This window comes from Aplidium turbinatum, chromosome 3 (genome assembly GCF_918807975.1).
Source record: "Aplidium turbinatum chromosome 3, kaAplTurb1.1, whole genome shotgun sequence".
In the NCBI taxonomy this organism is placed as follows: Eukaryota; Metazoa; Chordata; class Ascidiacea; order Aplousobranchia; family Polyclinidae; genus Aplidium; species Aplidium turbinatum.
Window position 1 is genome coordinate 41,212,313 of NC_137474.1, and position 60,948 is coordinate 41,273,260.

The 60,948-nt window shown below is 38.2% G+C and overlaps 2 protein-coding genes, 2 long non-coding RNA genes and 1 other non-coding gene across 5 annotated transcripts; 3 read left to right on the forward strand and 2 right to left on the reverse strand.

Annotated features, from left to right (window-relative positions):
• Positions 1-123: 123 nt before the first annotated feature.
• LOC145767368 (uncharacterized) lies at positions 124-3,217 on the reverse strand. The gene is made up of 4 exons (XR_014288770.1): positions 3,107-3,217; positions 2,907-3,036; positions 1,636-1,757; positions 124-1,033 (listed from the first exon to the last, which is right to left on the reverse strand). It is a non-coding gene; the product is annotated as an uncharacterized LOC145767368 (long non-coding RNA).
• A 13,075-nt stretch (positions 3,218-16,292) lies between these two features.
• On the forward strand, positions 16,293-19,306 carry LOC145767608 (uncharacterized). Its single transcript, XR_014288819.1, has 4 exons — positions 16,293-16,426; positions 17,212-17,341; positions 17,667-17,767; positions 18,751-19,306. It is a non-coding gene; the product is annotated as an uncharacterized LOC145767608 (long non-coding RNA).
• A 4,882-nt stretch (positions 19,307-24,188) lies between these two features.
• On the forward strand, positions 24,189-24,259 carry Trnag-ccc (transfer RNA glycine (anticodon CCC)). The gene has a single exon. It is a non-coding gene; the product is annotated as a tRNA-Gly (tRNA).
• Positions 24,260-30,601: 6,342 nt separating this feature from the next.
• On the forward strand, positions 30,602-33,005 carry LOC145766935 (testis-specific serine/threonine-protein kinase 1-like). Its single transcript, XM_082578643.1, has 2 exons — positions 30,602-31,218; positions 32,127-33,005. The coding sequence occupies exons 1-2, from the start codon at positions 30,652-30,654 to the stop codon at positions 32,511-32,513; spliced, it is 954 nt and encodes a 317-aa protein (XP_082434769.1). The 5' UTR covers positions 30,602-30,651; the 3' UTR covers positions 32,514-33,005.
• Positions 33,006-33,209: 204 nt separating this feature from the next.
• LOC145767128 (fatty acyl-CoA reductase 1-like) lies at positions 33,210-60,412 on the reverse strand. Its single transcript, XM_082578890.1, is given in 13 exon segments — positions 33,210-36,256; positions 39,400-39,527; positions 40,805-40,934; positions 41,813-41,902; positions 42,281-42,362; positions 43,101-43,259; positions 49,849-50,068; positions 50,732-50,855; positions 52,534-52,672; positions 53,901-53,995; positions 54,947-55,122; positions 58,580-58,772; positions 60,384-60,412. Coding segments are annotated over 13 exon segments (1,755 nt in total). The 3' UTR covers positions 33,210-36,066.
• Between the last annotated feature and the right edge of the window lie 536 nt (positions 60,413-60,948).

The following is a 60,948-nucleotide window of genomic DNA, read 5'->3' on the forward strand; positions in this document are numbered from 1 at the left end:
GTCTATCACAAAAACTTCATTTTTCTTTCTATACTTCTTTGCTTTTGTACCAATTTGAAAAATAAATCAATAAGACAATCTTTGCGCGTATATCTTGCGATAGTTATTTCATCAGCAGAATAGTAACAACATACATATTTTATTTTCCATACACTGACACAACATACAGTACATTGAGAATCACTGAAGCAATAACCAATACAACAAACAAGTGGATGCAGTGAAAGGATGTGAAGTCATCGAGTCAGCTGCTCCCAATTACATGGAAATAAGTGTCTTATTGAGACACAACTGTTGCGTGCTTTGGAGCGGTGTCGAACTGTCATCCATTCGAACGTCATGCAGTTGCTCTCGCTGTTCGGCCACACAACCGACAGAAACAAACAGTAAAAATGTTCAACATCACTAAAACATTTGTTCAAATGACGTAATAATACTTTGTCGTTAAAACAAGATGTCACGTGATTGGAACCCTTTGACATGGTCCGGCAACTGAAAATCTGAAACTTTAATTTTCATGTTATTTAAAAACGAAATCAGTTAACAACGAACATGAGATAGAAGCGAAATCATCGTTTGGCAGAACGCTTTACTCTGGGATGCCCAGCTCATTGGAGATATGTGGAATGTTATAAGGGAGAGCTTAAATGCATTTATTTAAGAACACAATAATATAATGTAATAATTAATATACATACATATAAAAGCGTTTTGAAAACAATTAATTCATGTTGACTCTTAGGAAGCATTATAGTGTGTTTGAAAGCAATTTAGTTTTTGAAATGGATCTATGACCACACAAAGGTTGGGCACAAATGCCCTTCAAGTTACAACTATAAGCATGCATCCAAACCAACTATAAACTATCATGTTTAGTAATCACAAACAAGGCACAGTTTATATTCGTTAAGTTTATTCTGTGTAAATGCAATTTCCAAAAAAGGTCAATGAATCCGTTTTTCAAGTTTGTCCTCCATGTCCATCAGTTTTTGATACAGGGCTTCCATGTTTTCCACATCAGATGAAGACAGATCTGAAATGAGGATCATCAACAAGTGTAAGGAGTAGGCTGCATTGGCTACAAGATAAAGTTGGAAAAAATATGTTTTGCATAGAAACACCAAGTAAAGTAAAAGTAATAGAGTATCCAGGGAGAGGAGGGGAAGTTGGGACGATAGCCCCTCAAACAGAAAAAAAAATAACTTTATTTACAATGCATTTTCATGGTCGGATTATTGTACACTTATACATCATTGTTTTTTGTTGAAATTTACACACCTAACGCTACTTGCTAGATTCGCTCCAAAGTAAATATACAACAATGCAAGAAGCCACAATGATTTGTATACCCCACACCTGATATTTCATAATTTACAAAATTTTCAAAACACCGTATACAGATCTTTTTTTTTTAAAAAGCACGTGTCCCCTTTCTTGCTTAGACGGTACGCTACTGACTATACCTGTAGCAATGCAGTAGTAATAGATCAAAGTTAAGCCTATGCCATTACGTTGTTGTAAGGTAATATTTTTTAGCTTTATTTTTCAGTTTTAATATTTTTCGCAATTCAATCGATTCTCCTGCGAACTGAAATTTGGAAACTCTGCTTGATTCCAATATCATGTTGAACTTACCTGATATGACGTTGCTTAAGTTTTCAATTTCATCTTTGTGAGTTGCAGGTGTTGTCGTTGTGAGTGATTGTGCATATCGGTTGTTGAACACATTTAATAATTTTCTAATGTCGGGCCGTGTTCTGAAAATGATACGTTTGTTGATGATTATTAAATTCTTTCAACAGAGCAGTAAAAATTTTGTTTTTGCCGTTACGATTCCGGATGAGAAATTTGACAAAAATATTGAACTCCGATTTAGTATTGCTGCTAAAAGCGAAACTCAATCTATTGCATATTTTCTTTAAATTAACCAATATATTTCCAGGTATAAGCAACAACCACAAAAGGTCGCATCATAACAAGCAAAAGGAATGAACACTTTTTCATGTTCAAGAACATGTTTGTGATAGCAAAGATTATAATAGAATTTGTAAATATAATAAAATGTATTTCTATTTGATAATTTGAATAATATTTGAATATTGCTATTTGAATAAGACCTTCTGATGATCCGTTAGGTGAAACAATTTGTAAAGGCTTCAGATAGTAATAACTATATGTGATTTAATTTGCTCTGCTTTGCCTTTTTGCTTACCATTGAGCACTTTTGTAGTATTAATAGTTTTCATTGTTTTAATAGAATTTATATTAAAATTTGAAATTTCATTACTTGCTCTATTCCGAGACCATGATAAAACAAAGATCATTGTTATGATACAAGCTACAATTATGAAGCTAAAATGATAGCCACTATGATGTCATAGTTTACCGACCTTATAAGGAATTTAGAGTAAGAGCTTGAGAAACAGGGTAGTAGAAGTTCAAAAACCTTAAATAAATATTTTTTAAACGACACCTGTTGAAAAAAATTGCCAGAAGCATGTTTTAATCAGCAATATCTTTCAAAAATTACTAAAAACTTATATTTATAAACACAACTAATATTTTGTTACATGGTGATATATGCTGTTTGTCATGTCGTCTTAGTTTTCAAGGATGAGAGATATAAGTTTTGGTAAATTTATCAGCAAAGAAATGAAAAGAATACGATCAAATTCTAGTTAATGCATAATTTTATTGTAGCCTACAACCTTACAGCAGTGTGGTCATTTGGAGTTGCAACAGCATTAACCAGAGTGAAACAAATATGAAAATTCCTATTGAAATCAAAATGCTTTAAACAATCAAACTTATTTTAAAGTGTTAAGAATTGATTTCATTTGATGCTTAATTGAAAAGATCTAAATCGCAATTCTCTGCTATATTTGATAGTATGGCCTATGTCTTACGAGTTAACTCGGCTCCCATAATTTTGTCCGGTGCAAAGTAGAAGGCAAACCAACACAAAAATCCAGCTCGGTTTCATCTTGAAAAGTATCCACAAATGGAATATCCACAGTATAAAGTTAGAATTGGGGTCTGAAGAAACAAAATGTTCAATAAGTGAACTTGAATTGAATGTTCCTAAACAATGATGTAGGCTACATACATTATGTGCTCGGAAATAAATGGCTTAAACTTCTTTTAGTTTATTTTTTGCCGTAAATGTATTTTTGACACAAAATCGCTTTCATGCTTGTTGATATGTTTTCTTCTTTGCCAGTAACATGAGAACAGAATCCGACCCATTTAATCTGAAGCAACACTCGTCCTTTTCGTAAACTTAGACTTTGTGCTGGCTTATATAGACTTGAGTAAAACGGATGTGTCTTGATATAAAAAAAGCCTATCTAAAAATTTTCAAAATATATTTGTTATAGTATAAAGACGTCGTTGAACGATGATGAAAAGGAAGGAAATTATTAAGCCGGTTTATAAGAGTCATATTTTTGTTGAAAAAACATCTATTTTTTATTTTGTTTACAAACGTGAACGATTGGCAGCTCCGCTCGCATAAGTTTCCTCCCAGGATAAAACGTAAAGTTTTGTGTTTACTGTTTATTCCTTTGATCGTGGTCGTTACTTTTTAGAATGATCAAGTCTAAACGTTGAGCGCTTTTGTTGCAGACATGTCTTCAAAACATGGCCTTATCTTTGGAATATAAAAATAATTAAAAATATACAATGGCTGTAACGAAAATTGGAAGCAAGCATTGTGCAGAATAAACGTCCAGTTTGTCTAGTTTGGTCATAAACTGATATTTATTCATTTAGTCATAAACTGATACCTACTGTCATCACTATCAGTATTCCGTTATCACTTTCTAACCAAATAGAATACTGCGGAATCTTTTTTTGCAGTTTTGTTAAATCGGGAACTGCCGATGACTCTTGATGAAAAGATGTAGGAAAAATAAAGCCGCTTCTCGGTCGAGTAACTTTTTCAGAGGGTTTTATTTCCATTGCACTCAAAACGACGACCATACAAAAGATAACAGCTGTCTATTTTCACAGCTGCATCTCGTCCGATATGAAGAGATTTGTGAGGCGTGTTGGCCACAGCTAGAGGAGCAATCCGTGAATGAGAACAAAAGTGACAATATGTAACAAAATGTAACAATACTAAGAAAAAGCAGTATCTGGAATATTTTTTTCTCCTTTAATTTTTAGTGAATTTGCAAGGATTTTAATATTAGTAAAAAAACTGGTTTAAAGGTCCTGTTGGTGTGTAGGGCTATCATGTGTCCTCTTTTAGGAAGATTTGTCCTATTTTTTCACAAAAAAATGAATGGTCCTAAAAATGAATGGTCCAAAAAAGTGAATGGATACTTCAAAATGCTCCAATGTCCTCTTTTTCATTTTTTATTTTCACGCTTATAATTTCAATAAGATTATATTTTTATGTGACTTTTCGGCGAAAGCTATATGAGGTTAACCAATACCAAAAAGGAAAATTTTGTCTTTTATGGGCTGTGACAGTAGGCCTATTCTAAGGTTTTTAGGGAAATGGACTTATTGACTTAGAAGTTGATTGCATTGCTTATGGATATGGTAGGCCTACATTCATTTCTATGCCAAATAAAGGCAGTGCTAGCCTCAATGGCCATATCAGATAGATTTTCATTGAACGACTCCTGCGTTGCCTAGGCTACATGGATTAATGGACCACTTCATTTGTCGAGTTTAATGTTTTGATTGGATGCTTCTTACTCCAAAGAATGGGATGATGTTCAGCTGTGAATAAAGCAGGGCTATGGAGCCGGGCGAAAAATATAGGCTACGACTCCGGTTCCTCGGTTTATAACTGGTCGGCTCTCACTCCAGCTTCAGTGGTAGGCACTTTAACGTATTCTACTGTGCCAAAGCAGTAACGCAATCATGCGTAACATATGACATCACAGTCATGTGACTCAGCATGCGATATTCTGAGTATTTTTTTCGAGATAATTTTAATACAACCTAAAGTAACTGACTAACAGCTATAAAAGAAGAAGACGGAAAAATCACGAACAATCAAGATCGAATTGTTGAACGATCAAAAGAACTCTATGAAAAACTTTACAGTAGTAACAACAATCTGCAGAATCTCTCCAAAACACCAAAGCCAAAAATAGCAACAAACCACGAACCACCAATAACTGTTTCTGAAGTGAAACATTGATGCTCTAAAAACACAAAAAGCTCCAGGACCAGACAACATCACTAATGATCTTCTAAAAGATACTGGAGAGACCATATTGAAAAGGCTAGCTAACCTCTTCGCTGAATGCCTTCAGCAGGGAAAGACTCCGGAAGCCTGGAATACTGCTATCATGATCTTGCTTCACAAAAAAGGAGATCACAAAGATCTGAACAATTACCGACCAATCAGTCTACTTAGTAGTGTCTGCAAACTTTTCACCAAAATCCTTTCCTATAGGCTAGCTAATCAACTGGATGAATGCCAACCAAGAGAACAAGCTGGATTTAGAAGTGGCTACTCCACCATAGATCATCTACAAACAATCAACCAAATAATCGAAAAAACAAATGAATACAACTTGCCTCTCTGCCTTGCCTTTGTTGACTACGGTAAAGCGTTTGATTCAGTACAGATCCCTGCAGTGCTACAAGCCATCAGAAACCAAGCAATTGACCAGACATATATCAATATCCTTCAACACATCTATCAAAATTGCTATTCCTTCATGAGACTACACAAAGACTCAGCCAAATTTCAACTTAAACGAGCTGTTAGGCAAGGAGACACCATCTCTCCTAAGCTTTTCACAGCATGCTTAGAAGAAATTTTCAAAAATTTAAATTGGGAAGAAAAAAGGCATCAAAGTAGATGGCGGATACTTATCCAATCTCAGGTTTGCTGATGACATCATTTTGATATCTTCAACACCCAATGAACTCCAAACAATGTTGACTGAACTCGACGAGACAAGCAAAGAGGTCGGTCTCAAAATGAACTTGACTAAAACACAAGTTGTGTTCAATCACCATGTCAAAGGAAACCAAATCATTACATTAGATGGAGCCAATCTCCAAAACGTAAACAAATACACATCCCTTGGCCAAATAGCAACCACATCACCTGATAAAGAAGAAGAAATTAAAAGAAGAATTACGCTTGGTTGGCAGGCATTTGGAAGAGCGAGCTCAATATTTAAAAGTAAATTACCGATCTCAATGAAAAGAAAAGTATATAATCAATGCATTCTCCCAACAATGACATACGGAGCAGAAACATGGAACTTAACGAAAGCACTAACACTCAAACTACGCACTGCGCAAAGATCACATGAAAAAGTACTCTTAGGCATTACATGGAAAGACAGGAAACCAGCCAAATGGATACGACAACAAACACAAATCAAAGATATCATTCAAACAATAAAAAGTTTAAAGTGGAATTGGGCAGGACATATCATGCGAACAACTGACAACAGATGGACAAGAAGAGCTACTGACTGGATACCGCTTGACAATAAACGCAAAAGAGGGAAACAGAAAACAAGATGGCGAGACGAACTCTACCAATTCGACAAACACTGGACACAAACGTGCAAAGACAGACAAAATTATAAAGATATGGGGAAGGCCTTCATCCTGCAGTGGAACAACAATGACTGATAATGAATGAAAGTAACTGAATGTAGCAGCATCAACAGCGTGGCCTATAGGTTGGGGCAAGGGAATAGACATTTCGATAATGTGGGTTCGATTCCCACCCCCTGCCATTATTCTGTTTCTTCTGTAACTGAACTGAGTGCAAAAAAGATCTTAATGACTGCAATCAGTTGAGATCGTAAAGGAAATTGTCCTACTCCTACTTATCTTCACCAGTGCCATATGTCACGCATGATTGCGTTACTGCTTTGGTGCAGTGGAATACAATATAAAGTGCCTACCAGCTTCAGTGGTTAGGCACTTTAACATGTAGATATCCCATTCAACCACGAAGCTAGGCTATTCATGAGGTCATCAAGGTTGCGTTTCTAGGAAGAACAAAGAAAAACGCAAATGGTAGCTAAAGTCATAGGCTGACTTGGCGCAAGAGGGTTAGGGCGATGGTAATCATGTCACTGACGTGGGTTTGATTCCCACCACTGCTGTTGCTATTTTTTCTTCTGTAATTACCAAACAAAGTTCAAAGTAATAATCAACTCTCTGGCTGAATACTGGAATGGTCACAATTGGACGGACAACGTAACATCTGATTAGTTTGTGGTTGAATTGGATATTTTCATGTTAAAGTGCCTACCGCTTCATAGGCGAGTAAGATTTGATATAAGAATAGCCGAACCAGAATATTTTTGATAACAAATATTTTTCTTCATAAGAAGATGGGTTACGTGTTTGACACTCCAAATCTAAGATTCGGCAAAATTCAGACATGGGGAAAGGCCTTTTTGAAGGGGACAATTATTAATCGGTGCGCTATTTAGCGTAAGAAAAACATGTTATCTCCGTCGTGCTAACTCGCGAATTTCAAGTGAAACAAGGGTGATTAACATAGATAGTGTCTATAGAATTATCCTTCAGCAAAATTTGCTATTTTACGTTGATTGAACGTCTGGGGACGTTGAATTGACGCGAAATAACATATTTTGTTTGCTGGTTGCCTCATGTAACAGAAACTAGGCTTTAATGTTAGTGTAGTGGTTGTAAAATTCTACAAAATACTAATTAACTAAGATTGATTTCGGAAAATGTAATTTCGTCTGTTACAACGTATCTGACAAATGGGGTCACTTGAAAACTGTGCTGAATCCTACTTTCTATGGATACAAGGAAACAGCTTCTGGTCTGGTCCCAATAATGACAGATAAATAATAAATGTGCACCCAAAACCTTTCTGAAAGAAATTAGGTGCAATTGCAGGAGCGCTAAACGTTTATGCACATCTTGTGGTTGCTTCAAGAAAGGCTTTAAGTGCAGTATTCACTGTGCTTGTGAAACTCAGTGTGAAAATTCATCACTTTTAGAGAGTTAGATACCCAAGGGGTGTGAGTGTAGAAGTATACTTCATCATCATCATCGGCCATGCTTAAATAAGACGTCGGCTACCGTGAGTCTCCACAACGATCGATTGTCCATAGTTTTTATTAAGTTTACAAGTAAGTTATATTCACTTTAATAAAAATAGTTGCATCCCTAGAACAGGACCTCAAATTGTTACTGTAAGCTAGTAGTAAAATATTTTTAGGTAACATAGGTAAGAAAAGTTTTAAATTCAAAGTAACATTTGAGTGGTGAGGTGCAAAAATTGTGAAAAAAATTACTTTTAACGTCTGATGCAAGTGGTTGTTGCGCCTACGGCGCAAAAATATTTGGAGAAATTAAAAAACTGAAGTAGAGTTGGTTGAAAACCTGATGAGAAAGTGTTTGCGTGGAAGGTGAATCCAATTGTTGAACATTGCACTCTTGCGAGCAAATTACAATATGTAAAATCATAATCCAGGAAGAAGAGGGGTTAAGTCCCCCTTCCCTGCCGATACCCATTATCACAGCCATTTTAAATAGTTTTAATACATTTATCTTCTTGTGAGTAATAATTGTATAATATGCGATGCCTCATCGTCTACTCCAGATTTCTGTTTTAGACCAAAACTTAATTTGGTAGAACACTACCTCTTTCCTTGATGAAATTACTCGTAATTTCACCTTCCTAAAGGTCTTCCTTCGGAACTTATTACTTTTTTGAAATTTTTTATGTATTAAGATTAATTTTTATTGAACTTTATTTTATGAATCAATGCTGTTAATCATAGGGTGTACTGCTCACTTTGTGAAATTCTAATATTTTGTTCATATTGACTTGCACTGTCGGTACAGCGCCGAATAAGGTAAAGCGATTATTAAGTAGGCTATTATTATTTTTTAAGTTTAAGTATTGTTTTGGGAATACTTGGAGAACTTGTTTTGGAAATACTTCTGTGACGAACGAGGTCATGTCAAGTAAAGTGTATTTGTTAATACGCTTTATAGTTTTGTTATATTGCTCTGTGTGCTTTTTTCTGCATACTTACGATTTGCAATAAACATTACTTTTTGTTTACTGTACAATATAGCCTAATGTAGCCTATCCTAGGCTACAAAACGTGACGTTTGTGGCTAGGCGGTAATAGGCTATCAATAGACATCGTGCATATGTTTTTTGCAGTTAGCTTTATTTGTCATATTATTATGATTTATTTTTGCCAAAAAACTTTGCAACACCTTTCAGACTAGGGTGGTCAAGAGCATGGAGTTAGGTTTTCTTGCATTTGTTAAGGAGGTTTGTTTTTTATGCTAGGTAGCCAATATAGTACGATATGTACATAATACTATGTAGTGTGGTCGACCCTAGTAACTGCTTACAACAACAGCCGTAGCCATTACTGTTCAGTCAACTGCTGCAATTTATGCTTAGCGTTGGTTTTTGTTATTGTGTTATGAAGGATATTAAATGAGTTTACTTGTTTCTGTAAATTGAAAATTTAGTACGTTAATAAAGCCGCTGAAGACATGTTTTCAGGTAGGCTTCTTCTTCGTCGTATGAGCTGTTCTTCGGGACTATATGTTTGGGCATGATGTCATCAGCCACTCTACAGTCTCGTCATCCAGGGTCTTCAGTCCAAGCGTTCCATGTGGTGGTTGATGGATTGGGCAGTCATGGACGACATGATCTACTGTCTGGTCTGTGGCGCCACACTCGCATCCCGGTGAGGGAGCCAGGCCCCATCTGCACATGTCTGAACGAAAGCGACCGACGCCGGTTCGTAGGCGGTTAAGCCGGACCCACGCAAGTCTTGCGAGGGATATTCCCGGAGGGTGGGGATCGACGTCGGGTAGGAAATCATGGAGTCGGGAGGTGTTGTTTTGCCACTCCATGTTCCATGTGTAGTTCGTCCAGTGTGCCGCACTTATTCCAAGATCTTCAACGTTGTTCAGAAGCTGTTGTGCGGCGGGCACAAATGGGCGTCTTGATTTCAGTCGCTGCTGTCCTCCAGGTAGGCGCTGGAGTGCACTGTGGAGGAGGTGGTCGGGGTCCAGTGCGCGACGAGCAAGGGAAATCATGGCTCCTTTACGGCGAAGCTCAGCAGGTTGGATGCCTGCAAGGATGGGAAGGCAGTCCGTTGGAGTGGGACGCAGGCATCCAGTCACAGTGCGTAGTGCGTCATTGATGGCGGTGTCAATGTGGCGGGTGTGAGAGCTGCGGCACCACACTGGTGCGCAGTACTCAGCGGTAGAATGGACGAGGGCCAAGGTAGCTGTGCGAAGGGTTTTCGCATCAGCTCCCCAGCCGGAACCCGCCAGCCGCCTCAAAAGTGCAACGCGCGCCGATAGTTTTTTGCGCAGTGACTCCAGGTGTCGTCGGTACGTGAGTGACCTGTCCAGGGTTACGCCGAGGTAAGTGGGTTCGGCGCAGTAGGGGAGGTGTTCGTCATCGGTGGTAATGTTGATCTCACGTTTTGCTTCCTTGTTGTTTAGATGGAAGGCCGCCGACACTGTCTTTGCCTTGCTGAGCTGTAGCTTCCATTTCTGGAGATATGTTGATATAGTTGACATGTCCTGGCTTAGGTTCCTCTCCATTGACTGCCAGTCTCCGGCTGGATGCAGGAGAGCCAGATCGTCTGCGTAAGCATACTTCCTGGAGATGGTGTCAGGCAGGTCATAGATGTAAGTGTTAAAGAGGAGGGGAGCCAGGACAGAGCCCTGTGGGACGCCGTTCCTGAGTCGACGTAGTCTACTTCGTCGGCCGCTACCGGTGGAAAGAGTAAAGCTGCGGTTTTGCACAAGTTCCATAATCATATGGACCATGTGCCTGTCAGGAAGGAGACGAAGTAGTTTGCAGGTAAGGCCGCTGTGCCATACAGTGTCGTAGGCAGCCGTGAGATCGACAAACACGGCGCCAGCCTTCTTTTTTGCCGAGAAGCTGTCCTCGTTGTCTTGGGTCATCAGATTAGGCTAAAACAGTAGGCTAAAACAGTCAGTCATCAGGTAGGCTAAAACAGTTGTTTGAAAGTCTCACTCAGGGCTGTTTTTTTCATTTTTTATTCATCAAAAAAAACATAGGCCTGAAATTCTAGCCTGAAAATGTTGAAGATTACTGCAGATAGCTGCCATGTCAATCAGTTTTTATTCTTATACAGTGCCGGCAAAAAGTTTAAAAAGTTTTGGGAAAAAAACGTAAAAATCAGATTAATATTTTTTTTTCATATTTTTATTATTAAAACTTCAACAAACTTTATCATATATCGAACACCTTCAATACACATCATATTGTATCATATGTACTAATATTTAGTGTGATAACCTTTGTTTTTGATGACATTTTGAATAGAGTGGGGCATAGAATCTGAGAGGTTTTTGAACGCATTTTTGACAATATTCATCCACCAAATCTCTGTAATAATTCGTTAATGACCTTTTGAATAAGTGCTTTTTTAGACATTTTGAGCTGCAGCCTGCAATACGTCACGGAAAAGAAATCACAGCAACAAATACACTTTTTCTCGTTATTTGCAGTCAATAAAAAAATAATAATAGATTTTGAGAATTTGGTCACGATAAGCTTGTTCATATGCAATAGATTGGGCTTGGAAAGCAAATAAATTGCAAGATGAAGTGACAATGATACGATTCCCGGTGTGTGCACTGGAAGAGTGCATGTCAAAGGTAGCTCTATTTTGTGATGGTTTCTACTAAAACGAATACTATAGTGAAAACACTTTAAGTTTTCCCTGAAAGATTAAACTCTTAGTTGTGGGAACTAAGTCTGAATTAGCAATTCAAAGCATCTAGTAATTTACAAATGAATGATGTTACAAAGACCAGGATTTTGAAGAAGCTAACTTAACCGGATTATTAATGAAATCCGAACCCCTATAATATTGTTGCAACTTTAAAATTTTAAACCCCCTAATCGCGATGAATTCGCACACTACAGAGTCATAATAATACCTTATATTGTAATTAAGCTAACCATGGCTGCTGAGCTAACACGATAAAAAGATTGCTTGCACTTAAGCAGAAACAATGCAGAGCGGGCAAATTAACCCTTTCATTCACTTTGTATCATATATGGTACAGTTTTCAAAGTTTACTGCTCGTTTTCGCTGTTGTCATTTTCGCACCCGTATAATATTACATACAGAGGAATCTTCACAAGGTTCTGCAAATATTGGATAGGCATAAAAACGCTGAGCGCACTTTAAATCAAAGACAACTTTTGACAAGATTCTTCCTATTACACGCAATAGAAGAATTTCGGTATTCTGAGTTTTTGCTTTTACTTTGTTTGTTTTTGTTCAAATTATTTGACTTTAAGTTTAAAGTAAGCTAAAAAAAAAGTGCACTAAGGTAAAATGTTTGTTTAGATATTGCTTACGAAACATCTATATCCTCCGCAACTCTATACGCGTGGTATTGCGATTCTACGGTCCCGAGAGGAAGCAGGATGTTTATAGGGGAAGTAGTTTCTTTACTCATTACTTCCGGCTTGAGCTGTGACTTCAGATTAGAACGAATAGATTTAAGTTGTCTATAAGACGAAAGTATAAAACTTCATCTCATCCTATTGTTATCTAAAGCTTCTTCTTCAGAGACAACCACCTCCATAAAGACCTTCTACTGGTTTCACTCTTACGTTAAATGTATCACCTGTGTGAATTGCTTTGCTCCATTGTGAATTATAGAGCTTTTCTTTACATGCATTTTGATCATTTTTCCATTTTATTAATTTGATCATCACCTCTCTTTCAGTTTTCCTATTCATCTACGTTATTTTGCATCCCAATTCTTCTTACATCTTCTTCTTTGGTTTAGGGGTTACAGCCAGTGGTGAATGTAAGCTGGAACAGAGTTCCGGTAAAAAATGTTATCTTTATTTTCAGGCTTCACTAAAACAAAGTTAAAATGCATAATCTTTAAAATTATAAACAAAAAAACGTTAATAAAAAAGAAAAGTAAGAATAAATAACAAAAAAACATTGAGTACAAGAGCGATTAAAGTTTACACAGATACAACAAAAACGGTAAGAGATGTTACCGCCAAAAACAGCACAATCAGTAAACAACAATCAACACATCACGATCAAGGTGATTCCACAGTTGAAAACTACCTCGCAGTATGACAATGCGGGTTTGGAGCAAACAAAAACACCATTGACACATTTGTTCTCCGTTAGTTGCAAGACCAATGTAAGAAACAAATTAAAGGGCTTCTTTATCATCTTTGTCGACCTCGCCAAAGTTTTCGACACAGTGAGTAGAAACGAACACTGAAACATCTTGGAAAGCATAAGGCGCTTGCCTCCAACACTTTTCAGCATGATTATGCAGCTGCACACAGATTAAGATTCCCAAGTACAAAATAGTAACCCTCTGTTTGAACCTTTTAACCACAAAATAGTGTTAAACAAAATTGTGTTTTATCATCTGTCACAGTGCAAGAAAGTTCCAAACAATGAAATATTTACACAGGTAACTATTTCTCGAATTGAAATAATTTTGTAAAAAGACAATTACTGTCTCTAGGATAGACAACCATATAGCTCGACTCTCCAAAATAACCATCAAGGAATCCCTCGATAAGCTTCGTTGGTGCTTCAGGAAGCGCTCCAAAGATACTCTAACAAAATCACTGAAACTGTGCAACCTAGACACTTGATATTGGACAAATCTTGGTGGAAAGAAGGAATCATGAAAGCTCACTGTGCATGAGACCATTTAAGAGTATGAGGAAATTCGCTTTGTAAGAAAAGCATCGAAATGGACAGGGTGGCAGGCTTCATGTGACTGCTACCGTCGTGTTTGCCAGTCACACATTGGACTTTTCAGTTATAGCATAGAGCCTGTAAGTAACGTGACTGCCAAAAGAAGCATTGCCAAAATCAGACAATGAGAGTTGGGATTTCGGCAGGTGATTAACAAATCCTGAGATGGTTCTGGTAAGAAACATGTTCTGGGTTCACCATTGCATATAGCTATAGCCAATTGAACTATGACTGGGTTTATCTAGAAGCAGTGAGCGTTTGTTCGTAATCTGAACCTCAAGGTAGAGAATCTTAAGAACTAAAACTACAAAATGTTAAAATTTCTCATTTCTGTTGATGATAAACCTAATGATGAACCACCCAAACAATTTGTTTGCCATCTTCGCAACCAAAATCTAAGTTGATGCATTACTTTCCTGACGTTGTATCTTTTGCTTACTCCAACAACTCGTTTCTTTATTAATGCACTCGATCTGCTTGTGGGTCCATGCAACTAAAAGGAGCCGATATGCATTCCAGCTGACAAGACAGCAAACACAAAACATAATGCTGTCCCACGGCCTGGCTAACCTGTAAATTTTTGGTTAACAATTGCATCATCGTATCTGAATCTTAGTGGTCACACTTTCTGCAGTTGTTGGGTTTCCGTCTGCGTGGAAGGGCGAGCACGAGATCTCACTATTAATGGCTATCAGCAGAAGCGCAATAAACAAATAATAAAACAAAAGCAGAAAACGCAATTGGCAATCAAATGACCATCAAATTTAAAGGAAGAAAACGTCTTGTTGCTCCTGGAACTATTTGCTAAGTTATTCTTCGCATTGACCAACTGGTGGTGAACAAAATAACTATCCTACATCTATCATATTATTAAAACTATTTGATGTGTCTTTTTGTCATTTTTAGTTCTGACTTGTCTTTGAACCCCATGCTGGATAGGCAAATCTTTTTATACTTTAATCGTCTTTTTTTATTGTCGACTTGATTTCAAGCATTGACTGCCTCTTGCATGAAAAGTTTCCAAGATTCTCTGTTGTTGGCTTTGTGCATCAGGTGTATGTTGGTATTGGTTTTGTCGGTTTGTTGGTTTAAGTAGGTTAATTTTTGCCTGCCTTGGGCACGCTTCCCTTCGATTTTGCCTGTGAGAGAAAGAGATGTTCTAACTTTTCTTTTCAAAGCACGTGTCCTAAAAATTGAAGTTGATTTTCTTTGATACTTTTTATTAGATTCTTTTTTGTTTGACATGATTTAAAACAGTTTCGTTGCTTTTTCTGTTAGCCCAGGAAATCCTCTGCATTTTTCGTAATGCCCACATTTCAAACCCATTTATTCTTTTATTGACCAGTTTGGTAATTGTCCAGGTTTCTGAATTATATTTAAAAATTGGATAAATGTAACACTTCAATACTCTGTATCTGGTTGCGAAAGATAAACTCCTTATCATCTTTGGCTTCCCAGTTTATTGTTGTCTCAAAATACCGAAAAATTTTTACTTGTTTTCTAGTTGTTCCATTCATTTTAATTTGACAGATTGGAATTTTACTTTCTTTTTTCTTTGTGATTACCATCGTTTCCGTTTTCTTTTCATTCATTTTCATTTCAAATTTTTTACTTTATTCATTTACTTTGTTCAACGAATTCTGTAGTTTTGCTTTTGAATCAGCCACCAAGACAGTGTCATCAGCATACCTCAGGTTATTAAAGTTAGTTTCCCCAAACATTTACGCCAGCTTCATCATCAAGACATCGGAGGATGATCTCACTGTATAATGAAAAAAGGCTTGGAGAATGGAGAGTACGCATCCTTATCTAACGCCTCTCTTGATAGATATCCAATCCCTGATGTTGTGATTGATCTTTATTGCTGCAATTTGATCAAAGTAAAGGTTTTGAATAATACGTAGATCCTTATCGTCAATTCCAATGTTATCCAGCATCTTCAGTAATTTGGTATGTTTTACTTGGTCGAAAGCTTTCTTATTATTAATGAAAGCGATGTACATTTCTTTCTTCATTTTAATTGATCTTTGAGCGATATTTTTTAATACAAATACAGCATTTCTTGTGTGGCGGTCTGGCATGAATCCGTACTGTTCTTCAGCAATTTCATCGTTGATTTAGTTCTTGATTCGGTTCATGATAATGCGTAGTAGAAATTTTGCAATATGTGATGTCAAGCTGATTGTGCGGTGGTTTTCACATTCCTTTGCTCGCGGTTTTTTAGGTAATGCTATAAAAATTGACACTTGTTCATATCGGTAGGCATCTCTCCTAAATCATGTATTTTATTGAAAAGTTCATGCATGCATCCACACCTACATGTTCCAGTGTTTTTATCATCTCAGTACTGATCTCATCTGGTCCCACAGCCTTATTCAATTTAGTTTGTTTTATGGCATGTTCAATTTCACTTTTTAGAATCTTTGGTCCTGACAAGGGTTCACTGAATTTGAAAGGTTTTACAGTTCGATCTGGATCGTCATATAAATCAGATAAATACTCCTGTCACCTTTTTTGTATTTCATTTGCTTTAATATGTGTTAAAATTTTTTGACTTTTATTGTACATCTTTGAGTTTTGGAGATTTTCTGGATAAAAGTGGAAGACGGACACTGTACCAACTATCCGAATGGTACAAAGGTTGAAAATTTAATGAAAATACTTTGGGAACCGTTGAAGTACGTATCTAGGCGAAATGTTACTTTGTTGTTCTGGTTTTTAGCGCACTGCATATTTAGTTGAAATAACAATGGAAGTTGCCAATTGAGAGGTGACAATTTTTTTTTACTGCAGGAGTCACAGTTCTCCTTCAATGAATGTTAACAAAAGCATAATGGCAACATAACATTTAGGTTGGTGAAAAGTTAAAGCTCGTTTAACGTTGAGACCGGATCGTTTTAAAAAGCAACGACCACGATTAATAAAATAAACAGTAAACAGAAAACTTTACGTTTTATCCTGAGAGGAAACTTACACGAGCGGTGCTGCCAATCTTTCAAGTTTGTACATATAAGTAAAAGCGAATGTTCTCTCCACGTAATATATCGCTAAATTTTCTATAAACCGGCTTTATAATTTCCTTCCTTTTCATCGTCGTTCAACGACGTCTTTAGATAATAATAATAAATTTATCTTTAATTTTTTTTTATCAGTATTTTCCTATATTAAAAGAAACATTTGTTTTGCTCAAGTCTATATAAGCCAGCACCAAGTCCAAGTTTACAAAAAGGACGAGCATTGGTTTGGATTGAAGTGGATAGGATTCTGTTCTTATGTTACTGGCAAAGGCGAAAAGATGTCAACAGAAATGAAAAGCGACTTTATGTCAAAATACATTTCCATGAAAAATGTGGAAATTGTGAAACTATTTCCGAGCAAGTAACCTACATGCACCACTGTTGGAAGAATATTTTATTAAAGTTTATATATATATGTTTTTTAATTGTTTTCTTGCGTTTCTCAGATTCGATTCCCAACTTTATATTGTGAATATTCCACTTGTTGATACTTTTCAAAATGAAACCGAGCTGGATTGTTGTGTTAGTTTGTCTTCTACTTTGTATCTGCAATATTCGTGGAAGTCGAGTTGGCGAGTAAGTTCTGTCAAAACTTGTACCTATCAAGCTTGATAAAGATAAGTACGAATTGAATACTTTGATGACATTACAAATTCAGTATATAACTGATACAGTTTAGCAGCGTTGGTTTTGCGTGATGGTTATTATCTTAGCTCTGATGCATTGCACTGAGTCACATAATTATGTGCTTCAATACTACATGCGCCTTTTATAATTTCGCGTTATCTTGTTTGTGTCTGTAGAGATGAAGGGATTCTAGCGTGTCCCGAGTCAGTAACTAGGCCTAATTGACCAGGTGAAAGAAATTAAGAATTATCATTAACAAATGCATTTTTTTCAGAACAAAAACTCTCACAGTTCAACAAAGATTGAATCTTTTCAAAAAGGCTTACTCGGACACTCTGGAAGAGGGAGCCAACAACTTAAGCAATTTCATATCAGGTAAGATCAACATGATATTGGAACCAGGCAGAGTTTGTAAATTTCAGTTTGTAGAATCAACTGAATTGTGAACAACATTAAAACTGTGGAAAATATTTATTATAGGAATGCCAGAAAATATTTAGTATAGGAATGCCAAAAAATATTTATTATAGGAATGCCAGAAAATATTTAGTATAGGAATGCCAGAAAATATTTAGTATAGGAATGCCAGAAAATATTTATTATAGGAATGCCAGAAAATATTTATTATAGGAATGCCAGAAAATATTTAGTATAGGAATGCCAGAAACTATTTATTTATCTGATAACAGCGTAAAGCCATAGGTTTTATAAGTTTTCAATCTTGGTGAATTAACTATACTGCATTGGCATGGGCAGGGTTAAAGGGTATAAACTAGGTTTAATTTTCAAACTGTTTGTTTTAATTAGAAGGGAAACAAAACTAATAGTACATTGAACCACATGAAGCGTTCACTTTCCACAACGCTACAAATTTAGTGTGGAACAGTATGGACAATTAAAACCATTGTCCCGATAGCTCAGTTGGTTAGCGCGTGACTTCGTGAAAGAAGAAGCTTCAAGATCAAACGGCGCTGGTTCGACTCTTGGGGTCTGCGCTTGAGCAACGCATTCTAAGGATTTCTTTCCATTCAGCAGCATCAAATGGATGTAATAATCACCCAGCAACAACACTTCAACAATTGGAAACTTCATTCTGTCAATCTCGGTAACAGGTCTGCTTCAAGGGCCTCTACAAGTATGCGAAACTACCAGCAATAACCTATCAAGGCTTTGTCAGTCCGAGGATAAAAATTCAAAACAACCAATCATTGTGACTTGCATCATTGTGACCAATTGTGACCATTGTGACTCCTTGCATTGTTTTACTCTTATTCGCAAAGCATATTTTTTTTTTACTTTGTCTTGTAACCTATGCAACCTAGCCTACTCCTTACACTTGTTGATGATTCTTATTTCAGATCTGTCTTCATTTGATGTAGAGGACATGGAAGCCATGTATGAAAAACTGATGGATATGGAAGACGAACTTGAAAAGCGGATTTATTAAATTTTTGTTGAAATTGTAGTTACACAGAATGATTTCAACGAATATGAACTGTGCTTTGTTTGTAATTGCCAAACACGTTAATTTGCAGTTAAGGTTGATGTAAGCTTATAGTTACAACTTACAGGGCAGTGGTATTGGTATCCAACTTTTATCTGCTTATTTTGCCCTATTTAAAAAAAAACTATAATGCCTGCATATCCATAAACTTTCAAGAGTTAAGCAAAGTAAAAAAATTCAAAATGTTTTTATATGTAGCCTATATATCTATTTTAATAAAGTGTAGTGTTTCTCGGCAGCCGATTTGTAGCAAGAATTAACAGCGATAGACACGTGTTCTGAATGGCTAGCGTGGAAGCTACAACGTTATGGTTAGCGAATCGCAACTGCTCGCTGTACTAATGAGTGCTCAGCCTTGTGCTGATAGCCGGGAAGAACGCTCTTTTTTTCACAAATTATAGAGTTGTGTTCTTAAAAGCAACGCGAGGTTGATCCGAGCGGGCAAGAGCAGCATATCAGAAGTTTGTGTGTGATAATCTAAAATATTGAAAGATAAAAACACAGATCTAGTGTTGTTAATGATATTGCGTAACTGATAAATGATATGAGTCCATTCACGATATGCAATATATACTTAATTCATATATTACTAAATATATATATTTTTTTTTTTTATTGATGATGATTGTATTACTGAAGACAGTGCACACCGTTATGATTTTTTTTTTACTTTTCGGTTTCCTTAGTGCAGGTACACTGGTATGGCCATGGAAATATATAGCTCCATGTCACATTTTCCTATTTGTGATAAGTAAGCACCAAAAATAGTACTGCTGCCAACCTTGCCAAAGTGCTCAAACTGCAAGCAGTGAGCTTTGCGCAATGCATAGCAAGGTGGCCTCCAGTAAAGTGCTCAATCGGCGTAAACCAAGAGCGTCCGTAACTGAAGACAGTGCACACCGTTTCGACCTTCCGTTTGAAGTCTCTTTGTTTACTTTAGAATCCTTTTGTTTTGAAGGCCCGGAACACTCTTCCATACCGGCTCACATCATCATCCTAACGATTCTCCAATACAGCTCTGTATAAAAACACACTTTAACACTAGAATTACCACTATTTTTTACACCCTAGAATTACCACGGTGTCCTATAAGACACCTTCAGTAATGCAGCGTTTTTCTGTCTAAATGCTAGTGTTTTAACTATTATTATGCATTCTAAATGAAAGCAGTTTCCCAAGAAACGCATTTGCATGCAACTGGTATTGTTGAAAACCTATTTCGAACAAAAAAGCATAAGAAACAAGCACTTTATGGGACACGGTTTAGCAATCTTAGACTAGCCTACAGATGTAAAAGAAACATAAATGAGTACACTTATGACCAGCCATATATATAATGCATCACAGTATCATTTGTAACACCCGCTGAGTTTCACAAAAACAACTTTTGAACCATTTTTTTAACACTTTCCACAAGTAGGATTCTGACACTTGGAACACGTAAATGTCGTTGCATTGTTACAGCCTCTTCTATAGCATTTCCTGCGTTTTCTTGACCCAGGTGTCATGACAGACAATAGTTGTTTTGTAGTTGGTGGCACAAACATTCAATGAGCCCGAGTATAAAGTCTTTTCGTGATATATGGCTACCAGTCGACTTTATAAAAAGGGCACATGCGTTGATTGCTGCTATATCGAGGATGTTACCCCATACAGCTAATGGCCACCTCCTGGAAACTGATTGCATATATATATTACACAAACGAGCCATTTGATAAAAAACGTCGACGCCGACTTTGTTCTCATTGTAGAAACCGATCACACATGGTTTTTTGGCAGCCGTGGTGGTGTCCACATCTGGCGTAAAATGCATGGTGGATAACAGACAGACTGTTTTTTTTAGCTTTTGGTTAGTACTTTACATAGGGGCTAAAGTGTGTGAAATGTAAACGTAAAAGCATCGCTGTTGCTGTGTTACAAATCAAAGACTTGCTGTTGCGTCATAATGAGTGAGTTTCGACAGGCAGCTATTGATAACAAAAGTAATGTATATCTAAAATAAGGTTATAAAGTCAGTACAGCGTAAAATGCTTTCTGGTGTCCGATAGGACACCGTGGTAATTCTAGGGTGTAAAATCAAAAATGCGATATAATCTTTTGAAGGAAGATCCTTGGAATTCGGGCAACACGGTAACATTATGTCAACTAAATTTTGTTAAAAGTCAAGAAATTTCAGAACAAAAGCTCTTAATCCGAAGCGGCAATTGCAGATTAAAGAAGACCCGGTGTCCTATAGGACACCTTGGTAATTCTAGTGTTAAGAAAAACTCAACCTAAGATTGTGGAATTGAAAATGCATTTATTATAATCTAAAGACGTCGTGGAACGACGATGAAAAGAAAAAAATAACAAAGCCTGGTTTATAGAAAACTTAGAGTTACACTCGCGTTTGAAATAACATTCAATTTTTTGTTTTGTTTACAAACTTGAACGATTGGCAGCACCGCTCGCATAAGTTTCCTTCCTGGATAAAACGTAAAGTTTTGTGTTTACTGTTTATTCTATTGATTGTTGTCGCTGCTTTTCAAAATAATGTGGCTTAAACTTTAAGAAAAAAGACTTTAACGTTTCATAACATGCATTTTTCTTAAAACTTTTCATGCTCTTCAAGCGACTGTAGTCAAAGGCTGGAGTAAGGTGGATACAGATAGAGGTTCATTTCGAACGCTACCTGGCTCCACGTAATTTTGTAGCTGGGAAACTCAATTTCCAATCAATGTCAATCTCCCCAGTCCTCAATCGACTCTTTTTGGTCGCTTTCTATTACCATGCGCATAAATACTGCCATAATTGATTGATTGAATCTTTATCATCGGTGTGAGAAAGTCTCTCTGAGAGCTTAATCCTGGCATTTTCGCATACTTGAAGAGGCTTTGAACCATTGACGCAGGCCTGGTCACCGAGATTGACAGAGTAAAGTTTCCGATTGTTGAAGTCTTCTTTTCTGTGAATTATTCCATCCACTGGATGACGCTGAATGGAGAGCAGTCCTCAGTGGTTACGCGCCCGGCTCAAGATCACGCGGCTCTGGTTCAACTTTCGGGGTGTGCGCTTGAGCAACGCATTCAGGACTGCTCTCCATTCAGCGCCACCTAGTGAATGAAATAATTCCCAGGCAACAACACTTCAACAACCGGAAAACTTCACTCTGGCAATCTCGATAACCGGCCCTGCGTCAAGAGCCTCTACAAGTATGCGAAACTACCAGAAATAACCAATCAAGGCTTTGTCAGTCCCAGGATAAAGATTCAAAAACCAACCAAACAACCAATCCTTGAAATGCCGATTTCAAGAGCACACCCTTCAAAGCAAAGAGCTGAGAGCATTCGTTGTTCTCCTTCTTGCTCTTTTCTGTTCCAGCTATCTTTAATATATTCTTTCTGCTCTCAAACTGATACCTAAAACGACAGGGATGAGTAAAGATACTTCCCCCAATAAACATCCTGTTTCCTTGAAAGCTCGTAGCATCGTGATGCAGATAGATGGATTTGCGGAGGATATACTTTCGTAGGAAATATTAAACAAACAACCACTTTAGATTTTAGCACGATTTTTACCTTTCTTTAAAGAACTTGGTGGGTTCATTCTGAGTCTATTTACGTATACTGTAATCAAAATACAAAAAACTCGTCAAAATACTTCTCAAAATTATGCATTTGTAAACAATTCGGCGCGCGTCGGTTTCTGAGAGTTCAAAGTTTCTGTTGAAAAAGTTTATTTACTTTTTGTAAAAAGTAACTTTAACAATCTTCTTCGTTTTTCTTGTTTGAGCTTCTGAAGCTAAATATCTATCTTTTCACCACCCAAAATATGCAATGTTTCTTGGACTAAATTAAAAGGCTAATTTCACCATTCACGACAGACGTCTTTTCTAGTTTAATGGATTCAAGGTTGTGCAATCCTTGATGTTGTTGTCTGCGCGTTTGTGGTCTGGTCTGTTGGTCAGCATCACATTCGCAAAGAGAGAAAGATTCCACTCTTCATTGGAACAAGATTGAACGGAAAATCCCGACGCTTGTAGGAAAATGGTGAAAGCGCACCCACACTGTCTTGATAGGGATAGACCGATGGCCGATGGGACAGTTGCCGAGGTTGAACAAACCGGATCTGGTGTAATTTAACTTTCATTCAGATGACCTTGCAATTGAAAAGAGGTTTGGCTCCAAAACTAGTCGACCGAGAGACTGAACAGCTGCTTTTTCGAAACGAAGCACAGCGGGTTGCTAACAAGAACAAAGAGTAGAATAGAACGCCAGCATCCGGTCACTGTGCGCAGGGCACCATTAATGGCATTGAGCAGGTGACACCAAACAAGAGCACTTTGCTCTGCTAAAAAATAAACAATGGCTGAGGTTGTTGTGCACATTGTGTCAGCCCTCCCTTCTCAGTTTGCCAAATGCTTCTAGCTCAGCGAAAGATGTCAGTTTCCAATAAAGTCTCCAGAAGTTCTTTAATCTTGTGGTGTTTTTACTCACCACCGAGCATATCACATTTTTCTACAAGGTGAAATATCTTGCGCTAAAAATCTGTGTCTGCACAAGCTGGGAAATGATGTCATTTGCAGAAACGGGGCACTGACAATGAAAGTGTTCTGAACGCTCAGTAACGTTGTTGATGATGTTCTATGCTTTGCGGCTGGAGTGTGAGAAGTCAATGGTTTGGAGAGCTTTGTTCCATCGTTCAAGCTTCTTTCCGTCCAGTTACTCGAGTAATCTGGTGGCCACTGTGACAGGATAAGCTCTGCCAGGTGTCGCATTCACGTAGGAGCGATAAAGAGCCTCACACTCAGAATCCCAATACGGTGTAAGTCCATAGCTAGCTGATACGACGACCGAGCAGTGGCAGATCGAGGATGTATTTCCATCCTTTTCATGATCTTTCTTTTTTGTGAAAAAGGCCTAAAATGTTATGTTGTGAATTATTTTCTATGGAGTGCTTTGTCTGGAGGCCAGAAACCTCTGTGAGGTAACTGATAGCCTACATTGGCCAATTTACCTTGATTGGTCTTGCATCTTTTGATAGGTTATTCCTGGTAGTTTCGCATATTCGTAGAGGTTTTTGACGCAGGGCCGGTTACCGAGATTGTCCGATTTAAGTTTTCGATTGTTGAAATGTTGTTGTCGAAGAATTATTCCATCCGCTAGGAACCGCTGAAAAGCAATCCTGAAATGCGCTGCTCAAGCGCACACCCCGAGAATAGAACCAGCGCCGCTTGGTCTTGACTTCCAAACCTTCTTAACAGTTCTGACTGCAGCATTGTCTTGATTCATTAAGAACAGGCTTAGTGTCATCGCACTGCTGGTGTAGTGGTATCATGCAAGATTCCCATTCTTGCGACTCGGGTTCGATTCCCGGGCAGTGCAACTTGTTTTACTTGTTGGCTTTGACACAGTGATGACAGTTTATAGCCAACATGGAAACGCAAGTAAGTTATATGAACTATGGGCGTCTTGACAATCTTCTTCTTCATCGTGTGTCACACGGCCGTAGCTCAGAGCATCACGTGTGATGAATGTATTGATAATTATTCATAGACCTTAAAAAGGTTTTAATTCATTGAACCATTGCTATGTCTAAATTCAAATAGAATATTAATTGAACTATCATAAACATAATTATTACAGAATTAAACGCTATAACTTAACATGAAAATCTTTAACAAAACTGCTCTGCAAAATAACTGCCACTGCTCACTACTCTACGACTTCAGATGAACAATTGAAATGAAACCAGCAGGCAAGCAGTTGCGACAGGCACCTACACACATACAATTATGACGTAAGCAATTAAGCAGGGCTTCGACCAGACAGCAGTTCAAGTACATCACGCAAGCTCTATCGTTGAACTCAGCCAAATCCTGTGCATATCACTTTGCTTTTAAGACGTTGCATCGTTTGCTCCTCTTTGTATTTGCAACTTGTGCTCCCCATGTGTCTCATCAAAGTTTTACACCTACCAATACCAGTTCTTAAGCGGTTGAGGCATCGCCAATACTTCCACGGTTCACGTTATCCGGAAGGAAGGCCCTCCATGGGTGTGAGCTCCATATTGGCCAATGTCGGTCCGGCTGCCAGACCCTCCTGCCATAGTTGAACTCGCACATTGGCGGCGACATCGTCTTGACCTGATGGTAAAACCAATAAGCCACGGTTGATATCTTGTAATGTCAAAAATGACTAGCATTTACAGCACACGCTATAACATTAGGGCAAAATGTCAGGCTACTTTTTTCCACAAAAATCACACACAAATTTGCCACGCCCAGTATAAGCAGAACAGTTTTCATGACACCACTTTTTGCACAAAGAGCACTGGATCCAGTCTTCTTCCGGTGGATGAACATACAATTCATTGCAAATAAGACATTCATAGTCTCCCGAAAGTTGCAGTTTCTTTGGTTTATTTCGAATTCTTTTGCTGGATGAAGGAGGAGCTTTGCGCTTTAAAAGCAAACTTTCCTTGAAGGGTGAACTGGTTAACACTTGAGACTTCATGGCTTTCCTCTTGCGGGTGGTCAGTTTTGCATGAGGTAATGGAGATATGTCCATTACATGCACCCTGGTAGTATGCCCATCACTCGGCTGCAGACTCGTATCCAATTCTGCTTCAACTTCCGTGTGAGAGGTGGTGGCCACTTCTTCTTCAACTGCAGCCTGAAAGCTGGAGGTAAGCCCATCACTCGGCTGCATAATGGCATCCACTTCTGCATCAGTCTGGGAGATGGAGGTAAGCCCACCACTCGGCTGCATAATGTCATCTACTTCTGCTTCAACTACAGCCTGAGAGCTGGCTGTTGGAACATCAGCTTCAAATTCTGCTGAATCATTAGCTCGGATCTCGGTCACCAACGACGGCGCAAAGTCTGTATCATCAAAAAATGTCCGGGTTGAAGGGCATCATGCCTGATGACCTAAACCCATTTACAGCTTTCTGGACAGTAGCTGCTCTGGAATATGCAGTGCAAAAGAATCCACAAATTTGAGAGGTTTGAACTCGTTTACCGTAATTGGTTACCATCCAGTGGTCAATGGCCTGATTGTAATAAATCTTCAAAGGTCCAAAGAATGTCCTATCGAGGGGTTGCAAGCGGTGAGATGTGTGGGGAGGAATTGACAGCATGATGATTCCATTGTCACGAGCATAATCAATTGCATCCAGGCTCAAATGACTCGCATGGTTGTCTAAGATTAAGAGAACTTTTTTATCCAAGGAAGGATTTGCGTACTTTTTGAAGTGTTTCAACCACTCCAAAAATATATCTGAATCTATCCAGTCAGAGGGTGAGGCAAATCCCTGAGCACCAGGTGGGGCACCATGCATTAGGCCCATAGCCATCCGTTTTCTCGGAAAAATAAAAATAGGTGGGATGTAATTCCCAATAGCACTCATCGCGCAAACTGCAGTTACGGTTTTTCCACGTTCGGCACTTGTAATTCTACCCACCTGCTTCATTCCTTTTTTGGCAATTATTTTTCCTGGCTTTTGAACACAGGTAATCCCTGTTTCATCCACATTATAAATATTTTCTGGAGTTATTGCTTCTTTTTCGTAAACGATCTTGAGCAAATCAAAAAACCGTCCAACTTGTGTGCAGTTAAACCCTGTTGCTCTTGATAAGCTTGTTGGTTCTGGTTGGCGAAGACTCAAATCAGGATGCCTCTTCAAAAAATTTGACAACCAATCCTTGCCTGCTTTGCGGTTGTTCGCATTGAAAGGCACTAGAATGCCATTTGAGCTTGCTAACTGGAAAGCCAGGGCACGAAGAGTTTCACATGTCAATCCGAAAAACATTTCTTGCATTTTTTTTACGTGTTCCACAAGCTCTTCTTCAAAGCTGCTATTTAGAGCTTGCTGGTACTTTCCCAAGTTCACTCTGCCAGGGTGAACTACTTTTTCCTTTAAGTGTCTTTCTAAAGTACTTTTTGGGACATCGTACAGTTCAGCAGCTCGGCGAATAGACAGATGTTTATTTTTGATGTCTTCAATTGCTTTCTTCATATTTTCTTCGGACCATTTGCCCCTTTGGGTTTTTCGTAATAATTCCTGACCATGGTTCAATATCCTTCAGAAGCACTATCAGTAAGTTCGATTAATTTGAGTAATTATAAGTATCAGTGTTGTACGTTGACGCCGTCAATTTGACGGCGTCAACTTTTTGTTGACGCTGAGGCTAGCGCCGTCAATTTATTTTTCAGTTGACGGATGTGATAGCGCCGTCAACTATTTTGCCGATTTTAAGCGTCAAGCGCTAAGCGTCATTTTTTGTTTTCATGGAAAATCTCGTTTCACAATAAGAGTTTCACAATATATTCTGGCCAGCGCGACTCATCCGAATTACCGGCTTTGGCGTTGCTTGGAATGGCTCCCTGGAATACACGCGGAAGAAGTTCGCCAAATGGTGATCACCCATGTACGGTATTGAAAACGAGGGATCAGAGACAGAAAGCGAAAAATCCATGAATGGCATCGCGGACGTTGAATATACTTTATTTCAAGAGCTCTATGCCCCTGAAAAGAGCGATGTTGGTGCAGTGGACCTCGTTGAAAGATTTATACATGCTAAACTATCACAGCACGCTTGGAACAGTGATACCTTTCCGACTAAACGTTTTCAACTTGTTTTTGAAATACAACACACCAATACCAACCAGCGCTGCTGTGGAACGCATGTTTTCACTTGGAAAGGACAATATGCGCAGGGGCGCCGGAAGCGGGGGAGGGAGCGGATGCCCCCCTGCCCTCAAATTTCTGTGGATGGGGAGGGAAGAGGGGGCAATGGTGTCCTTTTAAGGTCATGTAAGCTACTGCACACTTTGCAATATAACAATTTATGCTATTCGCTTTTAGCCTAATTATAATGTTCTATTTTTGCCTCAAAATAATATTCACGACACAAAATTATCCATCACAGTAAGTTATATTACATCATTATAAAATAGCATGATGCCCTTCCGTGCCATTGTTGTTTGCATAGCGGACACTTGTATCATTACTCGATAATGAGCTGATAGATGAGCATTATCGCTATATCTTATTTTAATACTTAAAAACAAATTGGCCTTTCAGCAACAAAAGTGCTCTTTTTTCATACTCTTGCCCCTCCAGCCAAAAATCGCTCTGGCGCCCCTGAATATGCGTCCCAAACGCAGCAGATTGTCAGACAAACGTTTTGAAATGCTTGTTTTTCTGCAAGGAAATAACTAATAGGCTGAGCAGCTAATTACAATACAGTCTCAAAACATAATATGCTCTTTATAGCTATTGTTAGCCTGAACTTGGTTGAAATATTTCCGTTTTATGAGACGCTGGCAAAAAATAGCGCTAGAAATTAGCGCTGACGCCGTCAATTTCTTCAAGAGCTTACGCAGTCCTTTACGCCGTAAAGTTTTTAGGCAATTCGCGCTGACGCTGACGCCGTCAAATTATTTCAATGACGCGTACAACACTGATAAGTATCAACAAACCAGCTAAACAGTATGTACACATTGCAACCAAATGTAATTCCAATCCATAATAGCCTATTGTTTAAAATGACTATGTTAAGCTTTCAAAATAGACACTTGATTGTTCGCTGTTCAGTTGTGTTTCTTTTAAGTTAAGGATAAATTTGAGACAATAACATACAGAAAAGAGGTCTTTCATTTTAAAGAGGTTTTTACTTAATCATTAAGAGATAAACATAGCCTATGTGTGAACCATTTTATGTTTTACGGTCAAGCCACCTACTGTAGGGTTACCATATTTGAAAAAGCAAAATTCCGGACAGTGCATGACTATTTTCATGAGACCATATATGCGCTACCGAACTATTAGCCATTAGAGTTAGTCAAGGATTCTATACCAAAAATTCACTAGGCTTCCTCTTCTATGACATTTCAAGTAAATCTCTGATTATATGTGCGAAATCGCCTGCTTTTATAGACTGTTGGAATGTTCTAGTAATTTTCGCAGCATGTGATCTATATCTAACCAATTCTGATTCAGTACAACGGTCAATAAGTTCAAGAAAGTTCTAAGTGGTAAACATCATTGATAAGGAAAACGCTCTGTTACACCATAATTCCGTACAGCCTCGTAGTAAAAAAAATGGCAGTGTTGCACATTACGATTGCAGATGCAGTAAAATGAGCTGGCTGAGCGAATTTTCTAGAAAAAAAATTCTAATTCCCCCAAAACGCCCATCATAAAATTCCGGACATTTGAGCATTTTTTAAAATTCCTCCCGGACGCAAAATTTAACACTAAATTCCGGACATGTGCGGAATTTTTCGGACGGTATGGCAACCCTAGCCTACTGCTGAAAAAAGAACGGTTTCAACAAAGGTAGGCACCGTATGCAGAAACTGCTTCAACTTTACAACAAAACAAAATCCATTTAGCTTCTCCATTACCATTTGTAGTAGCCCCCAGTTGAGGGTGTGATGCATACATTACTGATAGGTACTACCTAACTCTCAAGTTACCAGTTAATTTAGCATTTGCAATAGCCAGTAGGCCTTGCCTAGATGACAAGTTAGGCTAGCATATCATTGAAAATTGAGTTAATACTATCAATAATTTCAGTGGGGCAAGACGGGACAGATGTCCCATCCTGCCCCAAGCAGCTATGTCCCGTTTTGCCCCAATGACTGACATTTCGAAATTTTCTGTTTGTTTATTATATATGCAACTCTCATCTGAAAAGTTATATGCCTCAAAAAGTACTTTCCTTACTGTATCTCTAAACCACATTTCACCTTCCAGACTTTTATGAAATCGTGCTAAAATGTGAGAAGTTTTGATGTGGTTTCTTATAACAACTAGCCTTCAAACAGTTACACTTGGTTACACTGCTGCCACGACCACGTTTTTTCTCTAAACTTCTCAATTTTTTGCAAGTCATCGAGAATCATGGTATCCTGCAACATCCAAATGGGTAGAGGGCGCTAAAGCCAATACTTCTAGAAATATCCACGATATCTCGTCCTGCCCCATGTCCCATCTTGCCCCACCTTCCCCCCTAATAGACTTGTTTTTTTTCCGGACGCTACAGACAAAGGGAGAATTTAGATGTTGTTTCTGTAATCCAACAGACAACCAAATTTCCAGATAGGAAGTTTTGATTTCGCTCACACAACTTTTATATTCACAAAGGTGATGTTACAAGTTGTATGTGAGGAACCTATCTAGTTTGACGCCGAGGCATGTGGGATTGGCATGCCTTTTAAGTGTCCTGCCAAAGACACAGCTGCATGTTCTTGTGTGGTGTCGAACCGGCGCCCTTTCAAGCTCCGTCACCAGGGCTCTCACCACTCGGCTATGCAGCCGACGACTATTTATACTGTGAGCAGGTGGCGTGGAAAATTACAGAATCTTTTGGAAACGAAATAGCTTACTATTCGATCTGGTTCATCAGTTCAAAGAGAGAAAATGTATTTGTTGCCATGGTTATGAATCGTCACACTATTTTCTAAAATATCGATCCTTCACGTCAAAACGATTTCCGATTCTCCTGTGCAGTGTCCATGCTTTTGTTGAATCTTCTGATGGTTATTCATCTCAAGGATCGCGGTAGACGAGCATTTTCTCCTACTTTTAGAAATCTTTGCTTGGCTAGAAATGTAGGATTTTTGTTGCGATGATATAACAATATTAAAAACTGTGACGTCACAAAGAGAAACATATTTTTAATCCTTCCTATTAATTTTCCCCACAAGCATAGTGAATAAAAATAACACTATGCAAATCAAAGACAATGACTAAAACATGAAGTAGAATGCTATTCCGGAGCGAAACAACTTTATTGCAAAAACGTGGCTATGTTTTAGGGGCAGATTTAGGTGAAGGGAGTTATGCTAAAGTAAAAAGTGCAGTATGGCAAAGACCGGGCTATGATAAGCCCATTAGAGTGGCTTTGAAAATCATAAATGGCTCAGAAGTCCCTCAAGATTTCAAAGAGAAGTTCTTGCCGAGAGAACTGGACATTGTACAACTTTTGAACCATCAAAATATCATCAAAACAATGGAAATTTTCAACGGTGGCAAAAAAACCTACCTCACTCTTGAATTCGCTGGTCGTGGAGATCTTTTGTCTTACATTCAGCTCCGTGGAGCTTTGAAAGAAACAGAATCATCGATTTTGTTTAAACAGCTTGTCGAAGGCTTAGTCTACCTCCATACTCACGGAGTTGTACATAGAGACTTAAAATGTGAAAATGTTTTGTTGAATCACAAAAATATGATAAAAATTGCCGATTTTGGGTTTGCAAGAAAAATGTCAAAAAACGATTTGAGCACAACGTTTTGTGGAAGTGCCGCTTATGCCTCTCCAGAAATCTTGCAGGTTTGTAGGCATAATTTAGTTATTGCTGGTTTAAAAATTGAAACAAGTCTGGATCTCCAGAACAATAGGCCTAAACTCAAACGTTACGGTGGGCTATTATAGCTTGATAAAGAATAGCTTAGTTGATAAGCGAGCGACTTTGCAGCATAGCTAAGTACTTGAAGGACACATTTTTGAAGAAGGGCTACTACTAGCAGATGAAATAGTTTACCGCCAGAAGCACTTTAGTAACCTCCAATAGTGATACCTGTGTCAGCAGTGGAAAGCTTAGCAATCTCACGATAAAGATTCCTTTAACTATCCCCATCGGTTGGATGGCGTGATGCATAAGGCGCCGGCTGTACAATACGAACCTGTTTGTTTGTTTGTTTGTTTGTTTATCTTTATCCTGCATTGCGGGAAAGCGGACTTGAGCGCTATGCATCGGTGTACGCCTTCCGACGTACACCTGACCCACGCTGCAGCCGACTGCAATGTCTGTTTTCGGTTGTCTACTCTACTTATGACTTAAATTTGGTACTACCCATTACTCGAAATCGATCACTGAGTAGAGGCAATTATCGTAAAGTTTCTTGCCCAGAGAAACCTGGTTCGACACCCGGCTAAAGCTGGTTGTTGATAAACTCTGCTCACCTCTACCCAGGGTGTAATAACTTAGATGGGTATGTTTGCTAAAAATGGCCGAGAGAAATGAACTGGCCACCCTAGTCTACTCTCGTTAGTGCCAAAGGCTTGGTGTAGGCTAATGAGAACCTTATCTTCTCATTCCCCAAAGTTCAATAACTGAGTAAACTATGGGACCTTTACCTCAATTAACTTCACAGTAAAAACGTAGGCTACATCAGGTATAATAATACTAATAAATGCAGGATAAAAATTCCTCTTCAACTTGAAATCCCATTTTCCAGGGAGTTCCTTACCGTGGGGATGTTGCCGACAACTGGAGTGCTGGTGTGATCCTGTTTGTGATGAACTGTGCAATTATGCCGTACCGTGATGCTAATTTACGTTTATTGATGATGGATCAACGATTACCTCTACGATACAGCCCAAAGTTGGACAAGCATCTCACAACTGAAGCAAAAGAATTAATGCAGGGTATACTAACGTACGATATCAAACAACGCCTTACGTTACCAAAGATACAAACTGATGTTTGGCTGGAAAATGCACTGATAACAACAGCACCAAGCAACAGTTCCCAGAACGGTGACGAATTCAAAACGCCAAGCAATTCCGCGAAGATTGAACAGAACAAGCAAGCTGCTGTACTTGTTGACGCACCCAAAACATAGCAAACGTTTTGTGTCAAAAATTACAAGACTTTTGCTTCAAAGCCAAAAGTATTCAGAGCCTCATCAGCATTTTGAGTAGCCTGCCTACAATCATTTTCGATTTGACAAGAAACACCAACATATTAAGCTGTTCGGAATGTGACTAGGCTACTCTAATTTTAGCGCGATATTTGAAACAGTCATTACTTATACTGGGGATGAACGCTACGAATTTTATTTGAGCAAAACTTCATTTCATTTTACAAAATTAAGGTCGAAGCAATACTGAATCCTTGACTTTTATTTCAAAAGTAGCCTAACCTTGACATAAATTGTGTGTCGGTACACAATCAATTCATCCATTTCATTGGACGTTTTTGCTATGTAGCCTACAGCCCTACTAGTAGCCTACCTACATAACGTCAACCAGTCTTTTAAACTGTTTTAAAAAAGTGTAAATGCTCTCCTGGCAGAGTTGTTATGTTTATTTTAATTACATCAAGCCGTATACCAGTGGTTCTTATGGAGTCCCGTAGAAATCTGAGGATCCGCAGAGAAAACATCAAATGCTCTCATCAAGGTGCCCCCTTTGTGTGTTGTGCAGACGAGGGACTTTCAGGCATAGGGGTCCTTGAGTTGGTAAGTAAAGAACCACTGCCCTAAATAAGACCTCAATCTTCAGTGACTCTGAATGATCACGAATATACAAGACTGGTGTAGGTTGCATGCGACGGCCACAGTATAATTTCAACTGATGCGAAACACACAAAACAACACGAATGCATTACACCCATCTTGGCTACAGAGTAAATATCGCATATGTAAAAAAATGAGTTCATTAACCAGCATGGTGATTGGTAAAATTGCCTTTTGAGGACTACAACCCTGACAGCAAATCAACCGTTTTTTACATTGATTTAATGTCTGCAAACGTGAGTGTTATTTCGTTATTTTTTGTATTTTGTCAACATCTCCGGACGTTGAATCAATGTAAAAAAACGTTGATTTGCTGTCTGGAAATGTTTTTTTTCTTCTTAAAATGTTTAAATTTAACACAGCAAATAAGGCAATAATTACCATAAACATCATAAGCATGTGTCCGAAAACGAAAGTTGATAGGCTATATAAAATAACATTGAAAAGGCAAACTTACATCGAAAAGATAAATAATCGAATGTCGAACGGTGAGTGGTCAGCAGGGCTGTGAAGTCGGAGGAATTTTGGCTTGACCGGGGTCGAAACCGTTAAAAAAATACCGACTGCGATGTGATACAAAACGATGAATAAAACTTTTGTTTGCGGTTTTAAACTGCTTACAATATGATGAATAAGACCAAAATTATATTACATACACCACAACTTTAATGCACTACGTTTCGTAGAACTACTGATTACTCTTTTTAAATAATCACAAAATTAAAAAAAATGGCAACACTGAAGCCGGAGTCGGCCAGTTAAGTATTTGAGTGGGAATTATATAGTTTTTTCCCATTTCCACAGACCTCGATACACTGACAAGTGAAACAAGCATATTCTGGGTTTTAGATCTATATAAAACTAACTGGGAATTAGTGGAGGCTTTGAGGAAAACTAGTTAGATTGCTTAACAAATCTGAGAAAAAATAGACCGATCTCAAATTTCTAACTAACTAAAAACTGTTACAAAATGATCAATGAATAAAAACTTTCTATATATTTTCAGAACTTATTCACTATAGTCGGTTATTACGAAACTAAAAACATTAAGACGTATGATGTTACAAAGGACAAATTATTATTCTACGCAAACTCACAACCCAAACATCTAAATCCGTCATTTGTACATGATTCAATGTCTGCAGACGTTGAATCAATGTAAAAATGACGGATTTAGCTGTCTGGGAGACCGAGATTGAAGGATTTTCGTGTGCCATAACATAATGCATACCAGTCCATTAGGAATAACATTAACTTTATGAAGAATTGAACGGACAAGTATAAATGAGCTACATGAATAACACGCCTTTGAAAGCTTTACGCTAGTGTGCCAAATGCAGCAGCTGATCATATTTTTGATAAAAATTGGCATTTTTGTCCAGTTTTCGTAGGATTGCTTTTGACACAAGAGACGAGTCGATTCTGTCTAGCAAAATGTATTTGGCAACATCTGGTGACGTTGAAAGGATCTAAAAGGAACAGCGTTGCTAACTCGACCAAACCAAAAAATCATTGTAACGGCTCCATGAGATGTCCTATAAAACGTAATTTGAACGGTGTTGCCATGTTATTGTTCAAACAGTGATTGCACGACTGCACGCGCACGTAGGTACAAGTAGCTGCTGAAGACTTCTACTATATTGCAAGAGCAGGTCACATAAGTTATTGAGATATTGCAACAACAAAAAAGCAACAAACATGATGCGGTATTGGCACTTCTGCCACTAAATAGAATTTATCGAAAGCTATCAGACAAAAAATTTCATTGATAACATACTGTTACAAAGCAATATTCATCATGGACAATGAAAACGAAAAATGAACGTTGCCAATTCTTCAAGGTAACACAGCAAGTATATTTTCTGTGAATATTAAAAGAGTAGAACATGCAATATAATGGAACAATGAAAACTGCACAAGTCTAAAAATAAGATAATCTCAAATTGCAAGAGTTTTACACCAAGTCGTGGAGAAGATTTTTCATACCAAACGAAATCCTTATAAAACGTAGACCTCAAACTGTAACACACTACGCCTAAGATTCAGATAACATTTCAAAACGTACCTTGTTTATTTTACCTTAGGAAAAGTTTCGAAAAATTTCAACAAGATTTCGTCTACAGACGTGAAAAGCCTTAGAGGCCATGACGGTAGCAACAGTTAAACTCGTTAAACACGTATTGAAAGGTAAAGGTAGTTTCGGAGCTTGATTCCAAGCATGATGGGATGCGAAGACTGAGAATAGGTTTGGTAGCGGTGATGTGTGTTCTTCAACAACCTGTTTAGGCCAGGAGTTGAACCAGGCTCGTATTATTGGAAAACGAGCGCGGAAAGTCACCAATACAAAATACAGGGCTCAAAATGGAGGATGTAAACCCGTGACAACTTCACTGTATTCTTCTTCTGAAATATCTTTCGATTGTACTAACTTCATCATTAAAAATCAAGCTGTGAAAATTTGGAAACGACTTGAGTCATGCGTTTAGTTTAGCCACTGTTGGCTTTGTACTTCTAATTTAGATTAATCAAACGTTTCAACTTTCAACTACTTTGCTGCTAAAGCATTTTCTAGTTTGCCCAAGAAATATCATTGAAGTTTGTGGAAAAGTTTTCAGCTCAAGGTAAATCAAATTATCGTTTGAGAAGCTTCTATAATCCACATACAAACGAAGTTAGCAATTTGTATCATTGTTCAAGACAACAAAATCCTTCATTTTACGTTTTTTTCAACGTCGGCAGACGCTGAATCAATGATTAAAACGATTATTATTTGACTTCGTTGCTATTCAACATCGGGTGACATAAAGTTAATGCAATTAGTTTTGTGAAGATCTGTGTCCTCATCGATACTCATCGTGTCCTCTCCAGGAACAGGTCTTCAGACGAAGAAGCGCTGGAGGAGATTTGACTTGTGTAAGGTGCTCGAGATTTGGAAAAACCTCAAGAATTTGAACCAGAGCGACATGAAAAGTCGCCACAGGTTTTGGCCAATCGCACTGCGAGACACAAACACGCGCCAGCCAATCAGAAAGAGGCCAAACTGGAAACACCATCCCATCACACGAAGCCTAAAATTAATGACGTTAAATAAACTTTAAGATACGCCTAGCCCCAACTTGCAAATCAGCTTTTCTTACGTTGAATTAATGCAAAAAAAAACCAAACTGCTAGTTGGGGATATACTTTTGCAAACGATTTCTGAAACAGTTCTAAGCTAAACAAAAATCTGAAAAATTACGCAAAACTCATTCTAATCAGACAGATACAGCTTTTAACAAAAAGAGAGAAGTCAGTTTTTGTCAACTCGATGCACCCAAGAAGGGATATCGTGCTTGCTTGGTCTATCATTCCGCTTAAGATGGGGAAATTACACAGTCTTCCAGAGTTAGAAATTTTATTCGAATATCATCTGTTCACACATATGTTTTCTTCATTTAATTAACTAATGCATTAATGCAGTGGTTCCCAACTCATGGGTCGCGACCCAAAGTTGGGTCGCCTGATAATTTTTTTGGGTCGCTTGTTTTTCAGGCATATTGTATCTTGGGCGAAAAAAATAACATTAAAAAACATTTAAAACGTGATGAGATCGATCACAAAACTGGAAAATATAAACACAAGTCATGAAGCGTTTCATGTCGAGACATCGGAAAGCTTTGTAGCATGATCGTAGTGCAAGAAGTTTTAACAATTTTCGCTTTTGTTGTTGTTATTATTATTAAATGTAAACCCAACAAAAATTTCAGTCTCAAACATAAATTGACAAAATTACGGGATATATATTGTAACGTGCACTATATGTCACGAACGCTATGTCGGACAAACTATGACAAAGTTTTCTACACGTTGGACCACGCATAGTCTGGTGCGGTAAAACTCATCAAAGACAAAGCCCCAAGTGCTGTTGGACTTATTGCTTTCTCCACAGAGAGGCCTTTGCTGCAAAAAAGCTGTCTCAAGAGCTGCACGAAGTGTTGAATGATGTGAAGTGTGTAAACTTCATCAAAACAAGTCCACTAAATTGGCATTTGTTTTCGTCTTTGTGGATTCTGATTATTATTATTATCAAGCATTGCTGTTGCACACAGAAGTGCGATAGTTGTCACGAGGTCGTGTCCTGAAGCGAATTTGTAATTTGCGAGAGGAGATTGCTATTTTCCTGAGGCAACAGAACTATGTGAGATTAGCCGAGAAGTTTTTGCAAGAAGATTTCAAGGCAAAAGTTGCTTACCTTGCCGATATATTTGACTCTCTGAATTGTCTAAATTTATATATGCAAGGCAACGGTTTTACGGTGATTGATCATGCCGCAAAAGTTTCTGCTTACCACAAAAAACTCATATTCTGGAAAATTTATGTCACCAGAGATGAGTACGATATATTTCCTCAGCTAACGCAATATATCTGTGGCAATGAAGTTGATACTAAGCAAACGATAATTAGACACCTGGAACAGTTTGCCAAAAAGTTTGTGCACTACTATGGAGAATCTCTAACACTTAATAACCAAAATGATTGGATAATTGATCCATTTGTTGGAAAAGATCTGCCTCAACTTTCCACCCATGTTGCAGAACAGTTTATGGACATAACGACAGAAGTAGCAAACCGTATTTCTTTTGCGTCCTTCAAAGACAAATACCCCAAAGATTCTGCAAACATCCACTTTTGGGCTTCCATGTAGGCTACAAAGTGTATCCCACAGTTTCACAATTAGGGATTCAAAAACAGATTCCATTTGCAACAACTTGGCTTTGTAAGATTGGATTTAGCGCCATGTGTGTATTGAAAACTGAACAGCGAAACCAGCTGGAAGGAGCCGACATGCGGCTATGCCTAAGCAAAATAACGCCTCGATTTCAAAAACTCACTGACAGCAAGCCAGCACAGCTATCTCATTAGTGATTTGGTAAACATATTATTTTCGGAAAAAGTTACTGCTTTTGTAGTGCTGTTTGTTTGCAACACAATCTTGTATGGCTTTTAAAATATTACGACAATTTGCTGGGGTCGCAAGATTTTACCAAACTGAAATTTTTTTTAAAATGGGTCGCCTTAAAAACGAGTTGAGAACCAGTGCATTAATGCACCTCATTTGGGTTTGTTCCTTTCAAACAGAAAAAAGCTAAAAGATACTTATTACTTGGCTAGAAAACGTGATTACTTGTGAACTAATTTCATTAAATCTACAAAGCAATAAAATCGTAAAGACGGATCTAAGGACCTCGATTCAGATGCATGTGGTTGTGAAGGCACCCGAGGCAGGGGCGGCTCGCTAGGGTGTGCTGCGGTGCTTCAGCACTCCCACAAAAGTTTTCACGAAAAGTTTCTCAAATAAATTAGCGTTTCTTCTGCCCAAAATGTAGTTTATGTTTTCTGTTCACAGAATTGCTGACTGTGTAAATAATATTTGGCAACTCTGCGTGCTGTGAAATATTTTGCGCAAGGTTACAATAAAAGAAACACTCGATCGTGACGTCAACGAGCCGCGTGTTTTCTTGAGTTGCCAATACAAACTAATAGCAAAAACTTGTGCTGTGTTACAAACAGCACAATTCAGGGTTGCCGGGTTGACATTTTTTTATGTTGTTTAGCATGAAAAAATCCTGTTTCGCATTTTTTCAAAACTTGGCAGTTTTTTGGTTTTGTTTTTGTTGTTTTTTTGCCCAAAAAATTTTGTTTGGCATTTTTTAATTTGGCCTTATAAACGTTGTTCACATGACTAACCACTTGTTTGGTTTTAAGCTTTTCAGCTGTTGTTTATGACTGACCAGTCAGGCCTGCCGCCTGTTACTGTAATGAATATTAATATTTCACTAATACTAACATTGTTTTACCATGTGAGTTACATTTCCCTGTCGTGCTCATTAATAGCTAGAACGTGTTATTCACATTTGTTTGTTGATCGTCCCCTTAAAAATATTACACATTTGCGAAACTCTTAAATAACCCAGTTTTATCTTAATGAAGTTAATAGCGAGTTTTATCTTAATGAAGTTAATAGCAATATCACAATTTAGAGCTGAAAATACGCTCAGAATGCACCTAATCAAATGTGATTTTTCAAAATTTTCTGGGGGAGGAAAATTTCCCAGACCCCCTTTTGGAATTCGCCTTTGGCGAACACGCAGCACCCCCATTTCTAGAACTCACCAGCCGCCACTGACTCGAAGTACCTTCCAGGCACAGTGCCTTGCCTAGCTTAACTTACCTCCGTATGTGCCTTCTTGCTGCTGGGTACCCTTCAGGGTCTTCTTTCAAAATGTACTTCTTTGTCCCGACACAATAATGTTGAAAATACTCGTCCCAGTCGATCGTGTCCGGATTGAAGAAAAATTCCTAAATAATCGAAAAAAGAAGCATCGAAAAACAAAACAAAAAGAAACAAAATAATCCCAGAGGGCAAAATTCTTCATTTTTACATCGATTTAACGTCTGCAGACGTTGAATCAATGTAAAAATGAAGAATTTTGCTGTCTTTGTTCGCACCAATGACTGCTACAAAACTTTGACTTCTTACGAGGCTTGTGCAGCGATAAAACGTCTGATTACATTGAAGCCAGTACCATGGCTTCACATTCCGGTACACGATAGCCAGCATCAAAATATGACAACAATCGGAAAGCGTTTCGAAGCCAGGAAGTAGCCTAATCCCAGACAGGAAAATATGTCAAATTTACATTGATCCAAACAACTGGCTGAAGACATAGAAATTTTTTTCCTTTTCGCTTTTCGGGTAGTCCGGCTGACGTTATTCGGCGTAATTACTTTGTTCCAGCATTTGTTTGTGACGCATGCGATCAATCATAAAGGAGGAAAATGTTGCACAAAAACATCTACTTTTACATGTCCAATTGCAGGTGAATTCTACCACAGCAAATTGGCAGTCCTTAAACTAACAATTAAATTGCCCTTCAATACCTGTAGACAAAGCATCGTATAATGAAAGCTCAGACCTTCAATTTGTGCTACAACCGACAGCATATAACCTACAGCCAACAAAGCTCGCCGTTTTAGGTCGGCTGCGGCGTTGGATCAATGTAAAAACAACGTATTTTGATTGCTGGAATATCACAATTATGATAAACGTGAGGCAGTAAATTATACGGTGAAACTTTGGAGGTTGCTTTTATGAAAAAGGAGTAAACCAACTTTCCTTTCACTGCATTAGCTTTAATCAAAGCGTTTATCGAGCATATCCAGGACAGCAGATCAACCGTGTTTTGCATTGATTCAACGTCTGCAGCCGACCTAAAATGGCGAGCTTTGCTGGCTGTAGGTTATATGCTGTCGGTGTAAAACACGGTTGATTGCTGTCTGGGATACAACAAGCTAACGGCAATCTGTCTTGATTCATTTTTTTTTTTTTTTATTATTACACAACAATAACAACACAGATAACAAACACAAAGATATTGTACTCATCAGCACATCAGCAAGATGCATGCAAGTTCTAGCTCACAAACTATCTATGTCATGTGGTTCCATTTCAATTGATGTTTTTTCAAATTCTTAGACTTTACGGCGATCACTCGCTCTGATTGCTGAGTTTCTTTTACCGTTTGAATAAACTGGGAAATTTGTTAATATTGACTACAAACATTTGACATCCCCACCTTGCGATCAGCGGGAGAAAGCTCGTTCTGCAGTTGGAGTGATTTCCCATCGTGCCAAATCCAGGCATTGTTGAAGAAGTATGAGAGGATGTCCAACGACGAAGACACGCGCTGCATGACTTTGACCAGTCTACAAAAAACGTTTGGGGGTTGATTGCTTTTCAATACAGAAAAGTGATCGTCTTGTTTTAGAAGGCGTCATGAGGTTAAAGTTGAATTTATTAGTAAGGTTTTAACCAACTTAAAATGCGACCATTCCAACTTGGACTATACTGAAGATGAATGCACAGCCGCACAACAACAGACCGCACAACAACAAGCAACACAAAACAGAGAACAGCCCAAGGATGAGACACACCAACGAAGCGATCATTGAAACAAGAAACGACGTACATGGAAACAACGTTGAACAACATATTATTACAGAAGTTGAATGAGTTTCGCTTTTAGCAGCATGATCGTTGCTTACTTCACAGTGTAGATTCAAACGATCTGTTATAGCCTGATGCTGCGGGTTCTTTTTGGCAATATCAAATTACTTTTTGGCAATACCTTATTACAGAAGGTTAGTTAACAAACAATATTTAATCAACTCAAACTATCCTCCTCTGCGCATGTCTTTTAGCGACTAAATTCAGAAAAAAAATTAAAACTGTGTGCAAATGACCTTACTGTAAAGCCTACAGATTTTATGTCTTTTGAGATTTAAAAATGTGTAGGAAGGGCTGCAGAAACTGGTGGACCCCTGCTAACGGGGGCAAGCGCCAGGTCTCATCTACTAAAGATGGAACAAATGGATGATGATGATGACGACGTATTGTGTTGTAGCTTTGTGAAGTATTTTGGCTCTGCTTGCTGCATTGAGCACTTTATTAGCAACTGCTGGATTTTATCCCTGGCATATATAACAAAACAATGTGCAGCTCCAACTGAAGGCTAATCAATATTTTCAGTTTCAAACGATTACGTCTATGCCATGTATTACGTCGTAAAAACTCTTTGACTTACTTGGGCTTTTGGCCAACCAACATCAACCCAACATCAAGCATGAACGCGGGAAGGTATTCACTGAAGAACGATAACGCTCTATACAAGTATCTGCAACAGCAATGAGAAATTGAGAGGAATGGTTGAAGCAAAAGCTTGGAAACTGGAACAGTGTTAACTTTGTGACAATTCTACAACAATAAGATCACTTTTCAGAATTGTGAAGTTGGAGGTGCTTTTATACGAAAGCCATTACTCATTAGATATGATGTAAAACGCAATACTCAAAACAGAAGAGAATGCTGCAAAACCTCATGCAATGCTAAAATCCAGTCTAACTTACAAAGGGTAATGAAATTAGCGCTACTGAAGTATTTCAGTGCTCTTTACAGAAGTTGCAAGCAGTAAAGGGGTCAAGCCCAACAGTATAAAAAATGCAAACAATTAATGACACAAAGCAAAAAATATTTCTCAGTCAAAATCACGTACTTGTTTGAAGCGGAATTTATGTCAGGATAGCGCAACGCATTGTCCAAAGGGAAGACTAGGTAAGAATTAGTCACCATCGAGCCTAGAAAGGTGAAGTTTTCGGTAAGTTGTATTAATTGAAATGAAAGGGTTGTTTAAACAAGTCAATGACGTTAAGTTTATAAAGATTACTAACTACAAAAAACACAAGACATTTCTTCCATTATGCTTAGATTATGCCGCATTGCAAATTACACAGCAGCAATTTCGCTGCAATAGAATCTTCAGTGTCACATCAGGCGTGACTTAAGATGCAATTGCAGCGAAAGCGATTTCTAATCATAAAAATGAGGCTGGTTAACTGTTGCTGCGTAATTAACAATGCATCCTATAAGTGTTTATAAGAGACAGTCAACTGCTTCAAGCAGACAGTTTGCTAAAATAAGGGGAGCAGCTGACTCGAAGACTATATGTCACTTCGCTGCTTCCTGTCGTCTGTTGTATCGCATCTGCGATCGCAGTGTACTGTATGTTATCGCAAATCGCAATGGGCGCAAAAGCATGATTATTATTATTGCTTGGGTTAGGTTTTTAAGTAGATTTTATTAGACAACAAATTAAATTTCTATACAAATGATAGATTTCATTTTGAAACAACACTGTTGGACTTGGAACACGTTTTATGTTTTTCCAATAATGTGTTGTGTATGAATTGTCATTGCAGGTATAAAAGTAAAAAAAAAACGACGAGACATGACAAAGATTCGAACTATCATCCTGAGAACACCGGGCGGTAAAGATACCACTGGGCAATAAAAAAGGCACTAAACAAAAAACTTACAAATCCTAGTCAAACTCATGGCAGTGCCTGTGTTAGCCACAAAGTGGTAAATGGGAATGGACTTTCTTCTTTTTACAATTTCCTCCGTTTCCTGCACAGTCGTGTAGCCAATCGTGTGCAGTTGTTGGTAGCTTTGAGATGACGAGGGAGCTGAGCATTCTGCGAAAAGCATACTTTTTCAAAATTAAAAAGATCGCAATTTTACGGCGCAGAGAAATAACTTGCACAATTTGTTGCATACAAAATATGCCTAAAATGTCGCGGATTGCCTAAAGCAGGGGTCCGCAAATAGTGGGTCGCGACCCAAACTTGGGTCGCAAGACCATCCACAGTGGGTCGCAAAACGGTTTAAACCTACCATAAATATAACTTGTATGGCAAAAATAAATACAATTATATAGTCTTTGATGTGCTGAGTTTCGTACAACTTGGTAACTTAGGCTACAAGAAAATTTATACTTTCGATTGCAGTAGGCTACAGTAGTTAAGCCCACGGTTATATAGCCTGGAAGACACCTTGAGGCAGGGCATGAAAACTCTCTCAGCTTATCTCCAGAACTGGCGACTGAAACTCAGCAAAACCAAAACATTGGCGGCAGCTTTCCACTTACACAATCGGGAAGCTGATCGTGAGCTACAATGGAAAACTTCTGTCCTTCTGCCCCAAACCAAAATATCTTGGGGTGATACTGGACAGATCGCTCACATACCACCACTATTTGGTAGGGTGGAGTGAAAAAATTTTTTTTTCTCAAATCAAAAAAGAGGGGTTCTAAAAACTTGTCATTTGACCCAAAATCACCATTAAAATTGATTTTGGGGTGTGGCACTTTTAATTGGCCGTGCCACCCGACCCTAGGGGTCGCGACGAGGTCAAACTTCATGAAATCCGCATAACTTTACAACCGTACATGCTAGAAACTTGAAATTGGCCTTAAAAGATTCAGAAGCAACATGTTTCTATCTGCTCTAAGAGCAATTTTTACCCTAAGTGCAACAGAAAACGTTTTATCAAAAGAAAACTGATATTTGTATTAAACAAGCATCAAGCATTGTGAGTCGATGAAATGCATGCAAAAAAAAGCACTTTTAGAAATAGGAGAGTGGGAATTAAACAAATTTCTTGACCTAACATTGTAAATGAATGTATAGCCCAGTCAAGAATATAGAACACAGCCATTTGACACTTCAGGCATGTTGATGAACTGAAATTCAAAGCCATAAACAGACATAACTCAGCAACAACACTACATTTAACAGTATAAAAAACAAAAAGCGAAAAGAAAATTTTCTGAACAATTAATTAATTTTACCTCTCAAATACTTGACCCGTTGTGCTGTGTAATTTTAAGTTATCAATTTGTGTGAGCGAGGCAGTTTCTCAAATGTTTAGATTTGACCATATTTTGCTGTGATACTGTATGATTCTTTAGCATTTCTTTTAAAATGTATTTTTCTTATAGGCTTGAAAAGGGCTGTATGACTGTTCAACTCTTTGATTGTGGCAAGGATGCAAGGATGCTGAAGTCGCAATGGACTATCTCAAATCTCCTCAAGTGTGGATCGACTTAGAGCTTTGATCAGTGGAGGTTCACAAATCCCAGGGTCATTTAGATTGATAAGCTTGTAATACTCCTTCGCCTTGATGTTGATTTTAGGAACAAGAAACCAACGCACACTGGAACTAACATTTGTACCAGTCTTCTCATCTGATTGTTCCAGGTCACCTCCTTCAAAGTTGTCATTCGGTGAAATGTTGACTCCATGTTGCTGTAAACATCCTCTCATCGCCAATATTTTGTTCACAGCAATTCTGCAAATTTCTTCACTGTCGTCCCACCAGAATATTCTCCAGATGTGCAAAGAATGCATTTCTTTGCACAACCTTTAACAAAATTCCCCTCACTTTTTTGGACGGGAACTGGACGATTCAACTCTGGACAAGATCGAACAGAGTCTTTGGCCCATCAGATATTTTATCTTTGTGCTTGATTTGAAACCATGTGGAAGTATATATATATACATTTAAGCAAAATTCAGCCAAAGTATGCCGGTTTGCGGACGGCTTTGATATTGAAGTATAATACCGCAGGATTCTGCATGCAAGTGTGAGCCACCTCGAGTGGAAAATTGGCCCTATCTCCAACATTGCTAAGTCATCATCCACATGACCAAGGAGAGTTTTCCAACAAATCCTGTAAGCATAATGCTGGTCTATGCTGAGGTTAGCGACAACCTTATTGGGCAGTAATGGAAAGTTCTGGTTTGAAATTGGTTTCATCATAATCCATCGTTGGTTTGTTCCCCACTAGTGGGGGTGGCCGATTGTTTCCGCGCAGCAATTGTTTTAATCCCTTTTCTCCATATCACCCTGTCCCTTGCATCGTTCTCCTTCAGTCCGACTTTTTTAAATTCATCCTTCACTTGTTGTTTGCACGTTCTTCTTGGACGACCGCATTTCCTCTTCCCATCCACCTTTAGATCTAGTGCCTTTCTAAGAAAACTTCCTTCCTCCCTCCTTATCACATGTCCATACCATCTTACTCCATTTGCCCTTGCCAGTTGGTCTATGGTCTTTCTCATCTCCAGCATATCCAACAATTCTTCAGTCCTTTTTTTCCTTCTCGTTTTCACCTCACACATTGCTCTCACCAGGTAGCCACTTTAACAAGTCGAAATTCTGCCACTGAAATTGATTAGAATGAAACCGCCAACCAATCAGAACATGTTATAAGAGGCTACCGTCCAATTGTGATCCTTCTCGCACTCATCCAGAGAGTTAATGCTTGTTTTGAACTTTATTTGGTAATTACAGAAGAAAAAGAGCAATAGCAGTAGTGGGAATCGAACCCACGTCAATGAAATGACTGCTTTCTAGCCCGAACTCTAACCCCTAAGCCAACCAGCTGACAAAAAATCCATCACTTAATTTGCTTTCTATCATCGTTTTTCGCCATTTTTACGTCACCTAAACCGTAGCTTATGATTGGTTGGCGGTTTCATTCTAATCAATTTCAGTGGCAGAATTTCGACTTGTTAAAGTGGCTACCCTCTCACCATTGACCTTTCCGTTCTTCTCAGGATTGCCAGGTTTGAATTTTTAAATTGGCCAATCCGAAACACAACCACTTAGTTTTGATCCAATCTTTCCTTGGAAAGTATTATGTGTTGTCCCATCTATAGCTACAAGCACATGTCGCAATGGCAGTTCATTGCAGTGTAGAAGGCATATCAGTATCACCCACTGCAATGGATGTTCTACCTTCTTTTCCCATGCTCTGATTAAGCCATTGTATGATCCGGTCATTGCTGCCGTGCCATCAGTTCCTACAACTACAAGTTTGTCGCCCCGTTCAGTGTACTTTATGGCATCATTGACGGTATTTGCAGTTGTTCTTCCTTTCCCATCTTCAGGTGTGACATGGGTCAAATAATACTCGCCTGGTACTCCAACAATAACATAGTGCTCTTCCAGGATTGATTGTGATTGTGAATGGATTTTGAAATATAGTCTATTATGTTGTTCCTCTATGTAATAGATTCTAAAATGGACGATTCCACAATGCACACAGTACATACTTATTATGGTTGAGAGCGAAATGATAAAATATCAGTTTTTTTCATTTAAATCATTTTCTGTTGCATTTATGGTTAAAATTGCTTTTAGAGCAGATAGAAACATGTAGCTTCTGAATCTTTTAAGACCAATTTCAAGTTTCTAGCATGTACGGTTGTAAAGTTATGCGGATTTCATGAAATTTAACCTCGTCGCGACCCCTAGGGTCGGGTGGCACGGCCAATTAAAAGTGCCACACCCTAAAATCAATTTTAATGGTGATTTTGGGTCAAATGACAAGTTTTTAGAACCCCTCTTTTTTGATTTGAGAGAAAAAAATTTTTTCACTCCACCCTACTATTTGGTGTCACTGCACAAGAAAATGACATCCCGCGCTGCACTACTCAAGCGCCTGGCAGGCTCCAGCTGGGGGGCGAGTGCAGACACTTGCGTATAGCAGCCTTAGCCCTTGTCTACTCTTCAGCAGAGTACTGTGCACCTGTTTGGTACTGCAGTGCTCACTGCCATAACATCGACACTGCCATAAACAGCGCCCTACGCACAGTGACCGGATGCCTGTGTCCCACACCCTTTGACACTTTTGCCATTCTCGCTGGCATCTAACCGGCTGAGCTTCGTCGCAAAGAAGCCACTCTGTTTCTTGGCCGACGGGCACTAGAGCCTAACCATCTTCTCCACCACAAGATCTCTGCTCCCCCAAACCAGCACCCCCGTTGACTGAAATCAAGACACCCATTCGTGCCAGTCGCTCAATTTTTGATCAACGAAGCAGATAAACTTTATCTCTGCGGCTACTTGGGTGGACTATAAATGGAATTCTGAAGGGAAGTTAAGTACCACCAGACTCCATTCGTTCATCCACGACGCCGACACATGCCCCATCGGCCTGACACTACAAAGGCAAGCATGAGTGCGCCTCAACTGTCTTCGTACGGGTGTCGAGGTTTTCCGCTCATCCATGCACCAATGGGGAATCTGCCTTTTTCTCCTCCTGTGATTGTGGTGCCAAGGAACAGACTGCAGACCACATCATCAATGATTGTACCATCTTCAAACCATCTAACAGAGTGGAAGGTCTGCGTGTCATGGATGATGAAACTAAAAACTGATGGCTGCTCTCTAGGAGCCTTCCAGTGTAGTCCGGAAACATCTTGAGTCAGGCGCGGTAAAAGGATTGAGTAGACCCTCGGCCCAAGAGGCTTGCACGACGAAGCACAAGGTTAACAGGTCCACCCGCTTATTAAGCCTAATTTGGTCCATTCCAGAATTACTGAAGGTATAGAAGTGGTAGAAAATTGTCGCCCGCCTAATAAGCCAAAATCGTCCGGTCCCGATGTGGCCTTAATAAGCGGGGACGACCGTATTGCAATTGATATTAATTTTCAAAGCGTTTTGCGCAAAATTATATACTTCCGAAATGTTCGGGTCGCGAAGATTTCGAACGATTGCTTTTTGGGTCGCACCAAAAGTATTTGCGGACCCCTGGCCTAAAGTATGCAAAATCCACTCCACAAGCAACGATTTGCTTTGGACCAAAGGAGAGGCACTTACCTTCAAGCAGGCATGAAGTATCTTATAATAACCCCAATTATCTCACAAATAGTAACAATTTCAAACGTAAACAAAACGTGACATAAAGTAACTAGAATATGTCAGCCTCCTGTGTGTGTAAAAGTAATATTCTTTACAAAACTACAGACTTCCTGCAGCAGATTAAAAAATCTTGAGGTTTTCTGAGAAGCATCAGTGCAAAACATTAATGGACATAATGGTTCTATAATTGCCCTTATTGATGTTTGTTTTTATGGTTCTACGGCTACGCATTTCTAAGAACAATTGCTTCATCAAAACACGGCTAAATAACATCGATGATGTTTCTTCAGCGGTAGTTACTGTGTCTGGTCCACGATTAAGGAACATGACCAACATTTCGCTAAACGCTTACCAGCACTGGGCGTCTAGCGCAATAATAGGTAGGGAACATAAAAACGCAACTTAATTCAGTTATATATAATATTTGTTACTAAAGGCTATCAAGCATTTAAAACTAGATCACCTTACATTACTCTACAAATCTTGCCCAAGAATTAACGTTTACCTAATAGCACCTTAAAAATCTAACATTATTCTAATACAACGAAGACAAACATTTTAACTGGACAATGTATAACTTCAACATACATAGAATATTTCTTTTAATAATTCACAATATCAGACCCTAATATTAATAGTGCCAGTCATGGCCACCTGGAGATGCGGCCTGATTTGTCACATTTTGATTACCGCTACTGCTAGTGCTTGACTGACATTTTCTGAGATGCTTTTACTTTTTGCTATCTCTTAATGATATAAAAGCTTGTTGTTGGCTTGGGGAAGCAGTAGTAAATGAGAAAACATAAGGTGAAAAACGCTCAATCAGACTGTTATTGAAAAATTAACAGTCTGACTAAAATGTTCGAAATCAAATTGTCTTTGTTTTTTAACATCTGATAATGTTAAAACCTATTGTGTCATCTGGGGAAAACAGTACGCCAATGAATCTGCGCATTGGAGCTAACATGTGATGTACGCAATCTTGACACTACCTTTGGCTTAGCATGCTGAGACGGGGTAGTAAGATCCTTGCGTTCTATATTTTATATCAGAGTGTCTTTGCCTTAGCTTCTGGTTCGAGAATCTTGCCAACAGCACTTGCTGGAGGGTTTTGAAAAATTGAAAATGCAATGAAATTTGTTTAACTAGTGGGCCTAAACGTCGCATACATCAGGACCACGTTCATCTACTCTAGATATTCCACATGTATATAGTAAAAACCCAGAAGCAGTGGCGCTGCCTGATACTGTTGTCCCGAGCTAAAAAGGTCTTTGTCCCGAGCTAAAAAGGTCTTGAAGTAATGGGAATAAAGGGATAACTCCAGGTTCCTCAAAGAACCAACTGCTCAAATTAGAACCTGGCCACCGAATGTAGATTTATGTTTTGGGATAAAGTTTGAGAAAGAACAAAGTAAACACCAACAGCTTAGCAAAGTTCTATCAAAACCACCTAGGTAGCAAAAATGAGATCATTACGAATAGAGCGAATCATAATACATGGAAGCTCAAGCATTGGACCGACGACCGACGTGGCAGGAGAAACGTTTTATAACATTTTGGCTTGACCCATAGTAGTTACCGAGAGAAGTGGGTAATGCAAACGAGACAGAAGGAACAGATTTTGGTTGTACAACTCCTGTGAGACCGGTTTTCCACGCTGCCGCGATTATTCCATTGATCACGTAATCGGCTGGGATAATGTCAGCATGGCTTTCTTTGTCATTGTTCAAATACCTCAAAAACCCTTTCCCAAAAGCGATGAATAAACCTGTGGGCCCGTTCACATTTACACACCAGCCCTGCAAACAAAAATATAGATGTATCAGAAATACGAGCAACTGTGAGAACAACGCGTTTCCACAAAAGTATCTTTTAACAATAATAATAATGCGTGAATAGAGCTGTATCTACCACAGCCTTGCTTTGCTCTCAGCGCTTTACAAAGCAGACAGTGTCAGCGCATCCGCATAGAGGCGCATCCAAGCACATCACTAGTTACTCTGATTTCTTCCTTTGCTGAGTGAGTGCCAAGAAGAAGAGTGGTATGACTCGACAAGGTATCGAACTCTCGCCTACCAATTCAGTGCCAACAAGGCAGCTGGCCAGTGACAAACCCACTTTTGATGAAGGTATCGTATAATCAAAAAATAAAGAGCCTATTTCGTTAGCAAGACATGAAAGAACTGAAGTGAGTTGTTAATAAATTTCAATCCAATCTTGCAATCAATAAACGCCAATTAGTTTGATTTTGAAGCTACATACCTGTTTCCACAAATACTAGATCGAATTGAAGTCAAAGAGCAAAACCAACACAACTAAATAGATCTGATATAGAATATACTCTTATGAGGAACAGCAATACTGCATTACAGTGAGCCTGTGTTACAGGCAACAGGCGGCTTTTGCATTGATGCACAAAATACATTGTTACGGCATCTTTAACTTATCTATGCTTTGCATACCGGTGTTGGATCCACGTAAGTTGATCCAATGATGCTTGGCCGAACGATACAAATGGGTAATCCTACGCCCTCTTTGACAACAATTTCTTCACCAAACGCTTTTGTTAAAGTGTATGTGTTAGGTCTAAACATACATTTATTCGGTTAAATGATCTTGCATGCTCAAAAGACTTTGCTTTTAATGTTGATAAGACATTAACAATAATGGTATCTGAAAAATCAAATCATTTTTACCATCAGAGAGACTTTATTTCAGTAGAGAAACCACAATATAAAGAAATTTTACAACCAAAACTTTCGCCATTTAAAGATGCACTGCAACGAAAATACATGGCTTTTGTATTTGTAGATCTTTCTGAAATAAAACGTTTTTTAACAATTTTTGTATTTTTTTTGTTGCCATTAATTAAAAAACCTAAAAAAATCTGTTTTGATTTGAATGATTTTGATTGGTCAAAATTTTTGATGACGTCATTGGCCGGCAACGCCGTATCCAAGGTCTACTGTTTTGCGTGCAATCACAAGGAACAAATCGCGTAGGCTACCGAAACAGCGAATAATTTTGTGCTAAGAGAGTTTTTACGCCCTTAAAATGGTGGCTTCTTGTATGGCTCCCGGTTGTACTAATCAGGGAATCGTCAAAGAGGCATCCTTTCATCGTTTACCTCTGAATAATGACGAAAAGCTGAAGAAATGGATCTCGGCGATGAAACTGAAAGACCCACCTGTAAACAAGCACTGCCGTGTGTGCAGCAATCATTTTCTGGCCAGCGATTACCAACGTGATCTACAGACAGAGCTACAAGGCACCAAGTCCAGACACCTGCTCATCCCTAAAGCTGTCCTTCTGTCTTTGATTTTTCAAGATATGTGTAAGCCACTGTCAATGCAGTACCCACAAAACTCGATCAATCAATCATTTTATTTTTCGTCATTAACGTGTCCGGGACGAAAAAGATACTAACTACAAAAATCGATATAAACCTACCAGCACGTTAATGAACGGGAAAAGGTGGCAAAACCTTGAAAGGTTTAAAACGTGCCTGAATGGAAAATCGTGTAGTAGGCTATATATCAGTAGTTAGCACGGCCACAAAACCCAAAAAACAAATAGCAAAAAAAAATAAAACAAAAACAGAGAGAAGCACACATGTAGTAATGAATGACAGCCTAATGAAAAGTGTTGTGGATTGAATTTGCCAGTTCCAATATTGATGTGGACCTAGGTACAGGTCTGTGAGTACGATCGGGCGTTTGGATCGAATAGCAAAGCGAGAAAACAACAAGACTTTGAAACAGGTCAGTAGGACAGTAAAACATTGGCAGGGTAGGCAACTCTGAATACATGGGCTACTTTTAGTTGATATAAACCACTTGGTTTAAGCAAATTATTTTCCTGCATTTTTTTCAATGCAAATTTTCCATCCGACTGCTGTCCGAACTGGTGTTGTCAGAGCACGAATCAGAATGATGTTTTTCGCTGTCAAGTCGCCGTCTTTTTGGTTCAAAGAGAAATCCTTATAAATCTTGTTTCAGACATCTTGTTTGTGCTGATCTTCTATTACTCAATATACAATGACCTATGCGACGTTTCTAAGGCAAATGCGTGAGGCTGTTTACTTGGTTGCCCGCCAATGACGTCACAAGGCACATAGCGTCATCAGGTGACCGATTTTCATTAGGTTATATTTCCCAAACAAAAAGGTATATATAAAAAAAAATTTCGAAAAATATAATACTTAAACACTAAAGAATCACCAAAAAAAAATTAATTTTTCATTTCAGGACCCCTTTAAACAGACCTGTTGCGGAGTACGTGCGGGGTTAATTGAGTGATCATATCATCACTCATCCACTGCATAGCGTCATGAAGCTTGTCACAATCCCAACCTGTTTGGTAGACCTCCTCACCAATTATCTCGCGGTTGCAAAAAGAATAAGCTGAGAAGAACAAGAATTTGAGCTTTAGACGCTGCACAACTTGGCTATGTAGAGAAAAAGTACGGTAGTTGTTTCTGTGCACTATTTTGTTTACTTTTCTATATAATCGGATAAAGTTTCAAAGCTTGCATAAGTGGCAAGCGTTGAAGACAAATGACAGAAAGTATACAACACAAACACCTTAATTGCCACTTTGGTGAAAACGTGCTTGCGAAAGTATATCTACGAAATCCATTTCTGATCATGAATTTTTGATGCCGTCACTAGCGAAGTAAACAGTAGCTTACACAAATCAGGCATTGACAGTGGTACTATATATATCATATTCATATCTAGATTAACTGATATGCCCATACTATGAATGTTCACAGCTATGCTTCTGATTTTGGACAGTAAGGCTTATTTTCATTATATATAATATAGATTAGTTACACACTTACACAGGGACAATTACAAATCTATATACGGTACTATATACAGTATCTCTTAAAAGAAAGACCCAAAGTTTAATATTGTGAATTCCGCAGACTATCGGAATGCCACTCACACAATACTCGCCAATCATCCAGTAGTAACTATTTTGTATCAAGAGTGCGTACTGAATTGGGTAAAAAGCAGATGTTAATCAGGGGTCCTAAAATATGGCATGAGGTTCCAGGCGATCTCAAAGGTCTGTCTCCAACTTCTTTTAAAAGAAAATTTAAAGGCTACCTTCTTGATTTAAACGACACTGCTGTATAAATAATAACTGTTTTGTCTATATATTTACATTATTCTATTTGCTCAATGCTCACCTTTTTGGTATACGTTACTTTTGATTTTTTACTGATTAAAATTGTCAATTGATATCTCTTAAACTCCACAATTAATTCATGCAGTAGCACGGTAGTAAACGAAAACCTGCTTAGTTTTATTAGTTTTTTTTTTTGCCTAATAAAAACATGTGTATCTATATCAGCAAATGCTTGATTTTTTGTATGATTGTTTGTGTATGTTATTTAGACCTACATCACCTAGCTTGAGGTGGCTGCTGACTAGATGACCGCTTGGTCTTTTCGCAGTCTCCTCGTCATATGACACATAGCAGATTATTGCATATTTTGTATTCTTTTCATGTTTGTGTTTGTGACAAATAAATAAACTGATTGATTGAATATACTCAACACTTCACTACCGTACTGGTAGTCTGCAACAAGAGCGAGCAATAAATAATGAGACATTTTCCCACCTGTGGAAATATGAATTATGGCCTTAAGATCAATAATATTTCGGCAAAGCTTTAACATCCTTCTTACACCCAGCGTGTTTACTTCAAAAGAAAGTCTGAAAATATAAAAAATGCATGTCTTGAGTCGTTGTTTTCTACATTTCATGAAATATTATCAGAACAGCAACGGGTAAATTTTCTTGTACTGACTCAAGATAGAATGCAAAGTAAAACAATTGAAAATAGCTTTTTAAGGAGTGAACAGTGAAAGAAGTGAACAGTTCAATATTAAGTCTCTTCATGTGATACAACGGCAAACTGTTAATCTTTTGATCTCAGACTGTTCATGGACTGCACTGCCCTTTAGTTACAACGCAGTTTACCAATGAGAAAATACTTTTAACAAGTTCTAGCTCCAAGACCATGAGCTTCATGCGAAACTACTACTATACAGTATATGCAACAAAATTACTTGCAAGCAATGTCATGATGACTTATTATGTGGAACACATTTTAAGGGAATTTTCATATAAATCATACAAAATTAAAACAGGAGCAATACATAAAAGGCAGCTAAAACTAACAACGCCAATGAAATAAAAAGGTAAAGGTGAGTCCCATACTTGAATCCAAGCATCGGGGGATGAGAAGATAAGGTTCTCATTATACTAAGCCTTCGGCACTAAGGAGAGTAGGGTGGCCAGTTCCTTTCTCTCGGCCGCTTTTCCTTCAGCAACTACACCCACCCAATCTATTACACCCTGGGTAGAGGTGAGCGGTGTTTGTCAACAACCAGCATAAGCTGGGAGTCGAACCAGAATTACACAATTGGAAAGCGAGCACCTTACTCGCTGCTTTATCCCACCGCTAATGAAATAAGCTGCCATTATGCATCAGCTGTCAAACATCCAATTTATGAAGAAATGCATAAAGTCAATGAACCTATTTTATGCAAAAAGAGAACGTGACTGATGGATATATTTGTCCTTCTCAATAAAGTTTAAAATTACGGTACAGATTCAACCAAGAAACTTACACTGAGCTTGAGGTTACATCTAACAACCTACCTTAAATGTTCAGTGAAGCTCAATGTTGCAGCTGAGTGGAAGAAAAAATTAACTTCGTTAATAATAAATTGATACGATTCATCACTGAGATCAAAATCTTCTTTTTCGATATCACAAGGAATTGCAACAAGTTTGGACGAAAACTGAGGTTGCTGAGATCTTAGAGTGTCAAAAACCTAAATTAGAAAAAAGTTATATATTATAATACAAGTCATAAAAAAAACATTTTTGTAGTGCATGTACCATACTTTCATACTAGCATACGACACAAACGAACAACAATAATTGAAGTTTCAACATGTCCACTGTCCAGTTGACCAGCACTTTGTCAATAAACTGGTTTGCCAACAACAACACTACAACCAGAAGTCTCATGCATTCAAACTACTGTACGTGGACAAGCATGCAACAACAAAATAAAGTAGCTGCAAGAATGCTAAAATTAAGTTTCAGAAGAGGCTATATCTGTCCTAGAATTAGGGGGGTATGTTAAAATTAAAAAAATCTGAGTACCCCCCAAAATTGTGCCACTGAGTGTAAAAAAACATATTATGAAAAAATTTTTGGGTTGCCCCTCCGGGAACTCCCCGCTACCAGGGGGTCTAACGAGCGATTTCCAAAATGCATGGGATTTGACACCTAACTTTTGAATCGGTGGCCATAGAAAGCTGAGACTGGTCGTAAAAGTTTCATCTTGAAAAGTTAAGATAGGAATGTAACAGTTTCAGAAGTTTCAGGTGTGTAGTTTGGCCCGTACAAGCCCATTTTGGCCCAAAATGACCCATTTAGCCTACCGCGATGGTACCAAATCAAAAATTTGGCAATAATTGGCCTTAATGAGTCGGAAATGGGCCTAAATTTTTAATTAATAAGCTATGATAGGGTTGCAATATTTTTGCATGACATATATGCCCGACTTGACTATGCTTCAGGCACATCATTTCCTGCAAACATCAGAGTGTGTTACTTCTTTTTCGTCAATTGATATGTTCAAATCGACATTACCTAAACCAACAATTCTCAGCTTGATCAATGTTTGCTTGTAAGAACACTGTAACGAAGGAGCTTGCTTGCTCTATTCCTTCAATCTTTTGCAAAAGGCTTGGCAACTCAAAAAGGGTCTCTGTTTGGTTTTGGTCCTGCTGCAAATGAGGACACAGGATCGCTGCTGAAAATTGGATCGGCAAGTGATGATGTCCTACAGAAACTGGATAATCTACCAGTTCACAACCTGGGTGAAGAACGTAGTGTCGGATTAGTGAACTACAAGATAAATATTTATGGTAAAAGAAATCTTGATACAGTCTCCAGAAGTGTAATTCTCAATAAAAGCACGGATATACTTAAAAATATTCTGAAGATTGACAAAAAGAAATGGGAAAAATCAGTACAAGACAGCAAAGAAATTAGACTACAATGGAAGGAAAAGATGAAAGCTTATGAAGAAAAAGGTTACTCTGAAAAAGAAGCTCTTAATATCAGAGCAGAGCAGAGTAAACTTGCTGATTTAGATTTCCTGAAAGCGCAAAATCCACCAGGGCCTTTCACCACTTCTGAGGAAGTGAGTGCTTACCTTCTAAGTGATCTTGTAACAGATCACACATAAAGAACAAAAGACTTTGCACTGAATTTCGCTATGCAAAGAAGACATGCCACTCCCTAAAATCAAGTGCTTCAATATTCCGACTGAAATGAGACTATAAAAATTCCAGATTAGAAGACTACCGCAACAACCTTATCAGCTAGTTAGATAATCCACGTTCATGTGCAACTATAACAATGTCAGACCTCCAAAGTGTGCTTTCTGCTCTGCATTTGCTTACAAAGGCAAATTCAAGCTCCACATCAAATGACCAGGAATCTGATTTTGCAGCACCAGCCTATCAAGTTGGTGAGTTCATAGCTGCCATCTTGGTTAAAGGAAGCTAATAATACTGGTACCTTGCTAACATTGTTGAAGTTGTGAATGATGATGCCTTACTACTTACATACTTCAAGAAGGTTGGCAACAGTAGAGATGGAGAAATATGGATTTCCCCTGAAAATCCTGAACTTCTTGTTACTGATACTTATCAGATCATTCATAATAGCTTGGATGTGTCGTATGTCAGATCTGCCCGGATCAAATGCTGTGTTTCAAATGAAACAGTTCAACTATTGAATGAAGCTCTTAATGAAAAGATAAAAAACACTAACTAATTTGATATCTGGAACTACACAATACTTCCATAACATTGGACTTTTGAAACATAACTATGATTATTCTTTATATGCGTCAGACAAAGCTGTCCATATCCAAAACAAAACAACAAAATAATACACAAACTGCAAATGCACAAACAAACAAACTATCATTTAATATTACATAGCAATAGCCTCCTGTTCTTATTATTTTATCAGTATATACTGTATACAGTATGCTGAATATTATATATATAATACGTCGTATTGGTAACTGACACGTACATATATAAATTTCAAAAGAGCAAACATGGGCAAGAAAATTGAAAATGCTTTATAATGACTGGCTGTAATACCTATATTTCAATTTTTGTGACATTACCCAAAATGTCTCTGATTTTAAACGTAATGACGTCATATAATCAATCAATTTTCTACAACTAGACATGCATATGATTCATTTGAAAGTACTAATTCGAATCATAACGTTTTAAACAAAAAAATATCCCGATTTCAAACTTATTAAGGTAAAATTTTGAATTTCATACAATCACGATAGGCCAAATAGGCCGTTTTGGACTAAAATGGGCCTGTCCATACACCTGACACTTCTGAAACTGTTACATTCCTATCTTAACTTTTCAAAACGAAACTTTTGAGACTGGTCCCAGCCTTCTATGACAACCGGTTCAAATTGTAGGTATCAAATCCCATGTATTTTGGCAATCGCTCATAAAACCCCCCGGTAGCGGGGAGTTCCCGGGGGGGCAATCCAAAATTTTTTTCATAATATGTTTTTTTACTCCCAGTGACATAATTTTGGGGGGTACTCAGAGTTTGTACTCAAAATTAGTATTTTAACATACCCCCCTACTAGAATATCACATCAAGAATTTTAAATCACCTAAAAACCTTGACAGCCTGTTTCAGTGTTTCACTATGATTGGGACTTTCCAAATGTTCTTGAAGATAAAAGATAAGTATTTACATACTTATTCCATCAAAATTTTACTCCAAAAATAATTTTTTGGCTGTTGTCTCAGATATTTCAACCAGAGCTTCAAAGTACAGTAATAAAATAATAACATAACACATAACATGCATTTGAGACCCATTTCTGACTAAGTTATCAAAGCATAATATTATTGCCATTGTTTGATCACAAAGACCTAAGATCTACAAAGATCATTAATAGAAGGGACGATAAACGGTAAAAGAAACAAAGGTAGACCAAGAATGATTTGAACATCAAACATCACCAAATGGACAAAATTAAGTTATGAAAGTGCAGTACAAACAGCTCATGGTCGAGAACAATGGCGCATTGTATCCAACCCTCAATACGAGGAAGGAACATAATGAATCAATGATGATGATGATTGATCACACTTCAAATCTTCAGACCAAAGTGTTAAGGAATAGGCATACTAGAGCATTTGAAAACGTACTCACAGGTAACTCAGTAATCTTTTCCAGCCTTTCGCGAGAGGTTACACCTTTTTTATTTCGAATAAATAATACAATTTTTTTAATGTTTGGACAACTTCTCAATAGCTTTTCTATCAGTAACTGACCGAGAAAACCTGAAGCCCCAGTTAAGGCTACAGTCTTTTCACTGAAGTATTCAGCTATCGTCGGGAAGGAACTTGGATTCTAAACAAAATTTAAAGTGTGAAAATAAAATTGTTAAAGTTTTATAATATTGTCTACATCAAATTCAAAAATGCCTTTTTTAAACTATTAACTTTGCTTCCACACTACTGTAATTACACGGAATGGCCCGTTTCGGTGAGTCCGATTCGGTGAGTCTGATTCGGTGAGTCCGATCTCTATTCGGTGATTTTTTCAATTTTTTTTTTAATTATTGGGTACCGTAGCCTAGTTATCATTGCCGTTTTAGGGTTAGGGTTAGGGGTTAGAGGTTAGGAACTCACGGAATCGGACTCACCGAATAGTAGCAGACCCGTAATTACAAGTTATATTGTTTCCCAGTTGCTATGCTTAAGTTATGTACTAGTATTTCATATTGGTAAGTTAAGTAGCCTACAGTCAAACTCCGATACTATGCCACCCTTTGCTACCGGGAAAAAGTGGCATAGTAGCGAGAGTTTGTACAAACAGCTTTGTGACGTGACAAAGTAATGCCGAGGAGTCGATTGAAAGCGAAGATGATGAGATATGAGATAACTGTTGAGGAGGAAATTGTTTCATTCGAGGAAGCCCAGCAGGCATGGAGCACTGTCCGGAAGTTCATGAAGCAAAGAAGCGGGAAGCCCAGTGTGATGCAAGCATGCGATCGGCTAGACGACGAGGTGCATGAAATCCGCCGAAAGAACATGTACCAGCTGACAATTCCTCTGAGTTTTGGGCTGAGCTACAGTAGATAACTTGAGAGAACACATTACATGCACATAGCACAAATACACATACATTTGCCGTTTTACAGGGCCACTTAATCATTTTGTTTGTAGCATTTATTGTTTCGTTAATACAGTAATACTGTACTCTCATGTGGCACAGAAGCAAGGGTAAGGGGTGGCATAGTAAATATATTTTCTATTGAATTTAATTGGTGACGATCAAAAGTGGTATTATATAGTACTAGTAGTAAGGGTGGCATAATAGCAAGGTGTCATAGTATCGAAGTTTGACTGTATATATAATATATCATATACTCATAACATGAACAGTTAAATAGGCTATGCAATTTAGGAAGCATTATTTCCCGCTGATTAAAAATTTTAACTTGTGCCATTGAGAAATGGTGACCATTCCAGGTCAGATTTTATCAAAAAAATATGGGGGTCAATGAACCCCACCTTCTCACCCCCTGAAATGTGGTTTAGTAAAATCGCTACATAACTTAAAAACTAAACAAGATAACCACATAGTTTTTACTGCAAAATTTGTTGTAACTACTAGATTTAATTCAACTAGTAAAGAAAACAAAGTTTCAAAAGTGTTTGCATACTTCATAGACCAAAGTTGTAAGAAAAACTATAGGCTAGAAAGCAGGGACAAATAACAAATTTTGCCATACCAAAATAAAAAGCAAAGATAAAGTCTGCAAAATGCATTTAACAACTAATTGCATGGACTTTTTTGTAAGTTGGGCAATTGGGCATGTCAAACTCGCTTCTTTTCATCACCTGAAGGTGTTTTTCTGTGTATAGCTTGACCTTGATGATAATGATAGTCTGCTGCCAACATTATCCCTCGCTGAGAACAGTCATTAACAACACTGATGAGTGATGACTTTAATTTTTCTTGTAGAAAATCTTACATACCGGTATATGTTTTTTTGTGGATTTAGAATAGAATAGATTTTTCATAGAGTTTAAAAAAAGTATGGAGTGGACACTGGGCAACGAAACAAGGAGCCTATCCCAGGGGTGTTGGTAAGAGTTGGTGGTGATGACAATGTTTGAAGGATTGAAGGTGCAAGAACAAAACTGATAGTAGAATCAGGCCATTCAGATGTGATTTTTGTGAAATCCAAGCCAGGGTATACCGAAAATAAGTACTGTGACCTCTCATATTTCCTTGTTGATGCTATGACTGGAGAAGTAAAGGATGGCATACTGAGTGAAGACTGAAGAGTGGAACTTAATATGCAGATGATCTGGTTTTGACAAGTATAGAACGGAAGGACCAAAAAAGACTGCAGGCAATGGAAGCAAGCATTCGAGATCAAGGAGATGGTGGAATGGAAGTAAATTTTAAAAAACCATTAAAGCAATACTGCAGTAAGAGGAGTAGAAGAAAGTTGATCCAAGAACAAAGTGAATCTGTAAACAACACAAGGTAAAATAGTGATGCGG

Coding starts and splice junctions, on each gene's coding strand:
- LOC145766935 (XM_082578643.1), top strand. CDS start 30,652: ATGCTATTCCGGAGCGAAACAACTTTATTGCAAAAACGTGGCTATGTT. Junction 31,219..32,126: donor CCTCTCCAGAAATCTTGCAG/GTTTGTAGGCAT, acceptor CCCATTTTCCAG/GGAGTTCCTTACCGTGGGGA.